The sequence below is a fragment of the Nicotiana tabacum genome, chromosome 21, assembly GCF_000715075.1.
Source record: "Nicotiana tabacum cultivar K326 chromosome 21, ASM71507v2, whole genome shotgun sequence".
Taxonomy (NCBI): domain Eukaryota; kingdom Viridiplantae; phylum Streptophyta; class Magnoliopsida; order Solanales; family Solanaceae; genus Nicotiana; species Nicotiana tabacum.
Genome location: NC_134100.1, coordinates 45,141,543 through 45,213,631, shown reverse-complemented (window position 1 = coordinate 45,213,631; position 72,089 = coordinate 45,141,543). Strand labels below are relative to the sequence as shown.

Here is a 72,089-nt window from a genome sequence, read left to right as displayed (position 1 = left end):
GTATAGGTGCTGAAGTAAGGAAGATCAAGCATATAAAGAACAACTATAATGTTGTCTTTCAGCATGTACTAAGGGAAGGGAACATTGTTGCTGACTTTTTTGCTAACCTAGCATTCACTTTTGCAGGTACACACACATTTAGTCATTTAATGAATTGCCAAGTGCAGGAAAAAAATTGATCAAGATGGACAAATCACAAATTCCTAACCTTCAGATTAGGATTGTGAAGAGAAGAGAACCTGTTGTGACCATTTTGCTCTCAACTATATGTTGACATGAGGTTATAACAAATGTTGAATCTGGAGGTCGAATACATGCCAACTGAAGGGTGTAGATGCAATAATCTGGGAGCACAGACACATTTCATAAACCTGTTTGCTACGTTTTGCAGGATAACAAGATCAGAAAACTGAGGCAAAGACTAGTCTCATACAGATACCAAAAGATGCCATATTTGCTTGGTTATAACTGTTTTATCTCACTCTACTGGGCTTACATACACAATGCTTGAAGGGTGTAGATACCTGAGTAGTGGTGAATGTAATATGCCTGGCTACAGCATAATGCTCAACCAGCACTGCTTCTGCACAGAAGACAATCAAAAACTGATTAGCCTTCAGCAGAACCAGTATTACTATGCCAGTTGGAGTTGTCAATACTTAGTGCTATATGGGAATGACTTGAAGATAACCAACAAGAGAGTCACAATCCAGCACCAACAACATCCCTCATCATCATCAAAGTTATCGACACACATAAATCCTGGGAGCACAATTTTATACCCTAACTTGGTTGTTTCATGTTGCAGGTATCAATAACAGGATCAGAAAACTGAGGCAAAGAATAGAGGCTCAACCTGCACTGCTTTTGCATAGAGAACAATCACAAAATTGATTGGTCTTCAATGTCTGGCTGCTAGTTGAAGTTGCCACTGCCTTTTGCTATGTGGGAATAAATTAAAATGTTTGCTGCTTCCCAGAGGATAACAAGATCAGAAAACTGTGCCATATTTGTTTGGTTATAGCTGTCTTCTCTCACTCTATTAGGCTTACATACACAATGCTTGAAGGGTGTAGATACCTGAGTAATGGTGACTGAAACATGCCTAGCTACAGCAGAATGCTCAACCAGCACTGCTACTGCACAGAAGACAAATAAGAATTGATTAGTCTTCAGCAGAACCAGTATTACTATGCCAATTGGAGTTGCCAATACTTAGTGCTATGTGGGAATGACTTGAAGATAACCAAAAAGAGAATCACAATCCAACACCAACAACAGCCCTCATTAATCAAAGTTATCAACACACACAGATCCTGGGAACACAATTTTGCGTCCTAACTTAGTTGCTTCATGTTGCAGGTATCAATAACAGGATCAGAAAACTGAGGCAAAAAATAGAGGCTCAACCTGCACTACTTTTGCATAGAAGTCTATCACAAAACTGATTGGTCTTCAACAAAATTAGTACTGTTGTTACAATGTTTGGATGCTAGTTGAAGTTTCCACTACCTTTTGCTATGTGGAAATGATTTAAAGATAGGTTAACAAGAGAATCACAAACAAGCACCAACAACAACCTTTCTTCACACTTCACCACCAAGTCATCTTCAAAGTTTTCAACACACACAGGAACCTGGGAGCACAACACTACATCCTAACTTGTTTGCTTTATCTTGCAGAGTTCATAGACAGGATAAGACTGCTTTGGCAAGTATACAGAGGGGTGTTGACAGCATAAATAATCAGTAGAATACTGGTTCAACACAACATATGTTTGCTGCTCCTCTGAAAACTCTTAATGCCTATTGGTGCTAGCATTAACTCCCAGAGGTATTAGCATATTGCAATGCTCATTATGGGAGTCTCTCAGCACATTACAACAACCAAATATCAGCAACACAGATGACAACACAATCATGCTACACAAATCATTTTCAATCCGACTGAAGTGGTCAGCAATTTGCTGTACATACACAGAAACAACACAGATATCAGTACAAGTCAGGATCAGAAAAATGGAAGTTATCCTGCTATACATCACAAGCAATTTGACTTGGACATCAATCAGATTCACATACACAGACATTTATCACATGGCCTGAGCTTGACTACTGTGTATTACTTGTGTGATGTTAGACCATCTCTCAGTGGTATTAGCATGTTATCATGCTCAGTCTGGGGGTGATGTAACACCATATAGAACCATGGAGTCAAGCAGCCATCTCATAGATACGGATTATACTAAATGTGATTGCATTTATACACACTATATGGCTGTACATGAACAGCCTCTTTGTGTATTATTTATTGGTACTGGTATATCAAACTGAGGATACCTACTCACATGAAATACAAGGAAAACTGTTGCTTACATCTATTTTTTGGTATTGACAGTATAGTGTCATATCATTATCCAGTGGTATTAGTATGCATGCATGCTCAATCTGGAGATGAAAAGACACTATATTATCTTCATGCATCAAGTGGGCAGCTCTGTCTCTAGTAAGTATTCATCTCAAATTCATGCTCAATGTATCAACAATGATGCTGGAATTTTTAGCCCCAAGAACACATACCTACTCCTTGGATTGCAACAAATGGCGCCTGGTGAGAGCTTTGTAGGTGCTACAACAAATTGTTGGCAACTGGTGTGTACATTCACAATCATCGGCAATACTTGGATGCCTCAAATTACTAGCCTTTGTAGTTTCTATCATTTATTACGTTGCTTCTGCTTTGCTTTGTTGGTAGAGTATTTAAACATTTTGTAATTCTTACCCAGTTGGGGATTTATTATATATAATATCTACTAGGGTAATAACCTAGTAGTATATTTGCTAAAAAAAATATTGTTATTGGAATTGGTTAGTGGTTAACTGGCTTACCTAGCAGGTTGGGTTAGGTTCCATCACGACTCGTTGGATTTTAGGTCGTGCACACATACCTCGGGCTTAATGATGATCAGGGCTCATGTAGTTCTGGAATGATGGTTTGCAGGAGGCGACGCTCAGGAATTTCCCCGATATCGTATTATGATTGTCACGACCCAAACCGATGGGCCACGACGGGCACCCGGTACCTTACTCAATCGAGTACCAACGTAACGTATCTTTCCGTATCATACTATTATAGATAAATGAGATGGAAAGGCTTCCATGAGATAACTAGAATAAAACATGAGGGAATACTCGACATAGGACGACCCAACATGTAATACAAACTTATACATATGACATACGGGCCTATAAGACCAAAACGATCACTCGTATACTGAACATAGGCCGACAAGGCCATACAATCTTTCACGTACATGCATATGTCTACATGCCTCTAAGAGTAGATAAGTACCATAAAGGTCGGGACAGGGCCTCGACATACCAATCAATACATGTCCAAATCATATTGACCAAATAAGTAACTCCGGAACAAATGGAGTGCACCAACACCTTCCGCTGAGCTAATAGTCTACTTGGAGGACTCTCAACCTGTCTATCGAGACCTGCGGGCATGAAACGCTGCGTCCCCAGGCAATAGGGACGTCAATACAAATAATGTACCGAGTATGTAAGGAATGATAATCAGTAAATAAAAGACATGAGAGAAACATGGAGTAAAAGACTCAACATGTAAGTCTGAATAGCTCTGTGAATCATTTCATATTTATAATTTCATACATATGCATATAAATGTCATACCATGCATATGTATATGCGTATATAACATCATCAAGCCTCTGAGGGCGTCCCATCATAGCATCTCAGCCACTGTGGAAAAATTATCAACGTATACCAGTTGATCAGGTGGTGGTGCGTATATAACACCGTAACCTTTTCCCATATCCCATATACATATAATATACGCGTATATAACACCATCTGGTCATGGGTCAATATGCATGTATAAATGAATGAAATACATAAGATATACGTTAATAAGACTTTTCGGTATGTCATAAGATCAATATGCCTTCGGATAAATTTTATCAACTACGTATTTTTATAAGACCCATGAATAGAAGATATAATAATAAGACACATGGGAATTCAAGAACATAGGCACCCTTAGTGCTTCTATGAATAGAGGTATTTATGAAAGTTGTGCGTTTGCTCGTTTCGTTTGTATCGTATGAATCATGCCAAAAGGAAAGAAGGGGTAGCCTTAACATACCTGAGCCGATTCTCTTTACAATCCCTCTAACACGCGTCAATTGTAACAAAACACATAACGGCGGATCGAAGTAGGGAAAAATCCGTATGATATTCTTGAGAAAGATTGTACCGTGCTCTCTTAGAATTTCATCACACGTTGATGTAGCGTTATGAAGTTTCCTTTGAACTCATTTTTGAAAATTCCCCCAGCACTTAGCAAATCTTAGCATCATACTTTTAACAAGATAAGAAGACCTCTTGAAGTTATAGGTTATAGGCCCCAGTTTCTGGCTTAGTCTTGGCCAAAGAATTCTCTATTTATGCCACCTATCTCATAAACCAAAGAGTCACCATTAGATTTTGAATCTCTTTTCACTTGCTGCCACGTGGGAGGCCTTTTAGGCTCATCCATATCCATAATTTCCAATTACATTGTTAATCTCCCACCAAAAATTTATAATTAACCAATTATCCACATCATTAAGAATTATCTCAAATTACTTAAAATACTACTCAGTTTTAACACACTTTATATACCTTTCTATCATGGTCATGTGGTACCTTGTATGGCACTAGTCCATAAATATGGGGTATTATAGCTTGGACCGTATTTTATCACAAAATATCAAACTTCGACGAAACTCATTTCTTCGATTCGCTTACCCTCTCACCTTCATGAATTTACTTATCACTTGTTTGAAATAGCATAATACTTATAACCTCAAAATAATCTCATTCCCGAGCTTACGTCGATTAACTTACGACGAAACTCTAACGTACGAAAATGCGGGATGTAACATCTCATTTTCGAGCTTTCATCAATTTACTTATGGCGTACTTTCACGTATGAAAACATGGGGTGTAACATCATTTCCCCCTTTGGAACATTCGTCATCGAATGTTGACTGATGCACTTATCATTATCATAACCTATAGCTCTTGCGAATACTTTAGTACTCTCCTTGCCATCTAGGCAATTGTTATGTGAATAAATCTAAAGGCCAGGGCATTCCCCCCTTTAGGCATCTTTCTCACACCACGACTTTTGGTCGGAATTCTTCCAATATCGTAACTGTTGCTACCTTCTGTCATGCAGCCTGTAGGACTTTTTCCTTGTATGTGCGCCTATGTGACTTTTCCCTCCAGCTTTTAGCCAATTTCTAGGCCTCACTTTGTGAACATATGCATAATTATGACAAGTTTCCCATTTGGGAACATATATGTGTACTGATGTTCTTCACTCGGTACTTTGTTGAACTTACGAATATTGCTATATCTTATTTCATAGACCTGATTATCTATCTGTATGATTTTACTGCATCTAGGTAGGTCATACTATACCATAACTCTTACTTCAATTTATCGCTACTGAGGTCTGCTACCAAACTCCAGTTTACTCTTGTTGCTTATCCTATATGTATAAATCTAAGTCCTGTAACGCTTCTTCATTATTGTTCATCTTAAGACTGATGGCCTAATCTCATCTCATACTTTGTAACTTTTATCCATCCATTGTTGATTGGCCTCAATGTTGATCTACAATCTACCACTACCAACTTGAAACTTCTTACATAATACATTGCTACTAGGGCTTACGTCTCATCGGGGGATATCTGAATTGACTTGCCTAATCCACCTAGGGGCGATACTATACTTTACTTCAATAACCATATTTCATAGCATCTCAACGTGATTCATCTTATGGGTGGGGGTATTCTAATCTCGTGTCGTCCATGAAATCCTCTTTTTTCCCTTCAAATCATCACTCAATCGAAGGCCCAAATGTCATCCTTTATCTATCACAATTACACCCTCATTCTATTACCAGGGCAGCATTCCATCTCTTCTAAATGCTATTAGTTTTAGACTCCTTTGAGTTTATTCAGCCTATACTGAGCTTTCTATAACTTAGAGAAACCATTAGCTCTCTTATTTTCATGAGCTTAATCCTGAGGACTTATCCATTCTCGTCACCTTCTCACTCGCCCTTTCTTATCCTTACTCCTATCTTCTATAAACCTTGTCGTTTTACCATACTTTAGCTTGCGACCTACATATATCTATTTATATTACACGCAACCTTCCTTCAACTTACTTGCACCATAAATTTCCTTGTGTTATTTTGGAATATCAAGCGAGACATCACATCGTTTCTAACTCTTCTTTACTCTCTTAACTAGAACTCTCAGTACCTAGAAACTATGGGCTAGAAGATATGCCACTAACGATGCCGCTATCATTCCTGGATACTGAATCCCAGCGCTTCTAGCCTTCTATCTGAAGTATTTGAGTATTCATAACCTTCTGCATTTGAATATCTCATACGTTGTTCACCTTTACCTTACTCACCTTAAAATCTCGCATCACATCTGCTATCTCTTTCATGACCTCCCTTCCCCATAGGTATAATTCACATCCATAACTTGAAACTCTATTATAATACTTGCACCTCTGGTGCATACACAATCCGGTGGGAGCTTCATACTAACTTCTTATGAGACTGGTACTCTTCTAACTAGCTTTCTTGTATAGCCGTTATAGAATATGGTTGTTGTACTATCTCTCTTGTATCTATGATACTAAGAGTAATTCTGCAATGTTTTCAATCACGATTTCTATAATTTTCTAGGTCCAATAATCAGACTCCTGATTTACTTGGTTGATGTAACTCTTTAGTTTCCTATTCCCTCTGATCAGCCTTTATGTAGGCTTAAGCTATCTTCCGATCTGTGGCTCATGGTATTAGTTATTACTTTATCCTTTCATGGACGCTATGAAATATTCATGATACAATCTTCTAATAATTCAATCCTTTGTCTATGACCTGGACTCAATTCTTTCTTTTAACTTATACCAGAGTCTTCTACGGTTGTATGATTGTCAACATATATGCTGCATGGATAATACTCTGAAATCTTAAGTGTGTTCATAACGTAACTAACTCTGGATCATTGCTCGAATAATTCCTTTCATTCCTTCTCAGCTTTCTTTAAATGTAAGAAATTACTTTTCCTGGTTGTTCTGCCACTTGCTGCATGGATACTTAGCTCATCTTGGTGCCCACACATATTGGAATTCCATACAACCCATATGATCTTGAATATCACCTTTTGATTTTTTTTCTTCTTCCCGTTCATTAGCCACGATAGGTGCCACTTTCTTATAGAGTGCATACAATGTTGTTGTGAGACTGCTATTACAAGACCATTTCTTCTTCAAGTTACTATGCTTAGGTTGAAGCCTTCTTCCATATTTCCTCAGCTAGTCTTCCGTTGTAGTACTTAGGGAAGACCCTCTGACTCTTGTAAAGCTACGAGCTTATTACATCGTATACCCGATGTAATTTTTGATGTTCATACTCACCTATAATTATCCTTAGTTACTTACCTCCACACTCATATGCTCGTAGAGTTGCATTTGAACTGATGTTTTTACTGTCTTCCCAGTGGGACTCTCTTTTATTTCCGTAATACTCATATGTTACCTTTAACTACCCCAACTCCTATCTGAATATTTCTCAAGGGTCATGATGTCATATCTGCGAGACTGAATTTCCTATGTTGGGTTTTACTATATTTATCTTGCATGATCTGCTGATGTGTTTGTATCCTCTTATCTAGACATAACTAGGCTCTTCCTGAATCAACTACTAACTACTCATTGGCCCATTATCATATCAATATTCCGCGTAATCTTTCTTGGATTATTTCCTTTATCTTAACTTATGTCTCGTACTGGCTCCTTATTTATCAATAACATCTCGGGCAGGAACCCTTTTTTCCTCTCCTTGACGTCGTGTTTGCATAATATTCTGGAATCGTAGCATATTTGTGGGATTTGAATAAGTGCAATCTCATTCGTTTCTCATTTTTATCGCATTCTTCCTTTACCATTACATAGTTACTAGAACCACTTAATCCTGACTTAATGTCACATCACTCCATATTCCCCCCTTTAGGGGAGTACTAAGATTTAGTGCTACGATGATCTACGTATTGTTGTTTTACCTCTTCATCTTTGGCGTCTTTTCACATCATCGATGACCCTTACTCGCCTTGCGATAATCCTTCTGTACCAAGGATAACAAAATTCCTTACTCACGAGGGTGACACCTAGTCTGACTGGCACACATAGTCCCCTAAGCTTAACTTTGCTCACATTGCTTGCTTTAGGGAAGCGTCTTCCTGAATGACCTTTAAAGGTTCTGTCATCCATTCTATTATTTCCAGAACGCAATCTCTAAAATTCTCATGATGCCGACTATTATCAAATCACTCAATCCCTAATTCATGTTTAGTTTATCTTGTTCATCAACCCATACTGATTTCTATTATTGTGGAGTCTAACTTTTCCTTCTGGTAATCACGTTAGAGTCACAAACTTATTTCTCGAAATGAGGATATGAATTTATGGCCTATACTCTTTTGTTATCTCAAGGCCTGTCACCTCTCATCTTTTCCTTCCCTTGACTATAGATTCTGTAATACTGTCATTTGTTTTATCTACCGTTGTCGTCCATGTATCACATCTTACACATAATGCTTCATTATCTCTCTTCTTATTTCCCTGCTAATATTTCTATCTATCAATTTATTTTGAAAACTTCAACAAGACATTCTTTCGCTTTTAGCTCCCCTTGCTCCATCCACTAGCTCTTTGTGTTGCCTAACCTTCTGTCTCTACTAGGGACGGGAGCCATACTAAGATAATATTTATCATTCTAGGATTCCCACTGCCTATTTTCTGAATTTTTTTGAACATTCTAGTATTTATATCTGACTATATAATTCTAGAGTGCACTATGTGGGTGTCTCACAAGGAGATCTATTACCACGTTTGCACTGTCCTTTGGAAATGTCAACTAACACTAATAATCCATCCACAATTTTGGGTTACACTAACCCCAGCCGAATCCTGATATCCTATCTTTCTCTTAAACCATATATGTTAGCTCCCATAGGGCATAACTGAGATCGGTACGGCCAATTGTACATACATCTGTTACTGTTGAAGGTAACCCAAAATACTTATATTTTTCTGCCTGAATTGTAATACTGATAATCTTCATTAACCGGGTACCTCGTACCCTTCTTTATCTTGCTTCTTTTACTTATTGAAACTTGTATCTACCTTCAAATTCTCTTTTTCTTTTTACCATATGGGTGGATAGATATTCATATCTTAGGGCGCCTTATCAAGAAGCTTACATATTTTAGTACACACATGGTCTGCTAAAGACCTCACATTTACTCATCATAAGCATGATGCAAAATCGAGTTCCTCTGACTCAACTCTTCCACAGCTATATCTCTTACCAACCGTCTTTCTAGATGTAGGCATCATTGTATTACGAATAAAATAGAGTTTAGGAAATTGAGTTCTTCCAATTGAGCTCTACCACACGATCTAGAGTAAGAAGAAAGAGTAACAGTCCTAAATGCCGTGTAGCCTTCTGCTTATAAGTGTGGTGCACAACACACCCATAAACAAGACTCTATTAGACACGGCTTGTAGACTCCCTAGGACAGAACTGCTCTGATACCACTTTTGTCACGACCCAAACCGATGGACCGCGACGGGCACCCGGTACCTTACTCAACCGAGTACCAACGTAACGTATCTTTTCATATCATACTATTATAGGTAAATGAGACGTTTCACTTGCTGCCATGTGGGAGGCCTTTTAGGCTCATCCATATCCATAATTTCCAATTACATTGTTGATCTCCCACCAAAAATCTATAATTAACCAATTATCCACATAATTATGAATTATCTCAAATTACTTAAAATACTACTCACTTTTAATATACTTGATATACCTTACTATCATGTTCATGTGGTACCTTGTATGGCACTAGTCCATAAATACAGGGTATTATAGCTTGGACCGTATTTTATCATAAAATGCCAAACTTCGATGAAACTCATTTCTTCGATTCGCTTACCCTCTCACCTTCACGAATTTACTTTTCACTTGTTTGAAATAGCATAATACTTATAATCTCAAAATAATCTCATTCTCGAGCTTACGTCGATTAACTTACGACGAAACTCTAACGGTTGAAAATGCGGGATGTAACATCCCATTTTCGAACTTTCATCAATTTACTTATGGCGTAGTTTCACGTACGAAAATATGGGGTGTAACAATAATGATACTACGAGACAGAAGATTTGGTAGCCATGATAGCTCTGGACTGCGGCTTGATTTGAAAGATTTGAAGGATTGGAGTTCCACTGATCGTTTTTGAGTTTGAGTTCGGATCCTTGGCCAGCTTATGAGTTTGTTGTCTCTTATAGTATTGTAGCTTGGTTTGCTGCTTAGAAGAAGTTCCACATCGCGATGTATGTTCCTGCAAAAATAAAATACACACATACCCATATATCGTAATGCAGATATGTTAAGATGTGATGTAAATGATGCAGGAATGATGGTGCCTGGATGCCGGCTAACCGCTATTTGAGATTGGGACGACGAGATACTTGAATTTGACTCAATTGTTAGCCGAGCTATGTACTGTTCCGTAGCTGTCGGAGCATTAAGTCTCCTCACATTAGGAGTATCCTCATGCGATGGAAGTAGTTGACTTGTAATGTAGAATGTATCTTCATGTGATGGGAGTAGTTGCATTGAAATGTAAAATGTATCTCCGTGTGATGGGAGTAGTTGCATTGAAATGTAAAGTATCTCTGCACGATGGGAGTTTCTGACTTGAAAATGTAATCATGCCTGTAAGCTGCGTGAGCAAAACGTCAAAACATTCAAGATAACATAAAGAAATAAGGAGCATGCCCAAGAGATATAACCGCTACAGCTGCTAGAAGAAGTAGTTAAAGACATAAACTACAATTAAAAAATAAAAGTAGTGGGTCTTCTTCAATTTTCATCACAACATTCCCAAAAAGGTAAAATATTACAGCTACAACAGCTAGGAATTACAAAAGTTGACCTAAAAAGTGTTTTTCGTCTATTTATAGTGTCCAGAATTTCGCTGGCAGAAATGCCCTTCGAGAGGTTCTGCGGCCGTACAGTTCCATGTGCGGACCCCACTTTTCTTCTGCTCTTGCATTAAGAGGAAATCTGCGGCCGCATAATTGTCTCTGCGGCTGCACTTCAACTTCTGCGACCGCACAATTTGGTTGCGGACCACAATTTCAAGAGGCTTCACACTTGGCCTTCTGCACCTTCTCTAAACTTATCAAACTTTGTCAGTACGACCAACTTTTGCGGTCGCACAATTTGGTGTGCGGACCACGCTTCTGCTAAAATCCTGTGAGGCTTCAAGGGATCTTCTGCGGACCGCATAATTATCTGTGGTCGCAGAATTACTTCTGCGGACCGCACTTCTGCTTGCATTTCTCCTTTTTGCCTTGTTGAGATGGAATACTCATTTTTGAGTTAGATTTCTTCATTAAGCTCCAATCCTCCAACATGCATGTAATTCAAACAATTTTATTAGATTTGAAAATAAAAATCACTACTTTCGGACTAAAACTAAAACAAGAAGGTGCTAATAAATGGTTAAAATCCACATTTATCATGCACGCAATTAATAATAAATGAAGTTGTTGGAGATCTCGAAACACTTAAATTAAGGTTAGTATTCAAAATGACCTATCGGATCGTCACAATCTCTCTATTTATTTTAGGACGTTCAGGAATTTAAATTATTCAGTTTAAACTCTTAATTTTACTTTGATCTAATGTTTCTTTGTTAAACTAACTTTCATCCACCACTTAAACATTTATTTTAAGCATCACTGGTTTCACACGCGTAAACTCCGTTTAGCCTAGTATGTCATATGAAAAGGATGGAGTGAATAAAAGACCGAAAACGACTGTACCCTTAAGACAAATTCTGTTACAAGTTATTGTATTATAACCAACTTTGTAATCACTTCAAAACCTCAAAAGGGGCTTACTTAGAGAGTATAAGACAAACTGTTATCGGTTGATTTGACAGTGGAGTTGATCATGACAATATATAGCTAAAAAGGACAAGAAAATAATTGAAAGCATAAAAGAGAAATAAATGATGTACTCCCTCCGTTTCAATTTATGAGAACCTATTTCTTTTTTAATTCATACAAAAAAGAATGACATATTTTTCTATTTGAAAACAATTTACCTTTATCAATGATTTATAGCCACATAAAATATATGTGCTTTATTTTACACCACAAGTTCAAAAGTCTTCTCTCTTTTTTTAAATTTCATATTCAGTCAAATGAGTTCAACGTAAATTGAAACGGAAATATAACGGAGGGTATCTTTCCCGGGAAATGATGCAAGGAGCAGTTACTTTAATTTGTGACATGAGTAGAAAAGTTTCTATTTTCGTGCATTTAGTAATACCGTGGGAAGGCTGTGAACAGTGATGCACATGTGGTCTAGAAGTCATTAATTTGCCTAACCTCTAAGAATTTGGACCATAGTGCAACTTTCAAGTATTACATACTTTTAAATTTGGGAAAATGGTCAAATATATTTCTTTACTTTGGTATATTATTCACATATATCCTTTGTTATACTATCGAGATATATCTATTTTTATTGTTAGCCAAACTTTTTAAAAATACCCTTCACCTACCGGAAAGCCACCAAATTAAAAAAAAATATTTTTTTAAAAACTCATTAATAACCCGTTAAACTTTTTTCATTTGCTGCACTTCTTCCTCACATATTAGTCATCTACTTCGTAGTTACTTGTTGAACTCAAGAAGTGAAAGATATAAAAATACTGACAACTATATATTCATTTATATATTGAGTCCCGATTCTTTTAATTTCCTTATTGTATGTTTATTATATTCAACGTTTTCCATTTTTTTCCTTCTAGCTTCTCTCTTTGTTTTTTCTACCATGTCAAACTGTACCGAGTATTCATCATGATTTTCTTTCTAACATGACTTAGAATCTTTATAGCATCTTATTAGGTTAACATTTCTGAAGTCTTAAGGCAGCAACCGAAGTATTTCTTCCTCCAACAGTGAGCCTTTGTTGATGAGTATTCACGCACCACAATTTTCTTATTATACTTTAAGCATTTGGGCAACAAGTAATTATCGCCAAATCACGCCTAAAGTTAGATTCCAAACTATGGGATGTGATACTCATAATTCTTAGTAACAACTGAACTTATAATGAACAAAAATTTAAAAATAATTAGAGGAGATTCAATTTAATATCAAGCTACAGTCTACGAAGTTCATCAAGAAAAAAAGAAAGCATACCAATAAGTTGGAAAGCAACTTAACAATCTAAGTACACTAACTTCATGTATTAACCAAACACAAGTATTATTAAAGTATATATCAGTTGTTACCAACACACAAACCAACTGTCAAGTGTGTATTACATTAGACAAAGAGATGCCATATTATAATCACACACAAAAAATAATCAAAAGTGATAACATGACATCCTAATGCCACCATGAACAACTAATAATCAAAAATATAGGTTCTTACTAATTCTACTTCACCATCATTCTCGGTCTCTCTCTAAATAAATAAAATGTATTAAGACGTCGCATAAATTTCGGTTTTGAATTTTTAAATGATGGGTTTAACGGGTATAGGTAATGAATTTTTTTAAATAATTATTTTATTAATTTGGTGCCTTTCCGTTAGGTGAAGGGTATTAGGTGAAGGGTACTTTTAAAAAGTTTGGCTAACTATAAGGGTAGATATGTCCCGATAGTACAACGGAGGTAGATGAACAATATACTAATTTGCCCCTTTTCCCTTTAAATATTTATCATCCTCGTGTATTTGTTTACTCATACCACGCTGTGTGCAATTCAAAAAATAAATAAATAAACTAAAATAAAATAAAGAATCTATGCATGCTCCCTTTTACCTATATATACATATAGAGTTATTCTCTCTTCTTCTCCCCCTTGCACTGCAATGGCATCAAGACAATCAGAACTATCTTCTTCATGTTCCACCCTTCTTAAATCCAGGTAAAAACATTCATTGCTTGTTCCAAATATTTACTCCAATCTAAATAATTTATCGTTACACATATATAACTACGTTTCAACATCTAACTTTTCCATTAATATATAAGAGATGTTTCTTCCTTTTTTTTTCTTTAGATAAATGTATGAGTGTAAGAAATATATCTATTGAGTTTTGTTTGTGAAAAATGTAGATGGTGGTCGAAAGAGACAGTGGCAATAGTGACAGGAGCAAACAAGGGCATAGGTTTTGCCTTAGTAAAAAGAATGGCAGAATTGGGATTAACAGTGGTTTTAACTGCAAGAGACAATACAAGAGGAATGGAGGCAGTTGAGTCTCTAAGGAAATTAGGCCTATCTATCTATTATCACCAGCTTGATGTGTCAGATACTTCCTCCATTAAAACATTTGCTTCATGGTTTGCCAAGAATTTCACTGGCTTAGATATATTGGTGAGTTTCAAAAACTTCTTTATTTCATCTGTATTCTAATTTTTTCTTTTTTCTTTTTATATTTCACATTAGTTTTAAGTAGTTAAATATCATTGCTGTCCTATTGTCTTTTTCTTTGGCATCTTTTGAAAACTGAAGTTAATATATAAGTCATTAGATTTTGAGTGCTTTCACTCAATTAATATATCAATGGCGAACGATTATGACAAATAAAGTATTACTATAACAAATTTAATTTATTTAAACCGTTTTCTATCAAAAGAATTTAGTCTATTGTGCGCGTCTTTACTATCGATGGTTAGTAATTGGTAGTTACCTGTTGTTTTTGGCAAATAAGGTTTCTTTCACGCAGAGTAACTTAAGAAAATTACAAAAATGTGACAGGTTTTGGAAGTAGTGTTTTATTTTTTACTGCTGTTTGGACCATAAACAGAACTTTAAGGTCAAAAGTTAATAGTGTTTCCCATAGGGTAAGCGAGGACAGTATTTATTAAAATTAAAATTCTATCCATGAGAAAAGCGGAATAATTCAAGACCATCCACTTTAAAAGATTTTATTTTGGGTTAAAAGGGATGTTATATCACTAAGTAGCATAACAAGAATCGTTCAAGGATGTCCCATTAGGATCAAGTCCATGGGAAGTAGAGATACTAGAACTTTGAGGGCTATGGCCAAATACTCAAGTTAGTTCATATTTACAATTTGATTCTACATATCTGAAAAGTTACTTCTTTTCCGGTTATGCACCAAAAAAGGTTATTAAAGAACCTACAACTCGGTCTAATAGAATAATGACAAACAAAAACAGAAGTTGAACCATATATAAACACAAGTTTTAAGTTTCGTGAGGTCACGGCATGTTTCTTGATTTTTGTAATAGACAAAAGTATTTAATGTTCTTCAGTATTCACTTTGATTTATCCAAAGTCAGTACCACACTAAGAAGAAATTATGGTGGTGTGTGTTTTATAAGTCGTGAATAAAACAATTGTTCCTTTCCTTCCATTTTATAAGGTTGGATAGCTTAATAAATCTCCACAAATATAAAATAAATATATAGCATTTCAAAATACCTAAGCATCTACTGGGCAGGTCTTAATATTTGCATATAAATTGCTATTAGAATACACTATACATCAATCATGGCAAACTCGGAATGTTAAAATTGAAATTTTTTAAATATACAAATATGTCAATTTTTTTTATTGAACTTATAAAAAGGAGTGGCATATAAAATGAAATGAGAGAATAAGAACTAATATGTAGTTAGTATAAATAAGGTGAAATTAAATTGTTTATTTTTTAGGAAATCAAAAACGAAAGTAAAAAAGTTATACTAATTCTAAGAAACCAAATTCATGACTGATATTCCAAAAACAAATTTAAAATCATATACAACTTAACTTGATGGTTATTCTATTTCAAAGAAGTTGTTTCAAAATCACACCCAAAAGAAAATCCAAAAGAAGCCTAAAACTGCATGATGAAAAGTAGACCAATCTTTGCCTTACAAGACAACCAGTTTATAAAAGAATGAGTGGCGATCGAAGGTTTATTATACGTTTGCCTTTTGGACTATTCACTTGTCAAAGCGGAACGGATAGATGATAATGCAAAGTTTGAGTGTTTGACCGTATGAGAAACTCTTCTGTGGTCAGAGTCAGAGTACTCAAACTCAATAACATATCACCATCAATTTTAAGGAAAAGAAACCGAGACAGGCTGTGGCCTGTGAGTTACCCATCAATTTTATCCAAATAAATTTTTGGTGGCATATATTTATAAGGTGAAATACCTATATATCTGTTTTGTTACACATGAACTTTGGGATTCATAAGTTTAATGAACTCGATAAATGTCATTAGTTATCGTTTATATAAATTCATAATGTTAGCAAAATTTTGGCCAAATATTCAAGATTGAAAAGGGAGTAAATAATGATAACTGCTGCTATTTGTTGACTAGAATATATAATAAATATTTGCAGATATTTGTGAAGAAATGTTCTTTTCTTTCATAATTTATTAGTCATATGGGGATGCGAATGAATTAACCCAGCCCACTAGGCACATGGTTAGATTTGTAAGACGTGAATCCGCACATGGTGGACATTTTTATTAATGTGAGTGCGGGGCGCATTGCAGATGATAGATATATTTGGTTTTCCCTTTTTCTTTTGTTTACTTTCTCTTCTTCTTTTTTTTCCTTTTCATACATGCCTTCAAGTAATGTCCCATCTCATAGGGTGAATGATGTAGAATCTTGGCATCAGTTACTAAATCCTTGCTTTTGAAAGTGAAATGTCACATGCACCAATATAACCTAGAGATTAAGCTAATGTTAGTTAAATAACTAATATTTCATTTTACTACTTCGAAAATGATCGATGAACATCCAATAATTCAGGAAAGGAGAAGAATAAACAATCTCACTTAGATAAATATAATGTATCTTGTTGAAGTTTCCAGTTGATATATATTGACTTTTGATATAGTGTTAAATACTATTTATTTCAGGTAAATAATGCAGCTGTATCATTTAACGATATTCACGAGAACTCCGTGGAACATGCAGAGACGGTAATATCTACAAATTTTTATGGGCCCAAACGACTCATGGAAGAACTCTGGCCCATGTTTCGTTGTTCATCCACTGTCGCTCGAATTCTTAATGTTAGCTCCAGACTTGGGCTTCTTAGTGTAAGTAATTTTATCAATACAACCTCTCTCTTTTTCCTAATTCGCCAATAAATAAATAAATAAAATCTGTGTTATGTGTGTATCTATACTAGATGAGGCACGGGCCCAACATTATGAATTCTTTAAAATTTACTTGGCTGGAAATCAACTACCATTTCCTGATGAGGTAGTTCGTACAAAAGTTATAAAGAAGCTAGAACTATTGAAAATACCATCTGGATAATTGCATACACTAAATTTTGCACTCTTGGGGTCTCGTCTAACATAATTGAGATCTCATATATGTTCGTTTCTCTCTCTTGATCAGGATAAGAAAATATTAAATCTCTCTCTGATCTACTTCCCAAGGACAGGGTGAGCATCTAGTTCATCCTTAATGCTTCTTCTGCTAGAACTTACCTTCTCCATTCTCTGCCATTAGCACACGCAAATTTATAATTTAAACTGCAACTACTATTTGAATAGTACATTCAACTGACGTATTATGACAATTTTAAATGAGATAGATTAACTGCACGCTTTCGGTGAAGAATGAAACCAAAAGAAGAGTCAGAAATTTTTTGGAATACCACTGAAAATTAATCAATTCTTCCTAAGTCAACTATGATGAAGTAGAAATCTAAAGGAATTTAGGCGAACTAAGTCCAAAGAAGATATAAAGTTTGTATTATTTTAGCTTGAAAGTGCATGTTTGGTATAGGTTGACAGAAAAGAACATAAAGACAGCGACAAGGAGACATAACGATAAATGGATAAAGAGTCTATATATTCTAGCACTTATAAAGACACTGTATGGAGAGCTCTAGATAGTTGAGTCACTTCCCTTCGGTCTGAGTTAATAGAATTAGTATCAACGACTTGTTACAACCCTGAGAAATTATAGTTATATCTAGAGCATAATTTCCTTGAGAAATGACTAATAGCAATATAGTTAAATCTAGAGCAGAGCTTTCAACATCTAATTCTCAACAATTCCTTTTCCTTTGTCAGGGTAGTCACATTGCTTGAAGTAGATTTAGGTTGGTTTGTCTCCGACAAAGGTATCATCAGTAGGTATAACATCAGATTTATCCTCAACTTGATCGATATATTTCCTCTTCTTTTCCTCCTTCATGCCCAAACCTCTAAATCAAAGTTTTTAGCAGATTCACCGTCGATTTGTCTCCTTTGGTAGTATCATCAGTAGGTATAATCCTCAAGCTTATGTGTTTCCCCTTTTCTTTTTTTGATGTGTTTCCTTTTTCTTTCGAACAACTCATTGTCTTCTTTATCCTCCTCCTAGTAATATTTTAAATCAAAGCTTCTTAGGGGTATATATATTATTCAATAAGGGCTCTCTTTACCCTTAAAATTTGATAACAATTAAACTTATAATGTGGTTCTAAGGACATGTGATTTCACTTAATACCAATTGATAAATATGAAGATTAATAACAGAAATGAACTATAAAGTAAAGCAAACCAGTGTTAGAATGGAACTCAGCCCTCGAGTTTGGATACCCTCGAACTGGTTGATGCAAGAACAATTAAAATATAACAAGCTGATGACCAATAGTATAAACGAAAAAGAGAATTATATTGCTTTGATATCTGTGAACAATGTGTGTTATAAATGATTAGAATCCCTCTTTAAATAGTAGAGGAATTCCACTTATGGTATAATTCTAATTACAGAAGGAAATCTCATGATTAACTAATTAACCGTTTCTGATTTGATCCGTTCCGAGATTTACGCCATGATCCTCGACCAGTCACGGATATCTTGCCTTTATGTTATTGTGCTATCTTCGATCTTGCTCGATGTCTGTCTCATTTGGCTTCGATCGCTACTAGCCTCGATCTCGACAGATACCTCGATTCTGAACTCGGTACCTTATCCTCGTGATTTAGTCGGTTCTGTTACGAGGCCGTCCTTCGATGCAACCTCCCAGTCTCGGTCAAATAGTAAAATCGGATGGGCCCGATTTTAACCATATACAGATAGTCCCCTCGTTTTTTGGAGTGAAGTGACAAGAAACGAATTGAGCCTTTGATTTTCTACCTCGACCTGTCATGACGTCATCCTCGTGACGTAAGCGACGGGAGTGACCGAAACGTCCCTTCGGTACAGTTACCCAAGTCATTAATGAGTGTCAGTTGGTGTTCGGCCACTAGTGCCTTTGAACTGTCGTCGTGAATCCAATAAATAGACCCCTTTCTCATTGATTCAAACTTTACTTTCACTTCCTTCTAATCTCCAAAACGTTTTACATCTCTTAAGTTCATCCCTTCTACAAATCTTCAGGTCTTGCTGTTAATCCTTTCTCAAATGTCAAGTCCTATTATCTTCCTCTTCTTCAAACTTACACAAAAATGGCAAAAACATCGAAAACGGTACCACAAAAAGAAGCTCCTTCATCTTCTCAAACGGCCGGCAGGAAAATGCCAGTGGAACCTCGTCTTAAGGAATGCATTCCTGGGGGTGCGCGCTAAACTCCGATTTCAAGACCGATAAAGCCTCGTCGATTCCTGGTCGATGCGAGCCAACGTCGATGTATATATGCTCGATAACTGAGAAATACCTTAAGCAGGTAAAGAAAGACTGCAACTGGGAGGGCAAAAAGGTGGTGATCCCGACCCCCGAAGAAGACATCACCACCCATGTGGAAGGGTTTCTAAGTGTTTACACTTACCCTTTCACGCTAGGCCACCTTGACCCCGTCATCGTTGATTTTTGCCGTCAATATCAAATAACCCTAGGCCAAATCCATCCTTCCTTTTGGCGAATTATTATTCTGCACCGATTCTTCGTGAGCAAAGTTGAGGGGCTCCCTTTCACCCTCGATCACCTTGTTAGATTGTATAGCCCCCGCCTCTATCGCGGCGGGTTAATAAAATCCAATGTTGGGCTACCAAAGTGTTGTTCTCGAGCATAGACGAGGACAAGGATCGAGGGTGGATGGGTCGGTTCAATCGAGTGAGGACGTCCAACATAATCCCAACCGAGAAGATGCCATTTCCTGAGAAATGGAACCTGAATCGTAAGTACCGTCTCACTGTTAGCTTCCATGTATTATTTGTTCCTTTGTCTTTTCTTATTGATGTCTTTTTCCATGATGTAGCGGTCGCTTCGATGCCCTGTGCGATTCTTGGTCTCGAGAGCTGGGTTCGGAACCTGGCCTCGACCTCTACATACGTCGAGCGCTCATGGCGCGATTTAGTAAAGGGCCGATGGGAGGCCAAAAATCATGATAAGCCCACTTTTTGTCTATTTGATGATTTGATTAAAATGCCCTTCTTCTACTTATTCAATTTCCTCGTGTACAGGCCTGGGCAAGGATGCGATCATGAGGCCCCCGTCTGGTGAGGAGGAGACTTCGACCCCGGTTCCGAAGCTGGCGAAGGATAAGAAAAGGAAAAGGACCTCAACCTCCGAGGATCCAAAGGCTAAGAAGAATCCGGTTCGTAAGTCGAAGAAAGACACCGTTGCCCTGCCTGCGGATGTGATTCAACGGCTAAGGGAGGAAGAAGAAGAAGAAGATGAAGATGATGGCTTGGAACTGGTGGCCCGAGTGAAGAAAACCATCGAGGCCCCAAAGGCCGCTGAGTCGGTGGTGGTTGAGGAGATTCCGCCTCGAGTCAAGGGGATCTTGGAAAAGGACTCGGGCAAACTCTCCGAGTCATCGATATCATACTTAGTTTATTTCTTCTCTTCCTGTCTAATTTCCTTTCTTTTTTTCGTATATGCTTTGGCACTCCATCAGGAGGCATTTTCAAAGTCCCGAGCAGAGCTGAGCCGATGTAAGGCCGACCTCCAAGGGTTCACAGAGGAGAGAAATGCCCTTAAACTTCTCAGTGGGCAAAAAGAATAGGAGATCAAGGACCTCCGAGCCGAGTTGGCCAAGGCTCACAAAGATCAGACCGACCTGATCGAGCAGGACATGAAAATCTTAAAAGCTCATGGGCTCGATTCGGGGACGGTGGCTAACATTTCAATCTCACAGCTGCAGCAGAAGGTCGAGAGGATCGAGCAGTTCCGCGAGGAGGTCAACATGATGAAGGTGGAGACCTTGGGGTGGAAAGAAAGTATGGACCGCTTTGCTGCTGAAAAAGAGGCTGCTCGAGCCCAATTGTCATCGGTCGAAAGTCAGCTTTGAGGTATGAAGGAGAAGAGCTCAGCTCAGGCAAAGAAAATAGAGGAGCTCGAGGCTCGGTTGGCTTTCGAACTTGCAAAGGCCAAATCTGAAGCCGAAAAGGCAAAGGCCGAGGCAGATACGATCGTGGTCGTCTACCGGGATGATGCTGAAGCCGCTCATGTCCAAGCGAGAGAGGCAGCCGAGATCACTCAAACTCGAGCACATTGGATTGCTGAACTCGCCAAATGCCAATCTCGGAGGGAAACCCTCGAGGAGATCCATGCTCGAGGTTTCGATCTTACCGACGAGATAATAAAGGCTAAAGAGCATGAAGCTGATGCTAGAGTGCTGGCCTCTTCCGATGATGATGATGATGATGGCAGCAAGAGCAAGTCCGAGAATGGGGAGGAACTCGATAGTGGAGAAGCTGCCCCTGAGGAAAATTAGGAATCTTAGGTTTTTTCTTTTTTGATTTTTTGTGTGGGAACCTGATCGATCCTTGTAAATATTTTCGTATATATAAAAGATCATTTTTCTCTTTGACTTATCTTTATTCTATTTCCTGCCTCGTGAAAATTTTATTTCATTCATGCCTTCATGCCTTTTGGAGATTTTGCTCACAAGTTTGGGACTTTAGGCAACTAGACCGAAGTTGGACCAGTGTAGTCTTTAAAATCGAGTGAGTACTTGTTCGAACTCGAAGTAGAGTGACCCTTAGGTTTTAGTTGAGTAAGGACGATTTCTCGAACTCAAAAAATAAAATGGCCCTTAGGCTCATGAATTAGGCCAATATGGCCTCAAAAGAATGGCTTTTCCCCTTTTTCAGCTTGAAAAATTAATCATAAATATTTGTCATGCCTTAGCAAGAGATAAATTTATACCCATTAGGTTTTTCGAGGATTGATGTTATCGAAATCCTTTGCTTTGTTATGCCTTAGCATAAAATTGTCCGGGAGTTCTAACAATTTCATACCCCTTAGGATTTTTCGAGGGTCGATATTATCGAGACCCTTATTAATTCAGCCGAGGGTTGCCTTTTTTAACCGGTTTATGTGAATATTTGAAGGCCTATTTTATAACGGATTTCGAACGTCTCCGAACCGTGTTAATTTGGCCGTAGCCTTTAGTTTGGGATTTGCCCCTTAGGCTTGTTTCCCTGCTATACTTCGAACTCATTTGAAGTGTCAGTCCCCGAGTGGGGTGGCCGTGGCCGTTGCCTATAAAATCGAGGATTGCCCTTTTAAGGTCTTACGATTTTGAGGTTTAGTAATTCGATCATGTCGATTTTTTAGACGGCAGTCCCCGAGTATAGAGTAAATTGTTTGAACTTCAGTTGTGATCGGCCCTTAAGCAAGTTTCCACAATAGATCATAAGTATGAAATTGTAAAGTATAAATTTCTCTAAGGCATGGAACCTCTGGTAAGGAAAAATACTTCTTTCAATAGATTATACATGCGTACATGTTTTTCCATTAGGGCTCGAGTAATCTACATAGACACGGTTCATTTGACCGTTTGGTCCTTTACCTATCGAGACTCTATCGACACAAAGTATTTTCCTTGTAACTATCCGAGGGTGATGCCCCTCAGTATTCGAGGTTGATTGTAAAGGAGCCTTGGATACTGTTGAATTGCTTTAAGTTAGCACGAACAATGGTTTCCTCGTTAAAAACCTCGCCGGAAAAACCCATTTGGGGCAAATACCGATCTAAGGGAAAAAGAGTGCAAAGCGTGCTTTCAGACCTAAGGACTTTGGGTTTGAAGAATCCTTTGGTGTCTTCGATTAAACACCTGCAAAATGGTTAGTATAAAATATAAACGAAAATGGAGAAGGTCTGTCACGACCCAAATCAATGGGCCGCGACGGGCACCCCGTACCTTACTCAACCGAGTAATAACATAACGTATCTTTTCGTATCATACTATCAAAGATAACTGAGCCGCAGAGGCTGCCGTGAGATAGGTAGAATACAACATGTAATACCAACTTATACATAAGACATATGGGCCTATAAGACCAAAATAACCACTCGTACACTTAACATAGGCCGACAAGGCCATATAATCCTTTACGTACATGACATCTATCTATAAGCCTCTAAGAATACATAATTGTCATAAAGGTCGGGACAGAGCCCCGCCATATCAAACAATACACATCTAAATCATACTGACCAAAAAAGCAACTCCGGAGCAAATGGAGTGCACCAACGTATTCCGTTGAGCTGATCGCCTACTTGGAGGAGTCTCGGCCTGTCTATCGAGACCAGCGGGCATGAAACGCAGCGTCCCCAGGTAAAAGGGATGTCAATACAAATAATGTATCGAGTATGTAAGGAATGAAAATAAGTAAATAATGGACATGAGAGAAACATGGAGTAAAAGACTCGACATGTACGTCTGCATAGCTCTGTGAATCATTTTATTTTTTATAATGTCATGCATATACGTATAATTGTCATACCATGCATAGGTATATGCGTTCATAACATCATCAAGCCTCTGAGGGCATCCCATCATATCATTTCGGCCACTGTGGGCAAATCATCAACATATACCAGCTGATCAGGTGGTGGTGCGTATATAACGCCGTAACCTTTTTCCATATTCCCGTTTCCCATATCCCATATACATATATATATATACGTATATAATGCCATCTGGTCATGGGTCAATGTACATGTATAAATGCATGAAATGCATAAGAAATACGTTAATAAGATTTCTCGGAATGTCATAAAAATAATATGCCTGTCAGATAAACTTTATCAAATACGTATTTTTCTGAAACCCGTGAATAGAAGATATAATAATAATTCACATGATAAATCAAGAATATAGAAACCCCTAGTATTTCTATGAATGGAGTCATTTATGAAAGTTGTGCATTTTGCTAGTTTCATTTGTATTAGTTGCATCATGCCAAAAAGAAAGAAGGGATAGCCTTAACATACCTGGACCGATTCTCTTGACAATTCCTCTAACTCACGTCGTTTGCGACGAAACACGTAACGGCAGATCGAGGTAGGGAAAAATCCGTATGATATTCTGGAGAAAGATTGCACCGTACTCCCTTAGAATTTGTCAAATCTCATGTTCTTAAGACGCCATGAAATCTGGTTTGAAACTGATATATGTATCTCTTTTAACATGCCAAATCTCTCTTTAAATTGATATATGTTCTTAAGGTGCCAATCTCACGTTTTGAAGAAAATATTGAAGCAACTCACGTTGTTAAGATGATATGAAATTTGGTTGAATCTTTGTTGAACGTTGTCTAACACTTTGCTATAAGACCTCTCTATGACTTAGAGAGGTTTTATGCCTTAAATGGAGTGGGCCTCACATACTAATGACTAAGCCTTATAATCTTACTCAATTGTGCCACATTTCCATTATAACATAAGAGTCACTAAAAAAATAAAAAGGGGCTGCCACGTGAAAGACATTCCTTATCCACTAAACTAATTAATTAGTTAGTCTTCCACTAAAATTACTAATTACCTAATTATCCATATAATTAAGAATTATCTCAGATTACTTAAAATACTACTTACTTTTAATACACTTTATACACCTTACTATTATGGCCATGTCGTACCTTGTATGGTACTAGTCCATAAATATCGAGTATTTTAGCTCGGACCGTATTTTATCCCAAAATGTCAAACTTCGACGAAATTCATTTTCTTCAATTTTCTTACCCTCTCACCTTCACGAATTTACTCATCACTTGTTTGAAATAGCATAATGCTTATAATCTCAATATAATCCCATTCCCGAACTTACGTCGATTAATTTAAAACGAAACTTTAACGTACGAAAATGCGGAATGTAACATCTAATTTCCGATCTTATATCAATTTACTTATGGCGTACTTCCACGTACTAAAACATGGGGTGTAACATCATTCCCCCCTTTGGTACATTCATCCTCGAATGTTGACTGATGTACTTATCATTTTCATGACTTATGTCTTCCGAATACTTTAGTACTCTTCTTTCCATCTAGGCAACTGTTCTGTGAATAATTTCAAAGGCCAGGGCATTCCCCCCTTAGGCCTCTTTCTCACACCATGACTTATGGTCGAAATCCTTCCAATCTCCTAACTGTTGCTACCTTCTATCATGCAGCCTGTACGACTTTTACTTTGTAAGTGCGCCTATGCGACTCTTCTCTCCTTTTTCCTCCAGCTTTTAGCCAATCTCTAGGCCTCACTTTGTAAACATATACAGAGCTTAATAAGATATCCCTCTGGGCATCTATAGGTATACTGAACTTCTTTGCTCGGTACTTTGTCGAGCTTACGAATATTGCTATATCTTATTTCATAGGCCCGGTTATCCATCCGCATGACTTTACTGCATCTAAGTAGGTCATACTATACCATAACTCTTACCTCGATTTGTCGTTACTGAGGTCTACTACCAAACTCCAGGTTACTCTCTTTTCTTATCCCATATATATAAATCTAAGTCCTTTAATGCTTCCTCATTACTATTCATCTTAAGTATGACGACCTGGTCTCATCTCATAATGTTGAACCTTTATCCATCTATTTTTGATTCACCTTAATGTTGATCCATCATCTACCACTGATAACTTGACCTCTTATATAACACTGCCGCTAGGGCTTACGTCTCATCGGGGACATCTGGAGTAATTAGATTGATCCACCTAGGGGTGATACTATACTTCCATAACCGTACTTCATAGTATCCCAATGTGATTCACTTTACATGGGTATTTTAATCTCGTACAATTCATGAAATCCTCTTCACGTCATTACTCAATCAAAGGCCCAAACGTCATCATTTATCTATCACAATCACACCCTCATTTTACTACCAGGGCAGCATTCCATCTCTTCTAAATGCTACTAGTCTTAGACTCCTTTGAGTTCATTCAGGCTATACTGAGCTTTCTATAACTTAGAGAAACCATCATCTCTCTTGTTTTCACGGGCTTAATCCCGAGGGCTTATCCATTTTCGTCACCTTCACATTTGCCCTTTCTTATCCTTACTCATGTCTTCCTAAAACCTTGTTGCTCTACCATACTTTAGCTTGCGACCTACACATATCCATTTCTACTACTCACAGCCTTCCTTCAACTTGCTTGCACCATAAATTTCCTTGTGTTATTCTGGAACATCAAGCGAGACATCATATCATCTCTAACTCTTCTTTTACTCTCTCAACTAGACCTCTCGATACCTAGAAACCATAGGCTGAAGATATGCCACTGACGACGCCGATACCATTCTTGGATACTGAATCCCAGCGCTTCTAGCCTTCTATCTGAAGTATGGACTATTCACAACCTTCTGCACTTGAATATCTCGTACGTTGTTCACCTTTACCTTACTTACCTTAAAATATCGCCTCACATTCTTCTATCTCTTTCATAACCTTCCTTCCACACAGGTATAATTCACTTCCTCAACTTGAAGCTTTATTATAATACTTGCACCTCTGGTGCATTCACAATCTGGTGAGAGCTTCATACCGACTTTTTATGAGACTGGTACTCTTCTAACTGGCTTTCTTGTAGAGCCGTTATAGAATATGGTTGTTGTACTATCTCTCTATTACCTCTGATATTAAGAGTGATCCTGCAATATTCTCAATCAGGAGGTCTGTAATTTTCTGGGTCCAATAATTAGACTACTGATTTACTTCATTGATGTAACTCTTTACTTTCTTCTTCCTTCTGATCAGCCTTTAGGCTTAAGCTATCTTCCAATCTGTGGCTCATGGTATTAGTTATTACTTTAGCCTTTCACGGACGCTCTAGAATATCCGTGATACCATCATTTAACAATTCAATCATTTGTCTATTACCTGGACTCAATTTTTTTCTTTTAACTTATTCCGGAGTCTTCTACGGCTATATAATTGTTAACATATATGCGGCGTGGATAATACTCTGAAATCTTAAGTGCGTTCATAACGTAACTAACTCTGGATCATTGATCGAATAATTCCTTTTGTTCCTTCTCAACTTTCTTTAAACGTAAGCTATTACTTCTCCTGGTCGTTCTGCCACTTGTTGCGTGCATACTTAGCTTATCTTAGTTCCCACTCATGCCGAAGTTTTATGCAACTTATATGCTCTCAAATATTACTTTTGGTTTCATTTCCTGCTCATTAGCCATGATAGGTGCCACTTTCTTATGGGGTGCATACAATATTGTTGTGAGACTATTGTTACAAGACCATTTCCTCTTTAGGTCACTGCGCTTAGGTTGAAGCCTTCTTCCTTATTTCCTCAGCTAGTCTTTTGTTGTAGTACTTAGGGAAGACCCTCTGATTCTTGTAAAGTTGCGAGCTTATTACATCGTATAACCAATAAAATTGTTGATGTCCTTCCTCGCCTATAATTATTCGTAGTTACTTACCTCCACGGCCTTGTGCTTGTAGGGTTGCTTCTGAACTGATATTTTGACTGTCTTCCCAGTGCCACTCTCTTTTATTTCCGTAACACTCATGCAGTACCTTTAACTACCCCAACTCCTATCTGAATATTTCTCAAGGATCACAATGTCATAACTACGAGGCTGAATTCACTATATTAGGTTTTACTATGTTTATCTTGCACGATCTATTGATTTGTCTGTATCCTCATGTCTAGCCATAAATAGGCCCTTCCTGTATCAACTACTAACTTCTTGTTGGCCCATTCTCATATCAGTATTTCGCGTAATCTTTCTTGGGTCATTTCCTTTGTCTTAACTTACGTCCTGCACATGCTCCTTATCTATCAATAACATCTCGGGAAGGAACTCTTACTTCCTTATCTTGCCATCGTGTTTGCATAATGTTCTGGAAAGGTAGCATATCAATAGGATTTGAATAAGTGCAATCTCATCCTTTTCTCATTTTTATCGCATTCTTCCTTTACTATTCCATAGTTACTAGAACCACTTAATTCTGACTTAATGCCACATCACTCCATATTCCCCCTTTAGGAGAGTACTAATAGTTGGAGCCACGACGATCTACCTATACATGTTTTACCTTTTCATCTTTGGCATCTTTCTAAATCATCGATGATCCTTACTTGCCTCACGGTGATCCTTCTGTACCAAGGATACCGAAATTCCTTACTCGTAGGGGTGACACTTAGTGTAACTGGTACATATTCCTTTTGTTCCTTCTCAGCTTTCTTTAAACGTAAGCTATTACTTCTCCTGGTTGTTCTGCCACTTGTTGCGTGCATACTTAGCTTATCTTAGTTCCCACGCATGCCGAAATTTTGTGCAACTCATATGCTCTCGAATATTACTTTTGGTTTCATTTCCTGCTCATTAGCCATGATAGGTGCCACTTTCTTATGGGGTGCATACAATATTGTTGTGAGACTATTGTTACAAGACCATTTCCTCCTTAGGTCACTACACTTAGGTTGAAGCCTTCTTCCTTATTTCCTCAGCTAGTCTTTTATTGTAGTACTTAGGGAAGACCCTCTGATTCTTGTAAAGTTGCGAGCTTATTACATCGTATAACCAATAAAATTGTTGATGTCCTTCCTCGCCTATAATTATTCGTAGTTACTTACCTCCACGGCCTTGTGCTTGTAGGGTTGCTTCTGAACTGATATTTTGACTGTCTTCCCAGTGCCACTCTCTTTTATTTCCGTAACACTCATGCGGTACCTTTAACTACCCCAACTCCTATCTGAATATTTCTCAAGGATCACGATGTCATAACTGCGAGGCTGAATTCACTATATTAGGTTTTACTATGTTTATCTTGCACGATCTGTTGATTTGTCTGTATCTTCCTGTCTAGCCATAAATAGGTCCTTCCTGTATCAACTACTAACTACTTGTTGGCCCATTCTCATATCAGTATTCCACATAATCTTTCTTGGGTCATTTCCTTTGTCTTAACTTACGTCCTGCACATGCTCCTTATCTATCAATAACATCTCGGGCAGAAACCCTTACTTCCTTATCTTGCCATCGTGTTTGCATAATGTTCAAGAAAGGTAGCATATCAATAGGATTTGAATAAGTGCAATCTCATCCTTTTCTCATTTTTATCTCATTCTTCCTTTACTATTCCATAGTTACTAGAACCACTTAATTCTAACTTAATGCCACATCACTCCATATTCCCCCTTTAGGAGAGTACTAATAGTTGGAGCCACGACGATCTACCTATACATGTTTTACCTTTTCATCTTTGGCATCTTTCCAAATCATAGATGATCCTTACTCACCTCGCGGTGATCCTTCTGTACCAAGGATACCGAAATTCCTTACTCGTGAGGGTGACACTTAGTGTAACTGGTACATATTCCTTTTGTTCCTTCTCAGCTTTCTTTAAACGTAAGCTATTACTTCTCCTGGTTGTTCTGCCACTTGTTGCGTGCATACTTAGCTTATCTTAGTTCCCACGCATGCCGAAATTTTGTGCAACTCATATGCTCTCGAATATTACTTTTGGTTTCATTTCCTGCTCATTAGCCATGATAGGTGCCACTTTCTTATGGGGTGCATACAATATTGTTGTGAGACTATTGTTACAAGACCATTTCCTCTTTAGGTCACTGCGCTTAGGTTGAAGCCTTCTTCCTTATTTCCTCAGCTAGTCTTTTATTGTAGTACTTAGGGAAGACCCTCTGATTCTTGTAAAGCTGCGAGCTTATTACATCGTATACCCAATAAAATTTTTGATGTCCTTCCTCGCCTATAATTATTTGTAGTTACTTACCTCCACGGCCTTGTGCTTGTAGGGTTGCTTCTGAACTGATATTTTGACTGTGTTCCTAGTGCCACTCTTTTTTTTTTCGTAACACTCATGCGGTATCTTTAACTATCCCAAATCCTATCTGAATATTTCTCAAGGATCACGATGTCATAATTGCGAGGCTGAATTCAATATATTAGGTTTTACTATGTTTATCTTGCACGATCTGTTGATTTGTCTGTATCCTCCTGTCTAGCCATAAATAGGCCCTTCCTGAATCAACTACTAACTACTTGTTGGCCCATTCTCATATCAGTATTCCGCGTAATCTTTCTTGGGTCATTTCCTTTGTCTTAACTTACGTCCTGCACATGCTCCTTATCTATTAATAACATCTCGGGCAGGAACCCTTACTTCCTTATCTTGCCATCGTGTTTGCATAATGTTCTGGAAAGGTAGCATATCAATAGGATTTGAATAAGTGCAATCCCATCCTTTTCTCATTTTTATCGCATTCTTCCTATACTATTCCATAGTTACTAGAACCACTTAATTCTGACTTAATGCCACATCACTCCATATTCCCCCTTTAGGAGAGTACTAATAGTTGGAGCCACGACGATTTACCTATACATGTTTTACCTTTTCATCTTTGGCATCTTTCCAAATCATCGATGATCCTTACTCGCCTCGTGGTGATCCTTCTGTACCAAGGATACCGAAATTCCTTACTCGTGAGGGTGACACTTAGTGTAACTGGTACATACAATCCCTTAAGCTTAACTTTGCTCACCTTGAGTGATTTAGGGAAGCATCTTTCTAAATGACCTTTAAGGGTTATTCTTCTGTCGTCCATTCTATTATTGCCGGAACGCAATCTCTGAATCTCCCACGATGCCGACTATTATCAAATCACTCAGTCCCTAATTCATGTTTAGTTTATCTTGTTCACTAGTCCATACTGATTTCTATTACTCTGGGTTCTAACTTTTCCTTCTGGTAGTCGCGTTGGAGTCACAAACTTATTTCTTGAAATGAGGATGTGACTTTATGACCTATACTCTTTTGTTGCCTCAAGACCTGTCACCTCTCGTCTTTCCCTTCCCTTGACTATAGACTCTGTAATACTGTCATTTGTTATCTACCGTTGTCATCCATGTATCATATCTTACTCATAATGCTTCATTAACTCTCTTCTTGTTTCCCGCTAACATTTATGTCTATCACTTTATTTTGAAAACTCGACTAAGACATTCTTTTGCTTTTAGCTCCCCTTGCTCCATCCATTGGCTCTTTGGGTTGCCTAACATTCTTTCTTTATTAGGGACGGAAGTCACATTAAGATAATATTTATCCCTTCCAGGCTTCCAGTTCCTATATTTGTAGTACTCGTATCTAGTTATACTATTTTAGAGTGCATTATCTGGGCGTCTCACAAGGAGATCTATTAGCACATTTGCAATATCCTTTGGAAATGTCAACTAACACAAACAATCTATTCACCATTTTTGGGTTACCCTAACCCTAGTTAGATCCGGATATCTTGCCTTCTCTTATACTACTTCTGTTAGCCCTCATATGGCATAAATAAGATGGGTATGACCAATTGTACATACCTCTGTTATTGTTGAAGGTAACTCAAAAGGCTTATATTCCTCTGCGATAATCTTCATTAGTTGGGTAGCTCGTACCCTTTTTTATCTTGCTTCTTTTACTTGCTGAAACTTGTGTCTATCTTCTGAATCTCTCATTGCCTTTCACCATAGGGGTGGCTAGATATGCTTGCCTTAAGGTTCCTTATCAAGAGGCTTACACATCTTAGTATACACATGATCTGCTGAAGACCTTACATTTATCCATCATAAGCAAGATGCAAAAATCGAGTTCCTCTAACTCAATTCTTCCACAACTATATCCCTTACCAATCGTCTTTCTGGATGTAGGCATCGTCGTTTTACAAATAAGATAGAGTTTAGGAAATTGAGTTCTTACAACAAGGCTCTATCACACGATCTAAAGTAAGAAGAAATAGTGATTATCCTAAATGCCCTGTAGCCTCCATCTTATAAGTGCGGTGCATAATACACCCATAACACAAGACTCTACTAGACACGGCTTGTAGACTCCCTAGGACAGAATAACTCTGATACCACTTTTGTAACGACCCAAACCGATGGGCCGCGACGGGCACCCGGTATCTTACTCAATCGAGTACCAACGTAACGTATCTTTTCGTATCATACTATCATAGATAACTGAGCCTGAGAGGCTGCCGTGACATAGGTAGAATACAACATGTAATACCAACTTATACATAAGACATATGGGCCTATAAGACCAAAATAGCCACTCGTATACTGAACATAGGCCGACAAGTCCATACAATCCTTGACGTACATGACATCTGTCTACAAGCCTCTAAGAATACATAATTGTCATAAAGGTCGGGACAGAGCCCCGTCATACCAAACAATACACATCTAAATCATACTGACCAAACAAGCAACTTCGGAGCAAATGGAGTGCATCAACGTATTCCACTGAGCTGATCGCCTACTTGGAGGACTCTCGACCTGTCTATCGAGACCTGCGGGCATGAAATGCAGTGTCCCTAGGCAAAAGGTATGTTAGTACAAATAATTTACCGAGTATGTAAGGAATGAAAATCAATAAATAATGGACATGAGAGAAACATAGAGTAAAAGACTCGACATGTACGTGTGCATAGGTCTGTGAATCATTTCATTTTTTATAATGTCATGCAATGCGTATAATTGTCATACCATGCATATGTATATGCATTCATAACATCATCAAGCCTCTGAGGGCATCCCATCATATCATTTCGGCCACTGTGGGCAAATCATCAATGTATACCAGCTGATCAGGTGATGGTGCGTATATAACGTCGTAACCTTTTTCCATATCCCATATACATATATATATGCATATATAACGCCATTTGGTCATGGGTCAATGTACATGTATAAATACATGAAATGCAAAAGAAATACGTTAATAAGATTTCTAGGAATGTCATAAAAATAATATGCCTGTCGGATAAACTTTATTAAATACGTATTTTTCTGAGACCCATGAACAAAAGATATAATAATAATTCACATGGTGAATCAAGAATATAGACACCCCTAGTATTTCTATAAATGAAGTCATTTATGGAAGTTGCGTATTTTGCTCGTTTCATTTGTATTATTTGCATCATGCCAAAAATAAAGAAGGGATAGCCTTAACATACCTGGACCAATTCTCTTGACAATTCCACTAACTCACGTCTTTTGCGACGAAACACGTAACGGCGGATCGAGATAGGGAAAAATCAATATGATATTCTTGAGAAAGATTGCACTGTACTCCTTTAGAATTTACCAAATCTCACGTTCTTAAGACGCCGTGAAATCTAATTTGAAATTGATATATGTATCTCTTTTAACATGCCAAATCTCTCTTTAAATTGATATATGTTCTTATGGTGCCAATCTCACATTTTGAAGAAAATATTGAAGCAACTCACGTTGCTAAGATGATATGAAATTTGGTTGAATCTTTGTTGAACGTTGTCTAACACTTTGCTATAAGACCTCTCTATGACTTAGAGAGGTTTTATGCCTTAAATGGAGTGGGCCTCACATACTAATGACTAAGCCTTATAATCTTACTCAATTGTGCCACATTTCCATTATAACATAAGAGTCACTAAAAAAATAAAAAGGGGCTGCCACGTGAAAGACATTCCTTATCCACTAAACTAATTAATTAGTTAGTCTTCCACTAAAATCACTAATTACCCAATTATCTATATAATTAAGAATTATCTCAGATTACTTAAAATACTACTTACTTTTAATATACTTTATACACCTTACTATTATAGCCATGTGGTACCTTGTATGGTACTAGTCCATAAATATCGGGTATTTTAGCTCGGACCGTATTTTATCCCAAAATGTCAAACTTCGACGAAATTCATTTTCTTCGATTTTCTTACCCTCTCACCTTCACGAATTTACTCATCACTTGTTTGAAATAGCATAATGCTTATAATCTCAATATAATCCCATTCCCGAACCTACGTCGATTAATTTACGACGAAACTTTAACGTACGAAAATGCGAAATGTAACATCTCATTTATGAGCTTATATCTATTTACTTATGGCGTACTTCCACGTACTAAAACATGGAGTGTAACAAGGTCGTACCTTAGCAGTAATATCGTTTGAGGAGTGATATGTTCCAATTGTTTGGTAATTGTTCGCCGTTCATCGTGTCACGTTTGTAGTATCCCTTTCCGATGATATCGAGGACTTGATACGGTCCCTCCCAGTTCGAGCCAAGTTTTCCTTCATTTGGGTCTCGAGTATTGAGGGTGACCTTCCTTAGAACCAAGTCCCCGATTTTAAAGTGTCGAAGATTGGCTCTTCGATTGTAGTACCTTTCAATCAGTTATTTCTGTGCGGCCATTCGAACGAGGGCGACTTCCTATTTTTCATCTAGCAATTTTAGGCTTGTATTCATAGCCTCGTGATTTGACTCTTCCGTTGCATATCGAAACCTGACGCTAGGTTCCCCGACTTCAATCGGGATCAGAGCTTTGGCGCCATATACTAAAGAGAATGGTGTTGGCCCCGTACTGGATTTTGACGTTGTTCGATACGCCCAAAGGACTTCGGGAAATATTTCTCTCCATTTTCCCTTAGCGTCGTTCAATATTTTCTTTAGATTTTGAATGATGGTCTTGTTTGTCGATTCGGCCTGTCCGTTCCCACTAGGAAGATTTAGCGTCGACAGGATCCTTTTTATTTTGTGATCTTCGAGAAACTTTGTCACTTTGCTGCCGACGAATTGCTTTTCATTGTCGCATACGATCTTGGCAGGCATCCCGAATCGGCATATAATGTGGTCCCAGATGAAGTCTATGACTTCTTTCTCTCTAATTTTCTCAAAAGCCTGTGCTTCAACCCACTTAGAGAAATAGTCAGTCATAAACAAAATAAATTTAGCTTTACCTGGAGCCGATGGTAGAGAGGGCCGGCGATATCCATTCCCCATTTCATGAATGGCCATGGGGATAAGACTGAGTGGAGTTGCTCTCCGGGTTGGTGAATCATCGGCGCATACCTTTGACATTTGTCGCACTTTCGAACAAACTCTTTTGTATCCTTTTCTATATCGGCCCAATAGTATCCTGCTCTGATGACTTTGTGAACCAATGATTCGGCACCAGAATGATTTCCGCAGGTGCCCTCGTGGATTTCTCGTAGGACGTAGTCGGTATCTCCTGGTCCCAAATATATTGCTAATGGTCCATCGAACATCCTTCTATATAGTGTTCTATCTTCGGCCAATGTGAATCGTGCGGCCTTCGTACGTAGAGTCCTCGATTCCTTAGGATCCGATGGAAGCTTCCCGTTCTTTAGGTACTCGATATATTTATTCCTCCAATCTTAGGTCAGACTTGTGGAGTTGATTTTAGCGTGGCCTTCTTCGATTACTGACCTTGAAAGTTGTACGATAGTCCCCGAGCTAATCTCGTTGTCTTCGACTGATGACCCCAAATTTGCAAGGGCATCGACCTTGCTGTTTTGTTCTCGAGGCACATGCTGTAGGGTCCATTCTTTAAACTGATGCAGAGTCACCTGTAGTTTGTCCAGGTACCTCTACATTCGATCTTCTCGAACCTCGAAGGTTCTGTTGACTTGGTTTACCATAAGCAGGGAGTCACATTTGGTCTCGATGACCTCTGCTCCCAAACCTTTAGCTAGTTCGAGACCTGCAATCATGGCCTCATACTCGGCCTCATTGTTAGTTAACTTGGAAGTTTTGATAGCTTGCCTAATTGTATTTCCCGTGGGCGGCTTGAAAACGATGCCCAGCTCGTACCTCTTCATGTTCAAAGCGCCGTCTGTGAAGAGGGTCCACACCCCCTATGATGTACCCGACTTTAATAATAGTTCCTTTTCGAACCCGTGTTCGAGGGCTGGCGTAAAGCCGGCCACAAAGTCCGCTAAGATTTGAGACTTGATGGCCGTTAGTGGTCGATACTCGATATTGTACCCACTGATCTCGACGGCCCATTTAACCAATTGGCCTGAAAGTTCGGGCTTATGCAAAATATTGCGAAGGGGATAAGTAGTCACCACACAGATCGGGTGACACTGAAAATATGGTTTTAATTTCCTAGAGGCACTTATTAGGGAAAACGATAATTTTTCTAAGTGTGGGTACCGGGTCTCGGCCTCACCTAAAGTTCGACTAACATAGTAAACAGAAAATTGCATACCTTGTTCTTCTCGAACTAGTACCCCACTTACCGTGATTTTCGAGACTGCTAAGTACAAGTAGAGTTGCTCGTCCGCTTTCGGAGTATGAAGCAGTGGCCGGCTCGAGAGGTACCGCTTTAATTCTTCCAATGCTTGTTGGCATTCCGGGGTCTATGCAAAATTGTTATTCTTTTTGAGCAATGAGAAGAACCTGTGACTTCTATCTGAATACCTCGAGATGAATCGGCCTAGGGCAGCTATGCGCCCTGTTAACCTTTGTACGGCCTTAACATTGTTCATGACTGTGATGTCTTTGATTGCCTTGATCTTATCGGGGTTGATTTCGATCCCCCGATTTGATACCATAAAGCCGAGGAACTTGCCTGAGCCGACCCCGAATGCACCATTTTTTAGTCCAAACGACATTACATTATAACAGTAGGTGCCGTACTTAGTGATGAACGAAGTCTTTTCCTGATCCTCTAGGTTCATTTGAATTTGACTGTACCCGGAGTAGGCATCGAGAAAACTAAGGATCTCGTGGCCGGTCGTGGCATCGATCATGCGATCGATATTCGGCAGAGGAAAAGAGTCTTTAGGACATACTTTGTTTAAATCTTTATAGTCTACGCACATTCTAAGTTTATTTCCCTTTTTAGGGACTACGACTACGTTTGCTAACCATTCAGGATATTTTACTTCCCGAATAGATCCTATTTTGAGAAGTTTGGCTACCTCGTCCTTGATGAATACATTTTTTACCTTGGACTGGGGCCTTCTCTTTTGTTTTATCGGGCGAGAACTTCGGGTCCAAGCTCAGTCGATGTGTAGTGATCTCCGGCGGGATCCCTGTCATATCTAGGTGGGACCAAGCAAAATAATCTATATTATTGATAAGAACTTTAATGAGTTTTTCCCTGAGCTCGGGGGTTAACCCTGTACCCAGGTATACCTTTCGATCAGGTAGATGCTCGATCAGTATGACTTGCTCCAGCTTTTTGACTGTTGATTTGGTGGCGTCGGAATCCTCGGGGATTATGAAGGATCGAGGGGTCCAGTAGTCATCGTCCTCGTCCGTTCCCTGCTTCTCCGACTGAGTCGAGGCTGGTGGCTGTGGTTGCTATTTAGCTTCATGTTTTCCTTTGGACTCCGATCCCTTTGTTGACAAAAGCGCCGATACCAGTATTATTTCGTCGACCACGAACATCTCTTTGGCAGCATGCTGTTCCCCATACACCATTTTTACTCCATCCGGTGTTGGGAACTTCAGCATTTGGTGAAGGGTTGAGGGGACCGCCCTCATGTTCCTCCCACACGAGCTGGAACAACACAAAAATCAGCAATAACAAGAAGAACAAGAAACTTACTAGTGCCATGGGATTCCCGACATTTGATTTGTGTTGTTTGCCCTTTGTTTGGGTCTTGGATCATGAGAGAACCTTGAGAGACTGTTTTTAGGGTTATAAGGTCTGAATATACTGAAAAATAATGACTTAAAACGGGGTTGAGGTATCTTATATATGTCCATATGTCTTAAACCGCCTTTGTGGGCCCCATAAAGAGCAGCTTGGTGCACTCTCGCGAAAACGTGAATATCTCTCTATTCCGAGATCGTATCGATGAACGGTTTAATGCGTTGGAAACTAGACTCATAGATCTTCAATTTGATAGGTAGATCACCCCATAATTCAAAGCACATTGGGATAAAAATGCAGTAACATTTGACCTAAAGTTTAAGTAAAATTATAAACCTATGTTGCGACAACTTTTATCGACTTTTGTTTCATAACTCGCTTGACTTCAAGACTTATGATGCGGATATTATATGATTCAAATACATTAAAACAAGACCTCTTGGGACAATTAATCACCTCTAGTGTTACCCGAAAATACGGGTTACAACATCCTTGATTCGTTTAACTTCAAATACTTGTTAACCACTCTTATACACCCTTGTATCGTTTAAGACCAATAGGATTAACTTCTTATCATCTCAAAGATAATATCTTCTTGGATTTACGTTGACTAACTTACGGCATGATCTATGGTATGCGAATTTGGGTTGTAACACCCTCTCCCCCTTAGGAACATTCGTCCTCGAATGTAAGGGTTTATGGGGTGTCTAACTCATTGTGGATTCCGACGGAGATTTCCGGCTGAGTTTCCCCTATAAAATGGACACTAGCCAAACTTGCAAGAAGTTAAACCTAACCTATGGCCTTACAAGACTATACAAAGCATTATGGATATGTACATTATCTGCATATTACCATTTTGTATTAAAAAAAGAGTATTCACAAGCTATTGCTTACCTCATAGAGCCGTTTCACCTTATAATGCGTCCTTCTTTCCCCCGGCATCCTCGTTATCTTCACTCTGGAATAGGTAAGGGTATTTAGACTTCATCTCCTCTTCTGCTTCCCATGTCATTTCTTCTATATTCTTGTTCCTCCATAATACTTTCACGGAAGCTACATCCTTTGTTCTCAGATTGCGGACTTGTCGATTTAATATAGCCAGGGTCTTCTGAGCATTGCGTTGTATCTCATATCGCCCTCGATCACTTGGAACTTTATTTCTTGAATAGTTCCGGCTACATTTACTGGTAGGATGATTTCACCTTTAGTTGTTTCACTCGCCATGTTGAAGCCATTGAGAATCCGAGCTGCGGGTACGATCTGATCTTGTAGGCGGAGCTGCTCCATGACCCTCGATCGAATAATATTGGCCGAGCTTCCTGGATCAATTAAAACACGTTTAACCTGAATTTTATTCATAAGGATAGAGATTACCAAAGCATCATTGTGGGGTTGTGAGATCCCTTCTGCATCCTCATCATTGAATGATAAAGTGCCTTCTGGCACATAGTCTCGAGTTCGTTTTTCCCTAGTGATTGATACTTTAGTGCGTTTGAACACGGGCCCTTATGGAATATCGACCCCACCAACGATCATGTGAATCACGTGTTGTAGTTCTTCCTGCTCGTTTTTGCTGTTTGCATCCCTGTCTCTGAAATGGTTTTTAGCTCGGTCGCTCAAGAATTCTAGAAGGCGACCCTCGTTGAATAGACGCGCCACCTCCTCCCTTAGTTGTCTACAGTCTTCGGTTCTATGACCATGTGTACCATGGTATTTGCATATTTGATTGGGGTTTCTTTGGGATGGATCAGTTTGTAGGGGTCTGGGCCATCTAGTATCTTTGATTCTCCCAATGGCTGACACAATACCTGATGCGTCGATGCTGAAGTTTTATTCTGATAATCGTGGTGCATCTGTAGGATCGACATGTTTATCGAAGCCACTTTTGCCCATTAGCCCTCGAGAGCTCTGTCCTTGATCGTTCCTTTGATCATTTCGGATGGGATTGCGTCCTGGGCAAGTGCATTTTCACAATTCAAGCCATTATGGACATGTTTCACTTAAAAAAGAAACCAAAATATGTTGAGGAACTTTATGGTAGTAGAGTGCAGACGTGTTCTCACAAAGTAAATAGTGACATGCATCCTTTGAAGCTCTAAACATCTTTTTATCAGATAGGCTCTTGAGTTCCCTTTTCACTAATGAAAACAATTAATGCAAAAAAGAATCTGCAAACTTTATAAAAGAAATCTGATCTAAAAGCTCCCAGCGGAAAATCAAAGTTTCACGATACAAAATCCACCTAGTCGTGATGGCACCTAACCCAATCCGCTAGGTAAGCTAAATAACAGTCAGCACAACTCAAATGAAAATAATAAGAAATTAATAAGTGAAATAACTGAATTCCTATACAATAACCCAAAGACTGGTAGTACAAGTCATGAGCTACTAAGACTAAGATTTACAAAGCTGGTAAGAAAATAAATACAACATCTGTTTGGAATGTACGCAAACAGAACTTGATTCTAAAACTACCAAAGACAAATGGTAGATATATCCAGAAAGTAGGTATATCTTCAGTGCCAGCTCCTGTCATCCGCGATATCTAAGCTCCAAGATCTGCATGCAAGGGGCAAAAGTGTAGTATGAGTACAACCGACCCCATGTATTCAACAAGTATCAAAACTAACCTCGGCGAGTTAATAGAAGCAAGAATTATAAATGATACCCGCCAATCACCTATACAAGCTCATAAATTCTAACAAGTATAGAACAGAAATATGATCAAATCGTGAAATCACAAATAAAACTACCTTGGTGCTCACAATTTTCTTAATGTATTCTGCTCAGTCAACAATCTAGCATATAAGGAAGATATGCAATTGAATCAGGCAACAGTCAAGGGAACTTGCAAGTAAAGATGAAATGCAATAACCAAATATCAATCCGTTGCGGGTGGCGCGACCCCATCCTAAATAGAAATCACATCACGGCTCTAAGGCCCACATCAGAATCTCAGTAATCAAACCAAACCAATGATCAGCTCTCTAAGAGCCCACATCAACAAGAAACACATCAGTTTTTCACAATCTGCGTGTACACCATCAAGAAGACACATGAGAGGGTGACCCTAGGGGGATGGATCCATATCCACACGCAATATGGACAACCCACGTGCTATCATAATCTGCCGGGCATGATCACAAGCTCAATACCATAATCTGTCCGGCGTGGTCATATGCTTAATATCACGGATCCGCCCAGCGTGGTCACAGGCTCAATATTATAATCCGTCTGGCGAGGTCACATGCTATATCACAATCCGCCCGGCGTGGTCACAGGATATATCACAATCTGTCCGGCATGGTCACATGCTATATCATAATCCGCCATGCATGGTCACTGGTTAACCGTCCAATTCATGTCACACAGAAAGAAGATATACAAAAATACATGTACATGATCAAAGAACATCAAATTTCATACTCTTGGACTGGCATAAGTGACATGATAAAGTGTATGCATGTGAAAAGTATGCTATCATAGCTCAAATTAGGTAAATACATCACGAAAGTAGGAATTATCAGTTTCAATTAGGAGATCAACTTCTATGCAACCTCAAACATGGCTCAAATAGCTCACAACATGGGTACAAATATAAGAACCATCACAGCATGAAGCTTAGCAAATCAATCCAAGGCATATCGTAGCCTAAATATTACCCCGAGCATGGAAAATACTCCGGTGCACACACATGGGCTCAACCCCACACATATACGCCACCCATAGCACGTAGCTATCACAAATAACTCAGGTAACTAGTGCCTCAATCAAGTTTAGGTATGATGCTTAACTCAAGCAAGCAAAATCAATACTCTAGAAGCGCCATCCCGTATGAATCGACCTTTGAACGACTCAAAACTAGCTAAAAGCAACTCAAAAACATCAAATAATACCATAGGAATCAAACTCAAACGATAAAGGTCGAATCTTTAATTAAATATTGAAAGTCAACTAAAAATTCAACCTGGTCCCGCACCTCAGAACCCGATAAAACTCACAAATTTTGATAATCCATTCAAATACAAGTTCAACCATACTAGTTTCACTGAAATCTGACTCCTTATCGATGTTCAAATCTTAAATATTCACTTTAGAAATATTTTGAAAAAACTCCAAATTTCTCTTTTAGATTCATCAATAGAATGCCAAATCAAAGGTAGAACCATGTAAAATAATCAAATCCGAGTGAAAATACTTACCCCTAATCCAAATCGTGAAAATCCTCTCAAAATTCGTCCAAATCTGAGCTCCCAAACTCAAAACATGATGAAATAACTCAAAGTCCAAAAAAGTGTACCTATATGCGTTGCCCGGGTAAACCCTTCGCAATCACGGAACCCACTTCGCGATCGCGAAGAACAAAGATGAACAATGCCAGAACGCACTTCGCGTGTGCGTTGCTGACATCGCGAACGTGATGACCACAAGCACCATAACTGCGCAAACATGACAATTTCCATGCGAACGCGATGGTAGACACCCCTAGCTCCCATGCTGAAACGCGATCACGAACTTAGTTCTACGAATGCAATGGCCAAACATCTCAAACTTCCACGAATGCGGTACACCCCTCGCGAATGCATTGAATAAAACACCAGCAGCTCCCAGAACACTACGCGATCGTGGCCTCTCTCGCGATCGCGATGAACACCCCCAGCACTAGAAAAAACAGCATCTCATGCAAACTCTGAAATAATCCAAAACAAACCCAATTCCCTCGGGACCCTGTCAGAACATGCCAATAAGTCCCAAAATATAACAAGGACCTACTCGGGGACTCAAATCACACATAATAACTTCAAAACCACGAATCACATCTCAATTCAAGGTTAATGAACTATTTCGAATTTCCAAATTCTAAACTTACGCCGAACACATGTAAACAACTAGGAATCACCTCAAATTTGATACACAAGTTCCAAATGACACAACGAATATATTCCAACTTCCAGAACAACAATCCGAACCCGATAACATCGAAGTTAACTCCCGGTCAAACCTATAAACTTTCCAAATGTCATGACCTAAAATCTATCTAGTCGTGATGACACCTAACCCAACCCGCTAGGTAAGCCAAATAACAGTCAACACAACCCAAATGAGAATAATAAGAATAAATGAGTAAAATAACTGAATTTCTATATAATCTCCCAAGGATTGACAATATAAGTCATGAGATTCTAATACTTAGAATTTACAAAGCTGGTACGAAATGCCAGCTCCCGCCATACACAACAACATCAGCTCCATGATCTGCACGCAACCTACAAAAGTATAGTATGAGTACAACCGATCCTATGTACTCAATAATTAACAAACCTAACCTCAGGTTGAAAGTAGTGAAGAGCTTGGAAGAAGGTTAGTGTCCAACACCAATATCCAATAATAACTCATAATAATATAATGAGAACAATAAAGGTAAATAACTCAAGAGATATATGCTCAGCTTGTTCACAGTTACAGAAAAGTAGGCATGCTTTTCAAGTAGAACAATAAATCCCAAATCTCTCCACTGAAAGGTCTATACATGAGTTTATCAAAAGAATTGTATTCCTAATTCACAGCACCAGATAAAAATTTTCATTTACCAATTAGCATGAGAAAAGTACATCTCTATACCTACATGTCAATATACATGTCAAGTCATCAATTATCATATACAACCTAGCATGAGGAATATACATCTATATGCCTACATGTCAAATATACATGTTAAATCATAAATGTCACATTACCGTCTAACATGAGGAAAATGCATCTCTATACATGCCAAGTATGCATGTCAAACAAATGTTTTCACGGTGATATTCCCAAGTATTCTCATCCTCAACATACTCAAGCTATCTGACTCAAATGCTCACTTTATCACACACACACACAAAATCACTCAGCAATGTACGGGTGCCTGGCTCATAAGTTCCTCACCAAAGCACATGTATCTATATCACTGTGCCTGCGCTCGCTGCTAGTATGTCAGACTTCGGAGGGGCGGATCCTGCCCAAGCGCTAATCCAAGCCAATAAGGCCTACTGTGGCGTGTAACCCAATCCATAATAATAATAAAGCCAATAAGGCCTGTTGTGGCGTGCAACCCGATCCACAAACACACTCTCAACATGGCTCTAATGCCCACCTCAGCCATCAACCTCTCAAGTCTCAAGGGCTCACAATCTCATATCACTTAGCCCAATAACTCCACATATGGAAACACAATGATATCATGCGATGTAACAATGAATGATGAACATAGACTAAAATATGATATGTAAAAAAAGAACCATGACTGAGTGTAAAATTACAGTTAAATTGGATAATTCAAAACAACAAGAATAGCCTCATTAGGTCTCAACCGAATAAGCACATAGCCTAAACATGATTTTTAATATGAATCACAGCTCATGTAATCAACAAGTAGGGGAAAACACGGATATAACAAGATATGATAGCAGACAAATCTCATACTAGTCAAAAGGTCAACACGAATCATGATTACCCCGGTGCACGCCCGTCACCTAACATGTGCGTCACCTCAACACATCACAAATAACATGGTTCCCCGGGATAATTACACTCAATTCTAAGTTTAGAAATACTACTTACCTTGAACAAGCCAAATCCAATACCGAGCAAGCCAAATGACACTCTAGAAATGCCATCCTGCACGAATCAACCTCCGAAGGGCTCGAAACTATCCAAAAGTAACTCAAAGACATCAAATAATACATACAGAAACAATCCCAAATGATAAAGGTCGAATCTTTACTCATTTACTCAAAGACAACCAAAAAGTCAAACTCGGGCTCGCACCTCGAAACCCGACAAAACTCACAAGATCCGAGAACCCATGCAATTACGAGTCCAACCATACTAATTTCACTCAAATCCGACTCCGAATCGACGTTCAAAACTCAACAATTCACTTTAGGAAAGTTTAGACAAAACCCCCCAATTTCTCTTTAAAATTCATAATCCAAATGTCAAAATGGAAGATAGATTTATGAAATATAGTCAAAACCGAGTAGAAAACACTTACCTCAATCCATGTGGAGAAAATCGAATCCAAAATCGCCCAAATTCGAGCTCCCCAACTCAAAATGTGATAAAATGAGCATAGCCTTCGAAATTGAATACTTTATACACTGCTCCAGGTATACTCTACGCGAACGCGGAAGAACCATCGCGTTCGCGATGAACAAAAAAATGCACTTCCAAAATATGCCTTACGTGTTCGCGACAATTCCCATGTGAACGCAAAGAAGGATTCACCATCTCCCAACTTACCAGCGCGAACGCGACCTCGCCAATGCAAACGCGAAGCTCAAGTTCCACAGCCTCAACGAATGCATTTAATACTCGCAAACACGAAGTGATAAAACAGCCCAATCCAAATTTCCTTTACACGATCGCGAGCCTAGCTCTGCGATCTCGATGCTCTGCAGAGACACCAGCAATAAGCAATACAAAATCCATCCAAGATGATCCGAAACTCACCCGATCCCCCGGGACCCCGTACGAACATGCCAACAAGTCCCAAAATATAACATAGACCTACTCGAGGCCTCAAAACTGACATAACAACATCAAAACCACGAATCGCACCTCAAATCAAACCTTATGAACTTTTGAACTTTCAACTTCCAAAACTTGTGTTGAATCATATAAAATCAACTCAGAATGACCTCAATTTTGCACACAAGGCCCAAATGACATAACAAAGCTATTCCAATTCCCGGAACCACACTCCAAACCCGATATCATGAAAGTCAATTCTCAGTCAAACCTATGAATATTCCAAACCTTCATATTGCCAACTTTCGCCAATTAACGCCAAAACCTTCAAGAAACATCCAAATGCAAATCTGGGCATACGCCCAAATCTAAAATCACCATTCGGACGTAACGGAATCATCAAAACTCCGATCCGGGGTCAAATACAAAAAAGTCAAACTTGGTCAACTCTTCCAACTTAAAGCTTATTGGTTGAGAATCATCATTCCAAATCAATCTCGAATCACCTGAAAACCAAAACCGACGATTCACACAAGTCATAATATATCATATGAAGTTACTCAAGACTTCAAACAGCTGAATGGAATACAAATGCTCAAAACGACTGGTTGGATCGTCACACCAAACCTTCAAATTGCCAACTTTCGCCAAATGGTGCCAAAACCTTCTAGAAACATTCAAATGCAAATCCGAGCATACGTCCAAGTCCAAAATTATCATTCGGACCCAACGAAACCATAAAAAATCTGATCCGAGGTCAAATTTATAAAAGTCAAACTTGGTTAATTCTTCACACTTAAATCTTCTAAAATGAGAATCATTCTTCCAAATAAATCTCGAACCACTCGAAAACCAAAACTGACAATACACACAAAAGCCAGAATTCGGGCCCAATTTCCTAAAATTCCCTTAAAAACATCCATAATTTTCCATAAATCCTTCTCTAATTCTATAATCCATAATCTTCCTTAAAACCATATGCCATTTTTCCAATGTGTGCCTAAAGTCAGGACAAAATTGGCTAATTATTTTGCCCGAAAACTCTTTCATCGTCTCCGATCAAAGAGGGGTAGCTGTTGACGACCAATTTTGACCCTCTCTTTTATAATTAATTTACTTGCACTTAATGATTTTCAATTAGTATATTGAAAATATTTTCTAATTAATAAATATTTATTTTAATATAAACTAAGTAATTAATGGTGTTAAAATGAATTACATCATATCAAGCTGCTCATGACCTCAAACTACCGAACTGAATGCAAATTCTCAAAATGAACGGTCGGGTCGTTACACTCTCCCCCACTTAAACATATGTTCATCCTCGAACGTGTAAAGAATCGTTCCAAAGCCATCAAATCACTGACTTCACTCCCCGTACACATACCCATGGGTGATACCACGTCACCCCAATCCATATAAGCCTAAAAACATAACCTAACTGAAGATCATTACTTCAACCTTAGTCCATAAACCTTAGAATTCAATTTCCAACATCTGAAACTCATTATAAGACCTGATTCTCGCATCGATACACTGCATATAATCTAAACAAATTGTATCAAGCCATAACCATATTCTAGAATATAATCACATGATATACCACATAACTCAAACACTCGTAGAAATAACTTCCGATCACAATAGCCGCCTAATAACAAACCCGGTAACGGTAACAAACCTCATATCAAATAAAACCTTGTTCTAAACCTCAGTACACTGCCGATAATGAAAGAAACACGCAAAAACTAATAACCATCCATCAAATCAACAAGGCGTGGAGCTCTCTCGCCCGCCAAGAACCATAGCCAAATTTTGAGCTGACTAATGACGTTACTCTTTTAAAGATACCTTAATCAAATTCGATAGAGCTCATTCCAGGTCCAATAACCTCATCTCATCCAGTACAAGCTACACGACCGACATGTCACACCAACAATACCTCGAGCCACATACCGTACAACCCGTGCATCAAACAAACACAACTCGAATGTAACCAAAGATGGAAGAAGAACCAAATGAGAGAACCATCCTACAAGCTTGATAGATATCACCACAAAGCACAATGCTATGAACCCATCTGACCGAGAAGAAGCAAACACATAAAATAAACACAAGGATCATGTTCCAACACAACTCCGCTGCAATGCGTGACCCAATCTGAACACTGACCTACATGGAATACCTCGAGCCGTGATGATCAAAATCAATTACCATATGCATATCGACAACAAACACGTGAAGTAAATGACCATAACCATGGAGAAACCAATAGAAAAATATACCACAGAAAGGAAAGCCATAACCAAGGTGCAATCCATCATTCAACACCTCAAGAACCATCTCACTCGAATGTCACCACAAGGCTTAAATAGAACCGCATCAAGTATGTAAATAGCCAATAGTCTCACAACCCATTGTAGCTCAAGAGAGTAACACATGGAACATATCAAATACGAATAAGATCAACTCTAATAGAATGACACACCCTTCAACAATATCTGTGTCGAGTAAACAAATCCGACCTGGTGTAGGATACGCATCCTCATTAGGCCTACAACTGGTGGTCTCAAAATCAATTCTAGTCTCCCAAAATAGGTAGATAATATCCAAAATATCCATAATAACCTATCCATAACACATACAATCAGTCGTCAACCTCTTAACATACCTTCACCGTCCGCACCCAAGGAATAATCTGCCTGTGAGAACCCTCCTAGAATTCAAGAATCTCCATGTCTGATCCTAACTCCACCACTCAAATGACTAACACATCCCTCATACACAATCATCTCACGAGAAATACTTCCACAATTATTTTGTGCCACAGAGAAAAATCTAAACATCAATAGTCGATCAACCTAGCGATTATTATAATACCAGTCAAGCATTCACAGGTCAAAACACACTGTGCCTTCTGAAAGGCGCACCCTTCTTAGGTGATAACAGATAGTACCGGCATTCTTCTAAACATCCAAAACCGTCCATGTTGTTTAGAACCCATGACATTTCCTTCAAATCTGAACCGCAAACTCGTACATGCAAATCTCAATCCGATACATCACACCGCATCTATTATGCCATCATATGAAAATACGAGAGCCCCATTATTAACCCTGAATCACAAATGGGATACACATTCCATCAGCTAGAAACCTTCCACTAGACCTCCATTCAATAGAAAACCACAACATGCAACATAATCCTTATGCCGCTAAAAGACATCCGCCCCATGCCATAGTTGAAACCATCGAGAACTCTTCGAAACACATTAGTATAAACCAGGATATCAGAACTGAATCCCTCTAAGTTAACCAAGTCATGCAGATCGCCAAGACCAAGAATGTTGCTACAAAACACATGTAGAGTCTCACCACCAAAGGAACCGATCACTTCTATTACTATGCTGATCCAAACCACTAACAAGCCGACCTATTTCTTCGAGTCCCCATCGACTTCCCTTCAAGTTAACACTTCTATTTGCCAATATACTACGATCCTTAACCAAAGCTCATCACAAGAGATCCTAGCATGATACCACATCGTCCTAAAGCCCATAAGCCACTGTATTCCTTCTTAAACACCCAGAATACCGCAATCGAGATACCCACTCTGAAGAGACCTTATGTGAATTTGAAGTTGTTCCTTTAACCTTTCTGATACTGAAATGTGGAACCCCTAATGTTACAGACATACCGCAAGTCTCGACACCACCCACTATAAATCTCATATCTTATCCATATACAAATTCAGGTAGTCCTCAAATACCGCATCCGAATCTTGAACTCATTAGAACCTCCTCGAGAGTCATCCACCCTGCTCCAATCTCCAATATACCACCTATACGAGCTGAAAGACTTGTACCCCATTATACAAAAATACCTAGAGACGTAACCCCCATCTTTTATGCAACCGAGAAAATCCCTTCTCCTTGTCCACTACGTCTACCACAAATAACAAACCCGAATTAGTCCAAGATTCCCATATATCCATAAATCATAATATATCATGCACCGAAATTTCCTTACTAGAGTCATCCTTGAAATCAACCTCTTGAAGTCATAACTGATGCACACGTATGCCTTAGACAAAAACTAATATAACACATGACCATGTAATATAATCATCAATAGCAGACTCCCCTACTTGGCTCGAAGACATAGAACGCCACATTCGATAACCCATAATACCCTTGCTCCATAACTGCCATGTTCCCACACTATAGTTCAACTCGATCCTTCATAAACGTAGGTAGCACTAATCAGAAAATATCTCAAATCATCTACTACGTGCATATTCATCCTCGTGATAGTCTGTCACGACCCAAACCGATGGGCTGCGATAGGCACCCGATACTTTACTCAACCGAGTACCAACATAACGTATCTTTCTTATTACATCATCATAGGTAAGTGGGCCAGAAGGGGCCTCATGAGATAAACAAAGTAAACATGATGGAATTTCCGGACATAGAATGACCCAACCTGATATAAAACCTTATACACGTGACATACGGGCCTATAAGGCCAATACGATCATTTATAAACTCAAAACATAGGCCGACAAGGCCATACAAGTATCCGTACACATGACATATGTCTACAAGCCTCTAAGAGTACATACTTATCATAAAGGTCGGGACAGGGCCCCACCATACCAAACAATATACGTCTAAATCATACCGACCAAACAAGCAACTCCGGAGCAAATGGAGCGCACCAACATCTTCCGCTGAGCTGATAGCCTACTTGGAGGACTCTCGACCTGTCTATCAGGACCTGCGGGCATGAAACATAGCATCCCCAGGCAAAAGGGACATCAGTACAAATAATGTACCGAGTATGTAAGGAATGAAAATCAGTAAATAATAGACATGAGAGAAACATGGAGTAAAAGACTCAACATGTAAATCTGAATAGCTCTGTGAATCATTAATATTTACAATGTCATGCATATGCGTATAATGTCATACCATGCTTAGGTATATGCGTTCGTAACATCATCAAGCCTCTGAGGGTATCCCATCATATCATCTCGGCCACTGTAGGCAAATCATCAATGTATACCAGCTGATCAGGTGGTGGTGCGTATATAACGCCATAACCTTTTCCCATATCCCATATACATATAATATACATGTATATAACACCATCTGGTCATGGGTCATCATTCTTCGCTCGGTACTTTGATGAACTCACGAATATTGTTATACCTTATTTCATAGATCCGTTTATCCATCCGTACAACTTTATTGCCATAACTCTTACTTTGATTTATCGTTACTGAGGTCTGTTACCAAACTCCAGGTTACTCTCGTTGCTTATCCTATATGCATAAATCTAAGTCCTTTAATGCTTCTTCATTACTGTTCATCTTAAGAATGATGGTCTAAACTCATCTCATACTTTGTAACTTTTATGCATCCATTGTTGATTCACCTTAATACCGATAGCTTGACCTCTTATGTAACACTGCTGCTAGGGCTCACGTCTCTTCGGGGAACATCTGAAATGATTAGACTAATCCACCTGGGGGCGATACCATGCTTTCATAGCATCCCAATGTGATTCACATTACGTGGGTATTTTAATCCTGAGGACTTATCCATTCTCGTCACCTTCTCACTCGCCCTTTCTTATCCTTACTCCTGTCTTCTAGAACATTGTCGCTTTAGCTTACAATAGCTTGCGACCTACACCTATCTATTTATATTACTCGCAACCTTTAAATTTGCTTGTATCATAGATTTCCTTATGTCATTCTGGAACATCAAGCAAGACATCACATCGTCGATAACTCTTCTTTACTTTACTCTCTTAATCAAGCCTCTCGATACCTAGAAACCATAGGCTAGAAGACATGCTACTGACGACGCCGCTATTATTCCTGGGTATTGAATCCCCGCACTTCTAGCCTTCTATTCGAAGTAAGGACTATTCACAACCTTCTGCATTTGAGTATATCGTACGTTGTCCACCTTTACCTTACTTATCTTAAAGTCTCACATCATATCTTCTATCTCTTTCATAACCCTCCTTCCACATAGGTATAATTCAAATCCACAACTTGAAGCTCTCTTATAATACTTGCACCTCTGGTGCATACACAATCTGGTGGGAGCTTCATACTGACTTCTTATGAAGCTGGTACTTTTCTAACTGGCTTTATCGTAGAGCCACTATAGAATATGGCTACTGTACTATCTCTCTTATTCCTCTGATATCTAAGAGTAATCCTGCAATGTTCTCAATTACGAGGTCTATCATTTTCTAGGTCCAATAATCAGATTCTTGATTTACTTCGTTGATGTAACTCTTTAGTTCCCTCCTCCTTCTGATCAGCCTTTATGTAAGCTTAAGCTATCTTTCGATCTATGGCTCATGGTATTTGTTATTACTTAGCCTTTCATGGATGCTATGGAATATCCATGACACAATCTTCTAACAATTCAATCATTTGTCCATGACCCGGGCTCAATTCTTTCTTTTAACTTATACCGGAGTCTTTTACGGTTGTATGATTGTTAACATATATGCTGCATGGATAATACTCTAAAATCTTGAGTGCGTTATAGTATAACTAACTCTAGATCATTGATGGAATAATTCCTTTCGTTCCTTCTCAGCTTTCTTTAAACACAAGTTATTACTTTTCCTGGTCTTTCTGCCCTCTTGTTGCGTGCATACTTAACTTATCTGAGTTCCCACGCATGCCGGAATTTTTATGCAACTCATATGGTCTCGAATATTACTTTTGATTTTACTCCCCATTCATTACCCATGGTAGGTGTCACTTTCTTTTGGAGTGCATACAATATTGTAGTGTGACTATTGTTACAAGGCCATTTCTTCTTCAAGTTACTATGCTTAGGTTGAAGCCTTCTTCCTTATTTCCTCAGCTAGTCTTTCATTGTAGTACTTAGGGAAGACCCTCTGACTCTTGTAAAGCTGCGAGCTTATTACATCGCATTCCCGATAGAATTTTTGATGTTCGTACTCACCTATAATTATCCTTAGTTACTTACCTCCACACTCATGAGCTTTTACGGTTGCTTCTGAACTAAAGTTTTGACTGTCTTCCCCGTGGGGCTTTCTTTTATTTCCATAACGCTCATACGGTACCTTTAACTTCCCTAACTCCTATCTTGCATCATCTACTGATTTGTCTGAACCTCCTATCTAGCCATAACTAGGCTCTTCCTGAATCAACTACCAACTACTTGTTGGCCCATTCTCATATCAATATTCCACGTAATCTTTCTTGGGTCATTTCCTTTGTCTTAACTTACATCCCACACAGGCTCCTTATCTATCAATAATATCTCTGGCACGAACCCTTACTTCCTCTCCTTGACATCGTTTTTGCATAATGTTCTGGAATCGTAGAATATCAGTAGGATTTGAGTAAGTGCAATCTCATCCCTTTTCTCATTTTTATCGCATTCTTCCTTTACCATTTCATAGTTACTAGAACCACTTAATTATGACTTAATGCCACATCACTCCATATTCCCCCCTTTAGGGTAATACTAAGATTTAGTGTTACGACGAGCTACCTATAGACATTTTACCTCTTCCTCTTAGGCATCTTTTCACATTATCGATGATCTTTACTCGCCTTGCGGTAATCCTTCTGTACTAAGGATAACAAATTTCCTTACTCGCAAGGGTGACACTTAGTATAACTGGCACATACAACACCTTAAGCTTAACTCTGCTCACATTGCTTGCTTTAGGAAAGCGTCTTCCTGAATGACCTTCAAAAGTTATTCTTCTGTCGTCCATTCTATTATCGCTGGAATTCAATCTCTGAAATTCTCATGATGCCAACTATTATCAAATCACTCAGTCCCTAATTCATGTTTATTTTATCTTGTTCACTAGCCCATACTGACTTTCATTACTCTGGGGTCTAACTTTTCCTTCTGGTAATCACGTTAGAGTCACGAACTTATTTCTCGAAATGAAGATATGACTTTATGGCCTATACTCTTTTGTTGTCTCAGGGCCTGTTACCTCTCGTCTTTTCCTTCACCTTATTATAAACTCTGTAATACTATCATCTTTTTGATCTACCGTTGTGATCCATGTATCACATCTTACTCATAATGCTTCATTAACTCTCTTCTTATTTTCCGCTAACATTTATGTCTATCACTTTATTCTGAAAACTCGAACAATACATTCTTTTGCTTTTAGCTCCCCTTGCTGCACCTACCGGCCCATCGGTTGCCTAACATTCTTTCCCTACTAGGGACGGGAGCCATACTAAGGTAATATTTATCCCTTAAAGGCTTCCAGTGCCTATCTCTGTAGTACTCATATCTCTGTACTATTTTAGAGTGCACCATCTAGGTGTCTCACGAGGAGATCTATTAGTACATTTGCAATATCCTTCGGAAATGTCAGCTACCCCTAACAATCCATCCACCATTTTGGGTTACCCTAACCCTATCTAGATCCTGATATCCTGCCTTCTCCTATTCTACTTCTGTTAGCTCCCATAGGGCATAATTGAGATCGGTGTGGCCAATTGTACATACCTCTGTTATTGTTGAAGGTAACTCAAAAGGCTTATATTCCTCAGCCTGAATTGTAAATACTGATAATCTTCATTAGTTGGGTACCTCGTACCCTTTTTCACCTTGATTCTTTTACTTGTTGAAACTTATATCTACCTCCTGAATCTTTCATTGCTTTTCACCATATAGGTAGATATTCTTACCTTAAGGCTCCTTATCAAGAAGCTTACACACATGTTCTTCTGAAAACATCACATTTACTCATCATAAGCATGGTGCAAAATCGAGTTCCTCTGACTCATCTCTTCCACAGCTATATCTCTTACCAACCGTCTTTCTGGATGCAGGTATCGTTGTATTACGAATAAGATAGAGTTTAGGAAATTGAGTTCTTACAACTGAGCTCTACCACACGATCTAGAGTAAGAAGAAAGAGTGACAGTCCTAAATGCCCTGTAGCCTCCTGCTTATAAGTGTGGTGCACAACACACCCATAAACAAGACTCTACTAGACACGACTTGTAGACTCCCTAGGACAGAACTACTCTGATACCACTTTTGTCACGACCCAAACCGATGGACCGCGATGGGCACCCGGTACTTTACTCAACCGAGTACCAACATAATGTATCTTTCTTATTACATCATCATAGGTAAGTGGGCCAGAAGGGGAATCATGAGATAAATAAAGTAAACATGAGGGAATTACCCGACATAGAACAACCCAACATGATATAAAGACTTATACACGTGACATACGGGACTATAAGGCCAACACGATCATTTATAAACTCAAAACATAGGCCGACAAGGCCATACAAGTATCCGTACACATGACATCTATCTACAAGCCTCTAAGAATACATACTTATCATAAAGGTCGGGATAGGGCCGCGCCATACCAAACAATACACGTCTAAATCATACTGACCAAACAAGCAACTCCGGAGCAAATGGAGCGTACCAACATCTTCTGCTGAGTTGATAGCCTACTTGGAGGACTCTCGACTTGTCTATCGGGACCTGCGGGCATGAAACGCAGCGTCCCCAGGCAAAAGGGACGTCAGTACAAATAATGTACCGAGTATGTAAGGAATGAAAATCAATAAATAATAGACATGAGAGAAACATAGAGTAAAAGACTCGACATGTAAATTTGAATAGCTCTGTGAATCATTAATATTTACAATGTCATGCATATGCATATAATGTCATACCATGCTTAGGTATATGCGTTCACAACATCATCAAGCCTCTGAGGGCATCCCATCATATCATCTTGGCCACTGTGGGCGAATCATCAACGTATACCAGTTGATCAGGTGGTGGTGCGTATATAACGCCATAACCTTTTCCCAGCGTATATAACGCCATCTGGTTATGGGTCAATGTACATGTATAAATGCATGAAATGCATAAGAAATACGTTAATATGATTTCTCAGAATATCATAAAATCAATATTCCTTTTGGATAAACTTTATCAAATACGTATTTTCCTGAGACCCATGAACAAAAGATATAATAATAATTCACATGGAGAATCAAGAATATAGACACCCCTAGTACTTCTATGAATAGAGTCATTTATGAAAATTGTGCATTTACTCATTTCGTTTGTATCGTATGGATCATGCCAAAAGAAAGAAGGGATAGCCTTAACATACCTAAGCTGATTCTCTTGACAATCCTTCCAACACACGTCAATTGCGACAACGTGTAACGGCATATCGAAGTAAGAGAAAATTCATATGATATTCTCCTTAGAATCGCAAAATCCCTTTGCTATTATCCTATGAAATCTCGTATGTATTTTTGTAGCAATTCCGTATGATCACTTTGTGAATTTGATCACAACCTTGTAAGATACTTACTGAAGCAATCACGTTGAAAGTCTTTATGGCTTTTTGTGAATTCCATATCTTTGTGAATAATCCAAATCTTGAATTTGAGAAGTTATTCTTCAATCACTCCTTTAAAGATTGCCACCTTGCAAAGTTATTAAGAGTCATTTATGGCTTATGTATGTGGCTGCCACGTTGGGGAAATTTCCCACCCAATAGTTATCCACTTAATTAGGAATTATCTCAAATTACTTAAAATACTACTCACTTTTAACACAGTTTGTACACCTTACTATCATGGTCATGTGGTACATTGTATGGTACTAGTCCATAAATACCGGGTATTATAGTTCAGATCGTATTTTATCCCAAATTGTCAAATTTCGACGAAACTCATTTTCTTCGATTCACTTACCCTCTCACCTTCGCGAATTTACTTATCACTTGTTTGAAATAGCATAATCCTTATAATCCCAAAATAATCTCATTCCTGAACTTACGTCGATTAACTTACGACGAAACTTTAACGTACGAAAATGCAAAATGTAACATCTAACTTTCGAGCTTACATTAATTTACTTATGGCGTACTTCCACGTACGAAAATATGGGGTGTAACATCGTCATACGAACTCCTTCGAGCTATCCAAACTCAAATTGCAACACATATAATCCACTGATAGAATGAAAACTTTCCACATAAACATCATAAGGATCATACAACCTCAAAACATCCCACAGGAGATAACCCTCATGCTTAGCCACAAACTGACATCTCTCTACGCCCTAACATGGTCACAACCACTATGCACTCGCTAAATCCCCTCGAGTGTGAACTCATCAACAAGGCATAAGAATCTACTTCATTCCACAAGTAAAAACTGAAAGATCCCTAACATACTCATAACTCAAAGACTGTACAACACATCAAGGCAGAAATCAAGTGTCCATAGTCCTTCACATCCCGAGCAAGATCTTTTGGTCACATCCAAACCATCTAAGCATATTTTGTCGTCACATAACACTCATCATATAGCTATCCAACCACTCACTGAGCCATCAATCTCACTCCTAGGGCACTATCAGACACACAAGTCCAAAAGCACATACTCACATAACTGAAAGCACCGAGCCCACGATATGGTTTAAACCTGACCTTAAGTCTTACGGATTGGCCTATCTCCATAACACGGGGAACACATCTCGCACCTTATCCATGATATTACAAGACATCAACGCACAACTGATACCGAGTGCTCACATAACATATGAGTGGATAGAAAGAAATCAAAGATATTCACTTCAAGCTGAATCAGTGCCACCCGATAAGGAAAGCGATGGGAAATTTTCCTACATGCCCTGTAGCCTCTCGAAGATAAGTATGGACGTTATCATACCGATCCACAAGACTCTACTAGACACTTGCTAATGACTTATAAAACCTATGAACCTAGAGCTCTGATACTAATGTGTCACGACCCAAAATCCACCTAGTTGTGATGGCACCTAACCCAACCTGCTAGGTAAGCCAATTAACAGTCAACACAACTCAAATGAAAATAATAAGAAATTAATAAGTGAAATAACTGAATTCTTTTACAATAACCCAAGAATTGGTAGTACAAGTCATGAGCCATTAAGATTTAGATTTACAAAGTTGGTATAAGAATAAATACAACATCTGTTTGGAATGTACATAAACAAAATTCAATTCTAAAACTACCAAAGACAAATGGTATCTATATCCAGAAAGGAGGTACATCTTAAGTGCCAGCTGCTGTCATCCACATCATCTCAGCTCCAAGATCTGCAAGCAAGGTGCAAAAGTGTATTATGAGTACAACTGACTCATGTACTCAGCAAGTATCGTAACTAACCTCAGCGAGGTTATAGAAGCAAGAATTGTAAATGATACTCGCAAATCACATATACATGCTCATAAATTCCAACAAGTATAGAGCAAAAATATGATCAAATCATGAAATCACAAATAAAATCACCTTGATGCTCACAATTTTCTTAATGTATTTCGCTCAGTCGACAGTCCAACATATAAGAAAGATATGCAATTACATAGGCAACAGTCATAGGAAATTGCAAATAAAGATGAAATGCAATAACTAAATATCAATCCGTTGCGGCGCGCAACCCGATCCCAAATAGAAATCACATCACAGCTCTAAGGCCACATCATAATCTCATTAACCGAACCAAACCAATGATCAGCTCTCCCAAAGCCCACATCAACCAGAAACCGTTGGTTTCTTACAATCTACGTGTACACTATCAAGAAGATACATGAGAGGTTAACCCTAGAAGGGTGGATCCATATCACACGCAGCACGGACAACTCGTGTGCTATCACAATCCACCGGCATGGTCACAGGATACCAGTCTAATTCACATCATACAAAAGCAGATATACAAGAATATATGTACTTGATCAAATAGCATCAAATTTCATATTCCTGGACTGGTATAAGTGACATGCTAAAGTATATGCATGTGCAAAGTGTGCTATCATAGCTCAAATAAGGTAAATACATCACAAAAGTAGCAATTATCAGGTTCAATCAGCATATCAACCTCTATGTAACCTCAAACATGGCTCAAATAGCTCACAACAAGGATACAAATTTAAGAGCCATTAGAGCATGAAGCTTAGCAATCAATCCAAGGCGTATCGTAGCCTAAATACTACCCCGAGCATGGAAAATACCCCAATACACGCACATGGGATCAACCCCACACATATGCGCCACCCATAGCACGTAGTTATCACAAATAGCTCAGGAAACTAGAGCCTTAACCAAGCTTAGGTAAGATACTTACCTCAAGCATGCCAAATCAATACTCTAGAAGCGCCATCCCGCCTGAATCGACCTTCAAATGGCTCGAAACTAGCCAAAAGTAACTCAAAAATATCAAATAATGCTATAGGAATCAAACACAAACGATAAAGGTCGAATCTTTAATCAAATACTCAAAGTCAACTAAAAGGTCAATCCGGGCCCGCACCCCAAAAACCGATAAAAACAAACAAATTCTGATAACCTATTAGAATACAAGTCCAACCATACTAGTTTTACTTAAATCCGATTCCGAATCAATGTTTAAATCTCAAATATTCACTTTAGAAAAGTATTAACAAAAGCTCCCAATTTCTCTTTTAGATTCATCAATAAAATGCCAAAATAAAAGGTCGAATCATGTAAAATAATCAAATTCGAGTCAAAAATATTTACCCAAATACAAAATGGTAAAAATCCCCTCCTAAATCGCCTAAATACGAGCTCCCAAACTCAAAATATGATGAAATAAATCAAAGTCCGAAATAGAGTACTTATATGCATTGCCCAGGTAATCCGTTCGCGACCGCGGAACCCACTTTGCGATCGCGAAGAACAAAGATGAACACTGCCAGAATGCAGTTCGCGTTCACGTCACTGACATCGTGAATGCGATGACCACAAGCACCAGAACTCCGCGAACACGCCAATTCCCACACGAACGCGTCAATTCCCATGTGAACGTGATGGCAGACATCCCCAGCTCCCATGCTAAAACGCGATAACGTACTTACTTCTGCAAATGCTATGGTCAAACATCTCAAACTTCCACTAACATGGTATGCCCTACATGAATGCATTGAATAAAACATCAGCATCTCCCAGAACACTACGAGATCACAGTCCTCTTCTCACGATCGCGATCAACACCCCTAGCATCAGAAAAAACCAACATCTCATGCAAACTCCGAAATGTTCCAAAATTAATCTGAACACACCCAAGCCTCTCGGGACCCCGTCCGAACATGCCAATAAGTCCCAAAATATAATACGGACTTTTCAAAACCTCAAATCACACATAACAACTTCAAAACCACGAATCAAGCTTCAAATCAAGCTTAATAAGGTATTTCAAATTTCCAAATTCCAAACTTATGTCGAACACATCTAAACAACTAGGAATCACCTCAAATTTTGTAAAAAAGTTCCAAATAACACAACGAATATATTCCAACTTATGGAACAACAATCCGAGTCTGATAACATCGAAGTCAATTCCCGGTCAAACTCATGAACTTTCCAAATCTTCAAATTGGCAACTCTCGTCAAATGGTGCCAAAACTTTTTAGAAAATATCCAAATGCAAACCCGGACATACGCCCAAGTCCAAAATCACTATCTTGACCTAAAAGAACCATAAAAACTCTAATTCGAGATTAAATTCACAAAAGTCAAACTTGGTCAACGCTTCCACCTTAAAACTTCTAAAATGAGAATCATTCTTCCAAATAAATTCCGAACCACTCAAAAATCAAAACCGACGATACACACAAGTCATAATATACCATATGAAGCTTCTCATAACCTTAAACTACCGAACTATATGCAAATACTTAAAATGACCGGTCGAGTCGTTATACAAAGACGATAATTTCCTTCGAAAAATAGCTGCATGCTAAAATATTTCCAAAATATATAAAAATAAAAAAGAATTTCCAGGTAAGGAACAACGAGAATCGACATAGGCGTGGTTTTAAGAAAACATGGTATATAATGTAAACTTGTAAAATCCACCAGAAATGATTACAGAAAACCCAAAATCAAGAATAAAAAAATAGAAAAAGCAGATTGAACTCTCCAGAAGCAACCAAAGAGCCATGGTCCCCATCATCAATTGTCAATACATTCCATTTACCAGGAAAATCAGTAATAATGAGATGATAAAATAACTTTGACTATTCCTCTTAGGTATTGCCAAGCCCTGTACTAGATTCTCTTTTAGTCCAGATGATACAGAGAAAGGATAATAACTTAACACAAAGGAAACAAAAGAGGGAGATTGAGGAGATTGAGAAGGTAGAAAAGATGGGAAATGTGGCAGTTTAAAATGCAGGTTTAATTATATTTTTACCCTTGATCGACCAACTTTGGCTCTTCTTTATAATAGAAAATTTTATATATATATATATATATATATATATATATATATATATATATATATATAATGTTTCTTTCCTACTTGAACTGTCCGATTTTTGCTTTGACGATATATTCAACTATATTATGAAGTGATACTTAATCTAACTTTTGCTAAGTTTAGGAGTATCAAGGGAACATAACGGTTTTGATGAATCTTTATCACATTACTATTAACAAGTAAAAGAGTTTGACGAGTGCTTTTTATTTTTTTATTCTAACATTTTCTTTCTGGTTGCATGTAAATATTAAATAAAATAAATAGGTTATGATTAATGTTCACGTCATTATTTCTTTCATATTGCAGAAGCTCAGAAATGACAAACTAAGAATGATTTTATTGGCCGAGAAAAGCCTATCAGAGACACAGATCGAAGAAATGGTGAATTTATTTCTAGAAGATGTGAAAAATGGGACATGGGAAACCAAAGGTTGGCCAGAGTTATGGACAGACTATGCCGTGTCAAAGCTTGCATTGAATGCATACTCTAAGGTCTTGGCCAGGGATTATACAGGAAAGGGAATAAGTGTGAATTGTTATTGCCCTGGATTTACACAGACTGCTATGACTGGTGGCAAGGGCAAGTACACGGCAGAATGCGCTGCCGAGATCGGAGTAAGGCTGGTTTTGTTACCACCAGAAGAGCTTCCAACAGGGAAGTTTTATTTAGGGGCTAATCCCCCAAACCTTTATTCCAAGATTTAAGAGTATTATCTAGTTTACTAATAACAATCCAAGACTCCTTGGGTGAAGTTTTATGATATGTTATTATGAATTTTTTTAAAGTTTAGTGTCTTGAAGAGTTGGACAAATTGGGCCAAGATATTTATATGGTTGAGTTGGCGTATTGTTGAATGGTTTACATGATTAAGGTCACCTTTTTTATCATCTTGATTTCTTTTAGTTTAGCTAATTTGAACTAATATCTTACCACTCTTGTGATCTGCCGTAACCCCTATCAAATGGGCATGCTATGTCCACATCGCCACGCCTAGTTTCTAGGCATCAAACTCGTACATCTTAATACTCTTTCAGTCATCTATTGATAATTCCCAGAATAATTTTGGTTACAAAATTTCCTCCTTAATCCTCAACCATTGTAATCATATCACGTCATTCATGGTCTTAGTATCTGTATTCAATTTATGGCACTCATGGCCTCTTTACATATATCTCTTTCATTATTATACTGTAACGACTTGGCAGGTCGTTTTATGTATTTGAACCTTGTTTTCCCATTTAATTCTTCTATGTGCTTAGTTATTATTTTGTGACTTGCGGGGATATTTAGTTTGATTCCGGGAAGGTTTTGGAGTTAGTTGGAATACTTAGTTCCATTGTTGGACGCTTAAGTTATAAGAGTTGACCAATGTTTGACTTTTATGTTAACGACACCGGATTCATATTTTGATGGTTCCAATATGTTTGTATAGCAATTTTGAACTTAGGTGTATGCCCAGGTTTGGATTCAGAGGTTTTTAGGATTATTTGACTCTTTTATCCGAAAGTTGGCAATTTGAAAGTTTAAAATTTTCATAAGTTTGACCATGGGTTGACTCTGTGGCTATCGGGTTCGAATTATTGTTTCGAGGCTTGGAATATGTCACGCCCCGAACTTGGGGAGCACGACCGGCGCTCAACCGAGTGTACTTGGTCAAGCAAGCTTGTTAGATACTTTCTACCCAAACTCACTTATGAATAAAGAGAATACATATTTTCGTTAATTAGACAATAAGGAGATCATGTATACAATACAAATTCATTACCATTAGTTATTTTATTTTAAAGTCTCAAATTACACATATTTTCATGGTCTGAAGTGGAACAAGTAATTCAAACACAGCATAACCTGTTTGATTTTCCCAACACTAATATACAACCCACACTATGTCTACAGAGCCTCTAATAGATACAAAAGAGTACTATGATAGTGCCGGCAACAAGGCCCCGACTATACCTCAAACACAATACACAAGGAACAAAAGATACATGACCCTGCAATGAAGTGGGGCTCACCAAGTCAGCTGGGAAGAGGGTGTACTGCTATCACTGATCAATGTCTCCTGCTGTGGAACCACCTGCATCCATTGAAGATGCAGCGCCCCCGCAAAAAGGGACGTTAGTACATATGAAATAGTACTAGTATGAATGACAAAACACCATCTTAATAGAATGAATAATAATAGAAGCAAGAACAAACATAATATCAGTAGAAGCCTCAAAAAACATCAAACCTCAAGTTAGGACCAAGACAGTGTTCAAATAAATTTCCATATCTTAAGTTTAGAGATTTTTAGTACCAATATGCCACCGTTCACAATACTACCTGTAACACCCCGAAATATTTCGAAGTAATTAAGCGCTATTAAGAAAGTTGATGTGCGATAATTGTATTATTTTGTGTGTAGACAAGGACTATTATATGAATTATATCAATTGATTATGATAATATATGTATGAGATGCATTACGAAAGGTTTATGGTGTAATACCCCGGAAAATTTCGAAGTACTTAAACGCTATTAAGAAAGTTGATGTGCGCTAATTATATTATTTTATGTGTAGACAAGGACTATTATATGAATGATATCAATCGATCATTATAATATATGTATGATGTGCATTAAGAATGGTTTATGGTCTAAGAAGAGCCCCAAGGCTAAATCAAGTTAAAAATTTTATGATGGGATAATGTTTCTAGTGAGTTCGCACAAGATCCTACTTCAAATGCATGCTTCTACCATAATATAATTACTTAGGAGATGATTTACTTATCAAATTAAAGACCTTTGAGTCTAGTTTCCAACGCTTTAAACCGTTCATCATTTGAACACTCCTACAAGAAGTTATGACCATATTACCAAAGGCCGGAAAAATGCGCTGCGACCAATTTTGCGATCGCAGAATAATTATGTGATCGCGAAAGTGCTTCTGCGGCCGCAAAACTGGTCGTAAAATGGACCAGTACAGCCCAGGTTTTGGCACCAATTTTGCAGTGCATTTTGCAACTCGCATAGCCATTCTGCGGTCCATTATGCGACCGCAGACCTGATTTCGGAGGGTTAATTTTTTTATTTTCATAACCCGACCCCATTTTGATAAATAGGCTTTGGGGCTTATTTTGGGGCAATTATCTGAGGTTTTTTATTTAGAGAGAAGTGAGAGTGTTCTAGAGAGAGAAAGTAGATGAAGTGTTTATTCATCAAGATCTTGTCCAAGCTTTGAAATCCAATAAGGAAATCTCAGAAGTTCTTCATCTAAGAGGTAAGGTTCCATACCCTAGTTTTTAATTTCGAATTTGGGTAGAAGATGGTTGATTAGGAGTATGATTCTTGGGTATGAGAGTATTATTTATACATGTATTTGCCAATAAGGTTTGTGGAAAGATTGTTGAGCTCAAATAAGTAAATATTGGGTTGTGGAGTGAAGAAAATCTTGTAGAAGAACCTTGTAGTTAAATTTGCACACATAGTGTTTGATAAAATGTTCAAATGAGCTGAGACCATGAATATCTTCCTAATTATGGTTCAATTTTATTATGTCTCAAAATAGATTGAGATTGGTAGAATTTTCGGAACATTGTAGTAATTTAAGAAAAGCTCAAAGTGAGGTATGTTGGCTAAACTTCCTTCTTAGAATTGAATTCAATGACGGTCCCGTAAGTTTCAAGTATGGATGTATCAAGTTCCTTATTCTATGTTCCGGGTTGTTCCCAATAAATTCGAATGTCCCGAATAAGCAAAGTGTCGAGAATTATGTATTCAAAACGTGTTTGCGAATGTTCCCATCACATTATGTTAAATTTTGGGAATGTGTTCAAGAATGATATGTGTATTAAAATGCTATGTCTTTGAGTGATGCTTCAAATGAAGGTTATGATGTCAAATTGCATGAGAAAACTCAATATACTTAAGACTCTTAATTGCTCATATTGATACTTAAACTCAATATACTTATTATTGATAACCTATAAAGATGGTTGGAAGTGAAATAAGTAAATCGGGGATATAAAGTGTGGCCAACGTGCCAAGAGTAAAAGTTATACTTGTGGCCAATGGTGCCAATGAAATGAGATGATATGAGAAAGATTATGAAATAAGCTTTGATTCAACTATTCTAAAATTGACTTTCAAAATAGAATTGCCTAAAAACTTATGAACTCATGTGATGCCCATATGTGGCTGTTTTAGCTAATGATATGTTTAGTGAGTATTTTCAATGTGTTTTGCATTCTTACATATTCGTGAGTGGAAATTGTATATTGTCCTTTGTGGGAAGAAGTATTTCAAGAATAAATGATGTGTTACTTGTTTATGATTTTAACTTGTGCTTCGATTGCCAATCATTTTACTTCATTTCTTGGAAAGAAATCCATTGTGTTTAAAGTCTTCATTACTAATGAACCGAAAGTTGTGATTTCCAAAATATTGTATATGTTGATATTTATGATGATGATCCATGAAAGGAAAGATATGAAAGTGTGGAATATGATATACGGCCATTGTGCCATGAAAGAAAAATCATATGTATGGCCAAGAGAGCCAATAAAATAATAATATTGTAAGTGGTTGAAAGTACAGATTATGTGATATATGGTGTGAAAGGTTATGAGATGTACGTATTTGTACTTTGGTTTCCAATGTGTTATAAGCCCCTACGTTCTTGCGAGTAAAGACTATGATGTTCCTAAATGTTCTAAATGCTCTTAATGCTATATGATCACCTATGGCAAGTACAAGTAAGTGATAGTATGAATATGAAATGTGGTCGTTGTCTAAATGAGAATTATGAAGTGTTGTATGTCCCAATGGTTTCAACTATAGTTGAATGCTTCTGAAATAATGTATGTAAATGACTTCGATTGTTAAGTCTCCAAGAGTCATGAACCTAGATAATAACCTCAATAGGTCAAGGGAGTGAATAATGAGATGGAAGGGAGATGTTCTTTGTTAAATGATGATGAACCTTAAGAAAAGGAATTGGGCCCACATGCTATTGAAATCGACTTATTGATTTACCATGCATGTGCTAATGTAATGAGTTGTGTTTCTCCATGATGAGCATGAACATGAAGTATTCCAATGATATGAGTAATTACGACCTTAAATGTAATGACAAACTATGTCTCTTTGAGTTTATATATGGTATTGTGATTGGGATTACACCTCCACCCGCATATATTGGGGTGAGGTGGCAAGGCCACTTTGTGTAGGGATTGTGATATTGTGATACACCTCCACCTACATACATTGGGGTGAGGCGGCAAAGCCGCTTTGTGTAGAGTTTTGGTATTGTGGAATACACCTCCACCTGCATACATTGGGGTAAGGCGGCAAGGCCGCTTTGTGTAGAGTTTTGGTATTGTGTAATACACCTCCACCCACATATATTGGGATGAGGCGGTATGACCGATTTGTGCAAGGATTGCGGTATTGTGATACACCTCCACCCACATATATTGGGGTGAGGCTGTAGGACCGCTTTGTGTAGGGATTGTGGTATTGTGGAATACACCTCCACCTGCATATATTGGGGTGAGACGGCATGACCGCTTTGTGTAGGGATTGTGGTATGGTGATACACCTCCACCCGTATATATTGGGGTGAGGCGGCAGGGTCACTTTGTGTAGAGATTGTGGTATCGTGATACACCTCCACCCGCATATGTTGGGGTGAGGCGGTAGGGCCGCTTTGTGTGAAGGTGGTTATAGAGGATCCCCAACTTAATATCTATAAATGTTATTGGAAGCTCTTAATAAATTTGCTTGATGTTAACGGCTATCTAAGCCATTTTACTGTTGCCATGATTCATCATATTCATGTTATGTTTCTAAGCCATTGAATATGTGTATTTGTATTATGTAAGTGAACGCTGTGAACGGTCTATGAGACGTATAGGTGTATAATATGATATGTGAACACTAAGGACAGTCTATGAAATGTATATGTGAAAAATAAGAGAGGAAGGTGCCACTTTCATTGGACTTGTTTGTACATGTTGTTACAGTTACATTATATTATGTATTCCATGTATAGTTCATATGGATAAGTTGATCCTAAAAGAAGTTCAGAATGATACAAGTATAATAAGATTTGAAATGTGATTCTATCGAATATTTCGTAGTTTCTTGATGTATTTTATTTGCCTCTTATTTGAGTTACCATATTTTCATATGTTGTTTTGACTGCCTTACATACTAGTACTATTCCACATGTACTCACGTCCCTTTTGTCGGGGGCGCTGCATATTTTAATGGATGCAGGTATACTTCTACAGGACATATTGGCCTTTGATAGGGATCTTCTTCACTACTCAGCTTATGGTGAGCCCGTTACAGTTCTAGTGGGTGTTTGGGTCTAGTTAATTTTATGTATATAGGTATCTATTATCATAGAAGCTCCATGTACAATGTGGGTCATGTAATTAAAGATTTGAGTATTGTCATGTATTTATGTTTACATTATTAATAGCTATTTATAGAGCCGTGTAACCATCACGAAAAAGAAAATATGGGCCATTGAACCAAATGTGTTTAATATGAAAGTCAAGATCTTATTATGTTATTGTAAATAATGCATGAGTAATGATGAGAGGTTAATGCAAATTAGGCTTGCTTGAGTGGGTTTACTCGGTTGAGTGCCGATCGTGCTCCTTGATTTCGGGGAGTGAAAAACTTGATATCAGAGCATGGTTTAGGAGTCCTAAGATGTCATGGAGCAGTGTCAGTAGAGTCCCTCTTATCGGTGTGTTGCCGACCACACTTATAATAGGGAGGCTACAATGACATATAGGAAATGTTTCTTTGTTTTTTAAGGTTCCAATTTAGTCACTGAGTTCCCTTGTTAATACCAAGGAATATAGCACATTGTTCTACGAAATGAGAAAGGCATAATGATTAAAGTAATGATGCACATGACAGGCATAATGTGTGAGGTGCCCAATTGTCCTCGTAATGGAGGAAGAAAAAGTCAAGGATACAACCAAGGTAAGCAAGGTCATACAGTTGGCCTCGAGAGTCATAGTTGTTGATTTCATGTATAAGGTGCAATGTGGTGTTATCTATATGTTGTTTAGGATTGATTTCTGGGATTCTCTGACAGGTGGATAGGCCCAGTTACAGGGAAAACACTGTCGAAATTTTTAAAACTTTGTAAAGATAGCCAAATCTTAAGGGCCCTAAGTAAGTTGAGATTTTGGATAGGAAGTATAAGACCCATGTAGTCATAAGTTCGTATGCATAATGGTTTGAGTTAAAAGGATGGTAACTCTATTATTAGAGGTGACTTTTAAAACATTCGAGGACGAATGTTCTTAAGTGGGGGAGAATGTAACACCCCGAAAAATTTCGAAGTACTTAAGCGCTATTAAGAAAGTTGATGTGCGCTAATTATATTATTTTGTGTATAGAAAAGGACTATTATATGAATGATATCAATTGATCATGATATTATATGTCTGATGTGCATTAAGAATGGTTTATGGTCTAAGAAGATCCCCAAGGCTAAGTCAAGTTGAAAATTGTATGATGGGATAAAGTTTCAAGTGATTTCGCACAAGATCCTAATTCAAACGCATGCTCTTACCAAACTATAATTACTTAGGAGATGATCTACCTATCAACCCTTTGAGTCTAGTTTCCAACTCTTCAAACCGTTTATCATTTGGACACTCCTACAAGAAGTTATGACCAAATTACCAAAGGCTAGAAAAATAATATTCTGCGACCAATTCTGCGATCGCAGAATAATTATACGATTGTGAAAGTGCTTCTGCGACTGCAAAACTGGTCGTAAAATGGACCAGTACAACCCAATTTTTGGCACCAATTTTATGGTGCATTTTGCGACCCGCATAGAAATTCTGTGGTCCATTATGCGACCGCGGACTTGATTTCGGAGGATTTATTTTTCTATTTTCATAACCCGACCCCATTTTGATAAATAGGCTTTAGGGCTTATTTTGAGGCAATTATCTAAGGTTTTTTTTAGAGAGAAGTGAGAGTGTTCTAGAAAGAGAAAGTAGATGAAGTGTTTTGTTTATCGAGATCTTGTCCAAGCTTTGAAATCCAACAAGGAAATATCATAAGTTCTTCATCTAAGAGGTAAGGTTCCATACCCTAGTTTTCAATTTCGAATTTGGGTAGAAGATGATTAATTAGGAGTATGATTCTTGGGTATGAGAGTATTATTTATACATGTATATACCAATAAGGTTTTTGGAAAGATTGTTGAGCTCAAATAAGTAAATATTGGGCTGTGGAGTGAAGGAAATCTTGTAGAAGAACCTTGTAGTTAAATTTGCACACCTAGTGTTTGATAAAATGTTCAAATGAGCTGAGATCATGAATATCATCCTAATTTTGGTTCAATTTTGTTATGTCTCAAAATAAATTGGGATTGCTAGAATTTTCGGAACATATGTAGTAAATTAAGGAAAGCTCAAAGCGAGGTATGTTGGCTAAACTCCCTTCTTAGAATTGAATTCAATGACGTTCCCGTAAGTTTCAAGTATGGTTGTCTCAAGTTCCTTATTCTATGTTCCGAGATGTTCCCAATAAATTTGAATGTCCCGAATAAGCAAAGTGTCGAGAATTATGTATTCAAAACGTGTTCTGAATGTTCCTATCACATTATGTTATCTTTTGGGAATGTGTTCAAGAATGATATGTGTATTAAAATACTATGTCTTTGAGTGGTGTTTCAAATGAAGGTTATGATGTCAAATTGCGTGAGATAACTCAATATACTTAAGACTCTTAATTGCTCACACGTGTACCTAAAGTCTTGATTGGAAATGTCTTATTATTGATAACCTATAAAGATGGTTGGAAGTGAAATAAGTGAATTGGGGATATAAAGTGTGGCCAACGTGCCAAGAGTGAAAGTTATACTTGTAGCCAATGGTGCCAATGAAATGAGATGATGTGAGAAAGATTATGAAATAAGCTTTGATTCAACTATTCTAAAATTGACTTTCAAAATAGAATTGCCTAAAAACTTATGAACTCATGTGATGCCCATATGTGACTGTTTTAGCTAATGATATGTTTAGTGAGTATTTTCAATGTATTTTGAATTCTTACATATTCGTGAGTGAAAATTGTATATTGTCCTTTCTGGGAAGAAGTATTTCAAGAATAAATGATGTGTTACTTGTTTATGATTTTAACTTTTGCTTCGATTGCCAATCATTTTACTTCATTTCTTGGAAAGAAATCCATTGTGTTTAAAGTCTTCATTACTAATGAACCTAAAGTTGTGATTTCCGGAATATTGTATATGTTGATATTTATGATGATGATCTATGAAAGGAAAGATATGAAAGTATGGAATATTAAATACGGCCATTGTGCCATGAAAGAAAAATCATATATATGGCCACGAGTGCCAAGGAAATAATAATATTGTAAGTGGTTGAAAGTACAGATTAAGTGATATATGGTGTGAAAGGTTATGAGATGTACGTATTTGTACTTTGGTTTCCAATGTTTTATAAGCCCCTACGTTCTTGCGAGTAAAGATTATGATGTTTCTAAATGTTCTAAATGCTCTATGATCACCCATGGCAAGTACAAGTAAGTGATAGTATGAATATGAAATGGGGTCGTTGCCTAAATGAGAATTATGAAGTGTTGTATGTCCAGATGGTTTCAACTATAGTTGAATGCTTCTGAAATAATGTATGTAAATAACTTCGATTGTTAAGTCCCCAAGAGTCATGAACCTAGATAATGACCTCAAGAGGTCAAGGGAGCGAATAATGAGATGGAAGGGAGTGTCCTTTGTTAAATGATGATGAACCTTAAGAAAAGGAATTGGGCCCATGTGCCATTGAAATCGACTTATTGATTTACCATGCATGTGCTAATGTAATGAGTTGTGTTTCTCCATGATGAGCATGAACATGAAGTATTCCAATGATATGAGTAATTACGACCTTAAATGTAATGACAAACTATGTCGCTTTGAGTTTATATATAGTATTGTGATTGTGATTACACCTCCACCCGCATATATTAGGGTGAGGCGGCAAGGCCGCTTTGTGTAGGGATTGTGATATTGTGATACACCTCCACCTACATACATTGGGGTGAGGCGGCAAAGCCGCTTTGTGTAGAGTTTTGGTATTGTGGAATACACCTCCACCCGCATACATTGGGGTGAGGCGGCAAGGCCACTTTGTGTAGAGTTTTAGTATTGTGGAATACACCTCCACCAGCTTATATTGGGGTCAGGCGGTAGGACCACTTTTTGTAGGGATTGTGGTATTGTGATACACCTCCACCCGCATTTATTGGGGTGAGGCAGTAGGACCGCTTTGTGTTGGGATTGTGGTATTGTGGAATACACCTCCACCCGCATATATTGGGGGTGAGGCGGCATGACCGCTTTGTGTAGGGATTGTGATATGGTGATACACCTCTACCCGCATATATTGGGGTGAGGCGGCAGGACCGCTTTATGTAGAGATTGTGGTATCGTGATACACCTCCACCTGCATATGTTGGGGTAAGGCGACAGGGCCGCTTTGTGTGAGGGTGGTTATAAAGGATCCCCAACTTAATATCTATATATTGGAGTGGACGCTCTTAATAAATTTTCTTGACGTTAACGGCTATCTAAGCCCATGTATTGTTATCATCATTCATCATATTCATGTTGATTTCTAAGCCCTTGAATAGGTGTATTTGTATTGTGTAAGTGAATGTTGTGGACGGTCTATGAGACGCATAGGTGTATAATATGATATGTGAACACTAAGGACAGTCTATGAAATGTATATGTAAAAAATAAAGGAGGAAGGTGCCACTTTCATTGGACTTGTTTGTACATGTTGTTACAATTATATTATATTATGTATTCCACGTATAGTTCATATGGATCAGTTGATCCTAAAAGAAGTTTAGAATGATACAAGTATAATAAGATTTGAAATGTGATTCTATGGAATGTTTCGTAGTTTCTTGATGTATTTTATTTGTCTCTTATTTGAGTTACCCTATTTTCATATGTTGTTTTGACTGCCTTACATACGAGTACTATTCCACATTTACTCACGTCCCTCTTGCCGGGTGTGCTGCATCTTTTAATGGATGCAGGTATACTTCTACAGGATGATATGGACCTTTGATAGGGATCTTTTTCACTACTTAGCTTATGGGGAGCCCTCTACAGTTCTAGAGGGTGTTTGGGTCTAGTTAAATTTATGTATATAGGTATCTATTGTCATAGAAGATCCATGTACACTATGGGTCATGTAATTAAAGATTTGAGTGTTGTCATGTATTTATGTTCACAATATTTACAGTTATTTATAGAGTTGTGTAACCATCACGAGAAAGAAAATATGGGCCATTGAGCCAAATGTATTTAATATGAAAGTCAAGATCTTATTATGTTATGGTAAATCATGCATGAGTAATGATGAGAGGTTAATGCAAATTAGG

At 38.1% G+C, this 72,089-nt stretch overlaps 1 protein-coding gene across 1 annotated transcript; it reads left to right on the top strand.

Moving 5' to 3' along the window:
* The first annotated feature begins 13,958 nt into the window (after positions 1-13,958).
* Positions 13,959-61,531, top strand: LOC107781563 ((+)-neomenthol dehydrogenase-like). The gene is made up of 4 exons (XM_075242194.1): positions 13,959-14,122; positions 14,314-14,572; positions 17,090-17,272; positions 60,950-61,531. Exons 1-4 carry the CDS (start codon positions 14,067-14,069, stop codon positions 61,346-61,348), a joined length of 897 nt encoding a protein of 298 aa, XP_075098295.1. The 5' UTR covers positions 13,959-14,066; the 3' UTR covers positions 61,349-61,531.
* Positions 61,532-72,089: the final 10,558 nt, after the last annotated feature.

Coding starts and splice junctions, on each gene's coding strand:
- LOC107781563 (XM_075242194.1), top strand. CDS start 14,067: ATGGCATCAAGACAATCAGAACTATCTTCTTCATGTTCCACCCTTCTT. Junction 14,123..14,313: donor TCCACCCTTCTTAAATCCAG/GTAAAAACATTC, acceptor TGAAAAATGTAG/ATGGTGGTCGAAAGAGACAG. Junction 17,273..60,949: donor CCAGACTTGGGCTTCTTAGT/GTAAGTAATTTT, acceptor TTCATATTGCAG/AAGCTCAGAAATGACAAACT.